A 53,383-nucleotide genomic window follows, 5' to 3' on the forward strand; every position below is an offset into this window, starting at 1 on the left:
ATTTTTTTGTGTGGGTTTTTGCTATAAATCCTCAAAGAATTTGTGACAAATAAAAAGTTTTTTTTTACCCTGACAATACCTTTCATTCTTGATATGTAAAACAAGTTATTTGGGGTTTCAACTAGAGTTTCTTTATTTATAAATAAGTTTAACGTCATCCTTATGCATAGTTAAGTTCAGGTTCGTTATATTCTTTTTAATTTTAACAAGTAAAAGCTTGCTAAGTTCGGCCGGGCCTTATCTTACAGACCCTACACCATAGATCACTTTTGTCAAGTTCTTTAAATGACTTTTTCAAATATATATCAAGTTATGGAGCGAAATGGACCGTACTTGTTACGGATGCTAGAAGCCATAGAAAATTACCACCTCCAAAATTTTTGGCAAATCGAGTAATAAATCAGAGGCTCAGAATGTCAAATTGGAAGATCGGTTCTAATGGCAGCTAAATAAGGTTATGAACCGCTTCAGACTATACTTGACACAGTTGTTGGAAGCTATACCAAAACTGCATATGCAAAGTTTCAGACAAATTGGATAAGAACTGCTCAAGAAGTCAAACCGTAAGATCGGTTATATGGCGGCTATATCGGTTAATGGACTGATTAAGACCATACATAACACAGTTGTTGGAAGTTATACCAGAACGATATGTGCAAAATTTCAACGAAATTGGATAAGAATTACGTCTTCTAGAGGCTCAAGAAGTCTTATCCGGGGATCGGTTTCTATAGCAGATATTTCAGGTTGTGAACCGATTTTATGGGTCTGGCAGTAAATGGAGATAAGACGAAATGGATGGTTTCAACTCTTAAAAAGCCTTGCCCAACCGAGCAGATAAAGAAAATGGAGAAAGTTGGGAACCACAACTTTGAGATAGTTCATAATTTTATCTACCTCGGCACCGCCGTAACCGAAACGAATGACACCAGTTTTGAGATTAACCGAAGAATAATACTGGCAAACAGATGCTACTTTGGACTAAGTAAGCAGTTTAGAAACAATGCCACCTCTCAAAAGACGAAGATTACACTATACAATCAGTGTCGATACTACCCGTGCTGTTATATGGTTCTGAAGCATGGGTACTTGTGAAAGCAGATGAGGCAGTGCTTGGAGTATTTGAGAGAAAGATTCTTCGTAAAATATATGGACCAGTTTGCGTTAATGGAGAATATAGGCGACATATGAACCACGAGCTGTATGACGACGATAGCATAGTTACATTCATCAAAATACAACGGCTGCGTTGGCTATGTCATGTTGTCAGAATGGATGAAGAAGCTCCAGCAAAGAAGTCTATTGAAGGCAAACACGGTGGTACACGCAAACCGGGAAGACCAAAAGCCCGATGGAAAGATCAAGTTGTGGGAGACACCTCGAAACTTGGTGTCAGAGATTTTAGAATGAGCGCAGAAGATCGAGGCGCTTGGGATGCTATTCTACGTTCGGCTAGTAGAAGAAATATTCTGTCGTAGCCAATTAAAGTAAAGTAAAAGAACGACTTAACAATACTTAATACAGGTGTGGAAAGTCAAATCAAAAACTTATGTGCCGAATTTCAGCTAAGTTTAGTAAGAGTTGTCTCAAGAAGTCTAATCGGGAGATCGGTTTATATGGCATATATATCTAGTTATGAAGCGATTTGAACCGTACGAGCTACCAAAACACCACGCACAAAATTTCAGTCAAATCGGATTAGCTAAGATTATATGACAGCTATATCAAAACATGGACCGATTTGGACCATTTACAATCCCAACCGACCTACACTAATAAGAAGCAAAATTTCAAGCGCATAGCTTTACTCCTTGGAAACTAAGAGTGCTTTCGACTGACAGACGGACGGACATAGCTAGATCGAATTAAAATGATATGGCGATCAAGAATATATATACTTTATAGTCTTAGACGAAAATTTCGAAGTATTACAAACGGAATGACGAAATTAGTATATATATATAGTATATTTGTCTGTTGCTCTAATCATTTTTGTCATTTAACTTATCAGCATTTTTATACCCGCCACCATAAGATGGGTGTATACTAATCAAGTCATTCCCTATGTAACACCTCGAAATATTCGTCTAAGACCCCATAAAGTATATATATATTCTTGATCGTCTCGACACTCTGAGTCGATCTAGCCATGTCCGTTCGTCAGTCGAAATCACGATAGCGGTCGAACGCGTAAAGCTAGCCGCTTGAAATTTTGCACAGATGCTTAGTATCGATATAAGTCGTTGGGGATTGCAAATGGGCCATATCGGTTCAGATTCAGAAAGCTCCCATAATAACCGATCTCCCGAATTGACTTCTTGATCCCCTGGAAGCCGTATTTTAGTTCGATTTGGCTGACATTTGAATCTGGTGTTCTGTTATTTCCAACAACTGTGCTAAATACGGTCCAAATTGGTCTACAACCTGATATAGCTCCCATATAAACCGATTTCCCGATTTGACTGATTTGGCTGAAATTTTGCACATAGTGTTATATTTTGACTTTCAAAAACTGTGCCAAGTACAGTTTAAATCTGTGTATAATCTGATATAGCTCCCATATAAACCTATCTCCAGATTAGACTTCTCGAGCCCCTGGAAGCAGCAATTTTCATCCGATTTGGCTGAAATTTTATACATGGTGTTCTGTTACTACTCTCAACAAGTGTGCCAAGTACGGTTCAAATCGGTGAAGAACATGATATATTCCGATTTGACTTCTTGAGCCCTTACATGCCGCAATTTTTTTCCGATTTGACATAAATTTTGCATATAGTGTTCTATTATGGAGCTCAACAACTGCGCCAACTACGGTCCAATTCGGTCTACAACTAGATATAGCTCCCATATTTTAACAGAATTCATGGTTGTGGGTTCCCAAGATTCGGCCCGGCCGAACTTACCACGCTTTTACTTGTTGTACCTATGGCGAAACTCCAAAAATTTTCATTTTGCGAATCTACCATATGTTGAGTAGCTCTAGTAGCTTTTTTTCAGTCAAAAAAAGGAAAAATTAGTGTGGGTAAGAATGTCTCTATACCAGTAACAATTGCAATTATGTGCAAACCCATGGCCCTGCTTGGGGCTAGTTTTTTATGTACAGTTATGTTCAATAGTATGAGTTATTTTGGGCATGACTGGTCTATTCGATTAAATACTCAGACTTTCTCTCAAGAAAGAGAGACACAAGAGAATAATTATTGGTTCAGTAAACTTATAATCGTTTTCGGCTAATAACAAATTTTGACATTAAAGATATCTTGGTTTTACAACAAAATAAAGATCCTTTTTATCATAGGTGAAGCTGCAAAAGGGGTTACAACAAACGAAGTTAGTTACGTTTAATAATGCTACGTTCATTATATGAAAAGTCACACTAAAAGAAAGACTTAGTAATAAATGTGTTTTGTTTGCTGTAAAATGCCCCGAACGATTTATTTTTTGCGTGTAACAGGGAATGTTATCCCTTGACATCTGTACCGACTATGGTAAAGATCAAACGATATTTACTCTGACATATAGAACCATCTCCCGTATAAATTCTTGGACTAACAATATTGTGGAAATTTGGATAATATGTATATCTCTGGTGGTAGATATCCAAAGTTTACTTTGTATTTTTTACTTGTTTTATTTATTTTAGGCTATTACAGTTTTCTTCATTTTCAACCCACTGTGCCACTGCACAACTACTGTTGAGAAATGAAATTGTTAAAATAAAAATCAATCATTCAAGTGATTTTAGTTTAGTTATACAACAGTTTATCAAACAAAGATTTTTAATCGTTTGCGTTTTAAAAATTTATAATATTTTTCAACACCTGCTTTTATTCCGGTCGACCGCTCTGAATAAAAATGGAGGTGATCCACCTTATATCGCAATACACTAATAACAAATAAATCATCACAATTTACACTGTCAATGGAAAAAATTTCCTATTGGAACTTGAGTAAAAGCAGAAAGTGTTTCACCACAAAATGTGACGTTTTCAATTGAAGCAACATGTTGGCAGTTTGCCTCAAAAGGTAGGCTCGTTTACCTGCCATATTTGTAAAACAAATAAAAACTGGTAAGGAAATACGAAAGTCGGGCGCAGCCGACTGTATAATATCCTACTACTTTTAAAAAATAGTAGTAAACATATGTCTTAATCTTGTCAGACTTTAATTTTGAATACTTACTAAAATATCAAATAGAATGGCAAGATGTTTTTACAATAGGACCTGAATTCTGGCTACAGCAATTTTAAAGGCGAATATTGGATATTGGCTATATGGGAGCTACATATAAATCTGAACCAATTTTGATGAAATTTCGCACACATAATGGGATGTCAAATAAGAGATCGGACCAAAGTTTTGGCTTCTGCCACAACTCTTCATATCGGTTGAAAGATATATATAGGAGTTATATCTAAATCTCATCCTATTTTGATGAAATTTAGCACACATATTGGGAAGTCAAACAAAATACCTCATGCAAAATCGGGCCAAAAAGTGTGGATACTAAAGACTTAAAAATTCACATCGAATGATGGATATATGTGGGACCTATATCTAAATCTGATTCGATTTTGATGAAATTGTGCACACATATTGGTACGTCAACACTTCATGCCAAATTTTGTAAAGATCTGATCAAAATAGTGCCTTCTATAGCTTAAAAAGGGCATATCGGATGAAAGATATGTGTGGGAGCTATATCTTAATTTGCACCGATTTTTTTTTCAAAATCAATAGCGTTTGTCTTAAGACTTGTGAAAAATTTTACGACAGTCGGGTAACAAATGCCACCTGTACCTTGATTACAAGAATACTTGGACAGACAGACAGACGGACATAGCGAAATTGAATTAGCAAGTGATTCTAAGTCGATCGATATACTTATCAGTGGGTCTAGCTCTTCTACTACTTTCGTTGCATAATACCCTCTACCACAGTGGTTGTGTAGGGTATAACAATTATTTATAGGCGCACAACGAACATGGTTGGTTTATACACTCCAACATTCGTACATAGATTTACATATATTCATTTGTATATTTATTTACATACATACATATGAGCAATGCATTTCCATTGTTTTCCTTTTATTTTATTTTTATAGACTTTATGTGATTTGATTTTAGAATTCCCACATTGTCGCTGGGTTCTCATATAAAACCGAGTTCTATTCTGTGAACACATTTTAGTCTCTAAATTTATCGCAAGGTGTGTGTTCACTTCAAAGGAGTCGACAATCATTAAAAGTTCCGGATTGGAATTTATGGCAGTGTTTTAAACAAAGTGCATAAACGTTGCGAAATTTACAGAATGAGATCGCCGGTATCATATATTTTCATCGGACTTTGCGCCCTCATTGCTTCCAATGAGGGTCTTGATTTAGGTTTTAAGAATATCCTCATCTCTACGGGCGATGTAACCGCGGGGGTCATCAAAGATGTTGGCAATAAATTGCCAACTCCCAAGGGATTGTTTGAGACTAGTAAGCAGTTGGTTGCTGGCTATCCATTTGAATTTGTGTCATCAGCAGTTAATCAACTTTGTAAGTATATGAATAGAATAGCTTGAATAAGTACCAAGGCACTAAGTATGGCCGGACCGCAGTTTGGATAACCACCACCTCGGATATATATACTCGTATTAACTGCCTTTTGTCTTAATACAGTAAAAAAAATGCTTAAATTTTTTACCCATAGTAGCTATAACGAAATATGATCACATTTGGACCAAATTTCGGGAAGAAATTCCAAAAAGTCTAAAACAATTCATTGTATTAAATTTCAATGAAACCGGTTAAAAAACTCACTTTTTGTAGGCTCAAAAACTAAATCGAGGGATCGGTATATGTATATGGCAGCTTTTTCCAAATATTGTCCGAACTGGGCAATATTGAACATGGAAGTTGAAGAGCCTAACACAGATTTTTGTCCAAATTTCAAATCCGACAACATTTGAATGCTAATGAGGTTGAATATGTTATTCAAAGAACTGATCGATAACTATTTTTTCAATTAGTTCTCTTATAGCGTTTCATATTCACATTTATTAATTAAATAACTCACAATTGTAAAATAAACAAGTTAGTCGAGTGGCGCCGACTATACAACTACCCTACAATTAGAAATTGGACGCTATTCCTGCTTCTAAACCAACTTTGTTGCACTTCGGCAGAGGTTTTCAAGTGGGTAATAATATAACCCGTACCAAAATACGATTCCGTAATAAATACTGCTTTATAGTGTAACTAGACGAACCGGGTCCGCTTCGCTACCCCTTCTTTAACTCTCTTCTTAGGTTGGGGACACTCCGCCCTGAATGTGGATATCGAAATTGTGCCCTTAAACTTAATACATGTTTCGTGCTCCACTTTCAAATGCATTTTATATGAGCCCCATCATGGCATGATCGGTAAATAAGTTCTGTTTGAGGGTGGACTGGATCCCAGGGTCCTTGTCCGAAAAATGAGTATCAATTTCATACTTCACTCCCAAATAGCTTTTATATAATTCACTTGCCGAACCGCACCCTTCTTTAAATCTCTAATATTTTTTAAGAGTGGGCACATTTCCCCCTTATGGTGGATATCGAGGTCCTCCCCCTTAACGTGGAGGGTCCTCCTCCACCCGATGTCTTAAAATTAAATAGCCAATATTTCCTTTGAAAATTTTAAGAAAATCGGTTTAGCCAAGTTTCATATAGTCATAATGGGTCTAATGGCGTTTTTGAGGGGTGGCGTGATCCCCTATACTTCGATCTGATTTTGTATAACAAATTCAAAATCTACTCCCGAATAACTTTCATTTGAGCCCCATATTGAAATGAACGGCCAAGAACCCGATGGGTACTTAGGCTCAAATTTTTATACCAAATTCGTATTCTACTCTCCAATACCTATATTGTCCCGATCGGCCCACTTTTGATTTTGGGTTGTGTTTTTGGCATAAGGGCGAGAGTCCGTCCCACTTCCGATACCGAAAATTACATAGCCTTCTAGCCGACCCTGACTCAGCTGCGCCTTCTTTATTTCAGCCTGATATTCTCTTGATATTTGATTTAGGGGTGTTTTCGGGGTCGAGGTGGTGCCCCAGACACTTGGCCCTGAAATAATATCAGCTTTGTGCTCTTCTTTCAAATACCATTTATTTAAACCCCATATTGCCATTGGTTTAGGGGAGTTAACACGATGAGGCGTCCCCCAAACACATGGCCCCAAATAGGTTATCAAATTCGTTTTCTAATCTCAAATACCTTTCATTTGAGCTACATATTGGCATGGTCGAAAAATGTTTTCCCTTTGGGTTTTCTTTGGGAAAGGGGTGGTGCCCTAAATACATGGTCCTACATTTGGATATCAAATTCGTATTCTACTCCCAAATACCTTTATTTGCGCACCATATTGCGATGGTGAGTAAAAAATGGCTGTTTGTGGGGTATTTTGGGAAAGGGGTATACCCCCAGAAAATTGGTCCCGATAGTGGATATCAATTCTTACTCTACCCCCAATTCCTTTCATTTATGCTTCACATTGACATGGTCGGTAAATATGGCTGATTTAGGGGTGTTTTGGGGATTGGAGTGGTCGCCCAAACACTAACCTCGGAAAATATATCACCAACTTTGATATCAGATACGTGGTCTACTTCCAAATACCTTTAATTTGAGCTTAAGATACGTTTTCTTATCCTAAATACCTTTCATTTAAGTCCCATATTGTCGTGATTGGTGTAAATATATGTTTGGTAGGTTACTTGGACCCAATTTTTAATATGAAATTTGTACGCTACTCCTGAAAACCTTTCATTTGAGTCATATATTGTAACGATCGGTTCACTTTTATTTTTGGGTAGTAGTTTTGTGGTAAGGGTGGGTCCGCCTCCTTTTCGATATTAAACAAGAAAAATTTTTATTGCATTTTTATCGAAATATAGTTCGATTTGGACCGAATTCGACACTTATATTGAGAGGTTTAATAAGTACAAGTCATTGTTCAATTTTGTAAAACAAAATATTGGTCATTTCGGTAGCCATAGCCAAATATAGGCGATCTAAACCATATACGACACGGATGTATAAAAGCTCATGTGTTAAATTTCAGCGTGTCAGATTATGAATGTGCTTTTTATGAGGTCAAGACTTTAAATCGAGGGATCGGTCTATATGACAGCTATATCCAAATCTGAACCGATCTGGGCCAATTCAAGAATGATGTCGAAGGGCCATACACAACTCACTGTCCTAAATTTTGGCGAAATCGTACAATAAAAGCGCTTCTTATGGGCTCAAGACCTATATGGCAGCTATACTCAAATCTGGACCGAGCTATGCCATATCGCAAAAAATATGTCGAGGGGCCTAACTTAATTCACTTTCCCAAATTTCGGCGACATCGGACAATAAATACGCCTTTTATGGGCCCAAAACCTTTAAATCGAGAGATCGGTCTATATGGCAGCAATATCCAAATCGGGACCGATTTAGGCCAAATTGGAGAAGGATGTCGAAGGGCTTAACACAATACAGTGTCCGAAATTTCGACAACATCGGTAAATAAATGCGCCTTTTATGGAACCAAGACCTTAAATCGGAGGATCCGTCTATATAGCAGCTATATCCAAATCTGAGCCGATCTGATCCAAATTGAAAGAAGGTGTCGACTGGCCCAACTCACTTTCCCAAATTTTTGCAAAATAGGATAATAAATGTAGCTTTTATGGGCCTAAAACCCTAAATCGGCAGATTGGTCTATATGAGGGTTTTACCAAGATATAGCCCATCTTCGAACTCAACCTGCTTATGGACAAGAATTTGTGGAAAGTTTCAGCTCAATATCTCTATTTTTAAAGACTGTAGCGTGATTTCAACAAACAGACGGGCAGACCGATTGACATTGCTAGATCGTCTTAGGTTTGTACGCTGATCAAGAATATATATACACTTTATAGGATCGGAAATCGATATTTCGATGTGTTGCAAACGGAATGACAAAATGAATATACCCCTATCCTTCGGTGGTGGGTATAAAAAATATATAGCCTATGATTTCTTCCAGACCAATCTTCCTTTCATCGCGCACTTCTTCTTCTTCAGCGAAGAAGCTCATTTTTGGGTCAATGGGTACGTGAATAAGAAAATTTTGGGGTGAAGATCAGCCAGAAGCATTGCCAGAGCTAACAATGCATCCAGAAAATGTTACAGTTTGGAGCTGTTTATGGGCTGGTGGCACCATTGAACCGTACTTCTTCAACTATTATGTGAATTGTAACGTAACTGTGAATGGTGGGAGCTATCGTGAGATGATATCAAACTTTTTTTTACCCAAAATGCTAGGGTCTGACTTGCATGGTGTAACAATGGACTTATTGAGAGGCGAGTTCGGTAAACATTTTATTTCACGGTCGCGGCCGGTCAATTGGCCGCCTAGATCGTGCGATTTAACGCCTTTAGGCTAGTTTGTGGGGGGGGCTATGTTAAAGATTATGTCTATACAGACAAACCGGTTTCAATTGACGCATTGGAAACATTTATTTGTGAGATACCGGCCGAGATGTTAGAAAGAGTATGCCAAAGCTGATGTACCATTTGAGGCACAGTCACGGACAACATATGCATGAAATAATCGTCAAACATTAAATAATATGGACCATATTATCGATTCAAATAAGATTTCAAGCATTTTTTTGAAGTTTCTGTTTCTTTTTTGAAAAACTTTCCTAAAGCTCTTAAAAAATCACCCCTTAGTAATCTGAACCGATTATGGCAAAGTTCACCAAAAATGTCAAGTCATATGAAAATGATGTGTGCGTGAGTATTGGTTGAAAATTGATAACATTTTTGCAATATTACTCAAAATCAGACGAAAATACAAAGGAGGGCAATTTCTACTTTGTTCACAATTTAATATGGACTGACAGACAGAGGAGGATTATGAGACATTGAGGATTTTGTCATTTCGACCAAAAAATAGGTAAAATGTACATTTTCGCCTTCGGATGAAGAACGCGTTCAGATTTTTAATTTTTCCATTTTAGTTTTAATATTATACTGCATTCTTCCAAACATTCAAACAAAATTGGTCTTGTAGATCTTATCTTATCTGCTGTTTTATGAGTAAAGTTACGCACATTTAAACTAAATATTGGAGTTCACGAATATCCTAAATAAAGGGTGATTTTTTTGAGGTTAGGATTTTCATGCATTAGTATTTGACAGATCACGTGGGATTTCAGACATGGTGTCAAAGAGAAAGATGCTCAGTATGCTTTGACATTTCATCATGAATAGACTTACTAACGAGCAACGCTTGCAAATCATTGAATTTTATTACCAAAATCAGTGTTCGGTTCGAAATGTGTTCATTCACCGTAACGTTGCGTCCAACAGCATCTTTGAAAAAATACGGTCCAATGATTCCACCAGCGTACAAACCACACCAAACAGTGCATTTTTCGGGATGCATGGGCAGTTCTTGAACGGCTTCTGGTTGCTCTTCACTCCAAATGCGGCAATTTTGCTTATTTACGTAGCCATTCAACCAGAAATGAGCCTCATCGCTGAACGGTGAATAAACACATTTCGAACCGAACACTGATTTTGGTAATAAAATTCAATGATTTGCAAGCGTTGCTCGTTAGTAAGTCTATTCATGATGAAATGTCAAAGCATACTGAGCATCTTTCTCTTTGACACCATGTCTGAAATCCCACGTGATCTGTCAAATACTAATGCATGAAAATCCTAACCTCAAAAAAATCACCCTTTATTTGCTGAACGCCAATATATTGGTGTAGGTGCCTATGAAATGATAGCAGCTAGTTTAAAGTGCGACATTCTTAACCGTAGACTTGGTACGGTGCAGGTTAGTTTAGGTTTTGTTGAAAAGAGGATGTGGATATTAGTCCGCCCAATGCCACTACATTTAAGCCAGTAATCGGTTTGTTGTGCGCCCTAAAACTAAAAAGTAACCTCGAAAAGAAAATTTTTAGTTAAGAGTTCCGTTCTACTAACAAATTCCTTAATTGTTTTCCATACTACTCCCCTAAGTTGGTTCATTTCTGATATTGTGTCGCCACCTAAGTACCGGTGACTTTTAGCCGCGCAATGACATAGGAAATGCTCCAACGTCTCATCATCTACCCCAAATGTTCTACACAAGCTAACGCTTGCCGCTTCGATTTTGCATAAGTAAGCTCGTAGTCCTATGTGTCCCTTTATGATACCAAAAGCTTTACTGACTTCTTTCTTACTTCCTTTCAGTAATAACTTCATCCTCTCACGATCCGGATCTCCCCATAGGATTTTCGCCATCTTACCGACTGTTTCGCTGTTCCACTGTGTTACATGCGCATTCGTCGCCCACTTCCTTAAATCGGACTACGTCAACTCGAAAGGCTTCGGATTAACCAAGTTTATTGACGGCAATCTTCTGGCCTTCACTGCCAAATCGAGTACTCTTTCATTCCCCCCAACTCCGTTGTGGCCCAGCACCCAAACGATGCGGATTGGGCCTTCTTCAGAGAAGACATTAATCTCCTTCTTACAATGCAAGACTATTTGTGACCTTACCCTCCTAGTTGTTATTGCCCTTATGGTAATTTTCTGTTCAAAAAGATGTTCACACTCGACGTCCTCACGTGAAAACCACACCACTTCACGCATTCCGTGATCACCCGGATCTCCTCCTGCAGGACCGTATTATGGTCGGGCAGTCCAAAACAGATCTCAGTCCTTGGGCTATCAATGTAGACCCCAGGCCCACTCTGTCCTCTAGCTTTGATCCATCCTTGTAACATGATTCTTCAGTCCAAGACTGTGACGCTGGCAGCAGCGCCTCGCACTTGAACTCAAGTATCGTCCCAGTTATCCGATTATAAACCTCTTCCCTTCCTTCCAGGTTTCCTATCGTCGCCTCGATTATTTCGCGATGGTATGAGCTGCTCCCATCCTCAATCCATTCTCCCATCACCTTAAGTCTCATAGCCACAGTGTCGAATATCTAGAATAGTCTCCATTACTCCGAATATACCAAGACAACAAGACAATGTTCTCTGAACCGGTTGTATTGTCCTTATGTTGCACTTTTTCTCCATCGCAGTCGATCGAACTACTGAGGCGTAAGTAAGTATTGGTCTAATCACGCTCCTGTAGAGCCGGTGGACTATCCTCGGATGTAGGCCCCATTTCAAGCCTACGGCCTGTCTACATAGTGCCCAACATCTGTTAGCCTTCTCAGTACGCTCCTGTATGTGACACTTCCAATTCAGTTTCCTGTTCAACATCACTCCTAAGTATTTCTTGTCAGATATCGAAGTCGTTTTGTTGAGGAAAGGTGGTGAGTCAATTGGCCCACCTTGGTCATAGCTGGTTCGGATCCTTACCCCTTGGAAGTATTATCTTCTGCATAGCAGCCGGATTCAAATCCTACTTCAGTCATCATACATAATAGGTTATTTATGATGGTCACCCATAGGGGACTCCCTCTGTGGAGTGACCTGCGCCACTTTCTCCCTTATATCTATGTCATGGAACCTGTAATTTATCCACCTGTTCCTTAGCATATGTTTTATCTAGTCTCTAAGAACCCGGTCCACCCGGTACTGATCTAAGAATTGGATCAATGTTTCAGTCCGCACATTATTTAATGCCCCCTCGATGTAAATGCAAACCGCCAATTTGTAAGTCTTGGCATCGAAGAATTCTTCTTTTTTATGCACAACCTCATGCAGCGCAGTCTCCACCGACCTACCCTTGACATAGGCATGTTTTTTGTATTTGAGCAATTCGCTCGATGTCCTCGAAATATTCGTCTAAGACCCAATAAAGTATATATATTCTTAATCGTCATGACATTTTATGTCGATCTAGCCATGTCCGTCCGTCTTTCCGTCCGTCTGTCTGTTGAAAGCACTCTAACTTTCGAAGGAGTAAAGCTAGCCGATTGAAATTTTGCACAAATACTTCTTATATGTGTAGGCTAGTTGGGATTGTAAATGGACCATATTAGTCCATGTTTTGATATAGCTTCCATATAAACCGATCTCGTATCTTTACTTCTTGAGCCACTAAAGGGCGACATTTTTATACGATTTGGCTGAAATTTTGCATTTTATGATTTTCAACAACTGTGTTAAGTATGGTTGAAATCGGTCCATAACCTGATATAGTTATCATGTAAACCGATCTGGGGTCTGGGGGCGCAATTCCTATCCGATTTGGCTGAAATCTTGTACGACGTGTTTCGTCATAACTTCCAACAACTGCATTAAGCAAGGTTCAAATCGGTCTATAACCTGATATAGCTGCCATATAAACCGATCTTGAATTTTGACTTCTTGAGCCACTAGAGGACGCAATACTTATCCGCTTTGCTGAAAGTTCGCATGATGTTTTCTGTTATGATTTCCAATAACTGTGCCAAGTACGGGTGAAATCGGTCCGTAACCTGATCTAATCTTGAATTCTTGAGCAACTAGAGGGCACAATTATTATCCGATTTGGCTGAAAATTAGCATGACGTGTTTTGTTATGACTGCCAACAACTGTGCAAATCGTAAATCGGTTCATAGCCTGATATAGCTGCCATATAAACCGATCTGGGGTCTTGACTTCTTGAGCCTCTATAGGGCGCAATTATTATCTGATTTGGGTGAAATTTTGTACAACGGGTTCTCCTATGACCTTCAACATACGTGTCAAATATTGTCTGAATCGGTTTATAACCTGATTTAGCTCCCATCTAAAAAGATCTACGTATTTTACTTTTTGAGCCCCAAAAGTGCGAAATTTTTATTCGGTTTGCCTGAAATTTTACACAATGACTTCTACTGTGATCTCCAACAATCATTCCATTATGGTCCGAAACGGACCATAACTTGATATAGCTCCAAAAGCATAGCAATTTTTTTCTTTTATCCAAAGGTGTTTGCCTAAAAAGAGACACCGGGAAAGGAACTCGACAAATGCGATCCATGGTGGAGGGTATATAAGATTTGGCCCGGCCGAACTTATCACGCTTTTACTTGTTATTACAACAAGCCGATTAGTGGCTGAGGTGTATGTCCGTAGGTGTATATTTGCATCCTCTTTTCAACCTAACCTATTAATGTTTTTTTTTATATCTTCCTTTTGGGCTTTACAAAGAAATGCACTAAGTTATTGTACCCTGACCTAATGAGACGTCTTTAATGTTCTTCATAATTCAATCACGTTGATTTTTTTTGGTAGAACCATAAAGCAGATGGTGATTGTGCTATATGTGTATGAGACATGCAGATTTCTTGTAATAAATTACACAGAATTTAATCAAATTATATATATGTATGCGTTTTTCTTGCAGGTGCTTCGGCTTTGTCATCCAACACAATAACTCCCAAATTTTCTCCCAACATCGAAAAGTTAAATTTTCAACTGAGAACAGCATGCAATCGTTACAGCCACCCACTACTCAAGGCCAGTGAAATGTGGACAAGCCCTGAGTTTCAGCCCAACAAGAAGGTAGTAATTCTAGCCACAGGTTGGACCACCACTGTTAATGACACTGAACTCATTGATGTGTTCGCCAAAGCCTATGCCTGTAGAGGCGATGTAAACTTTGTGGTAAGTAGTGAAGTCGAAATTTTCAAAAATATTCTTAAAAATAATTTTTTTTAATTTAGGCAATAGATGCTGCTTCATTTGTCGATACTCTGTACACTTGGTCAGCCTTTAATACCGAGGACTTGGGTATGCACATTGCAGTAGGTCTCGAGCAATTGGTCAAAATTGTTCCCACTGAACGAATCCATTTGATTGGCCACAGCTTGGGTGCTCATATTATGGGAGCTGCTGCTCGTTTCTTCCACGAGAAAACTGGCAAAATGATACCTCGTGTTACAGGCTTGGATCCAGCCAAACCCTGCTTCAATGAAGGGGAAGCCCTTTCGGGTCTGATGCGTGGTGATGCGGAATTCATAGATGTAATTCACAGCAATTCTGGTGTGTTGGGTAAACGCAATCCCACGGGAGATGTTGATTACTATCCAGGCGGTTTAGATCCCTTACCGCCAGGCTGCGTTAGTGTTACTTGCGCCCATGCCAGAGCTTGGGAATATTTTGCGGAAACAGTCTACCCAGGTAATGAAAACAATTTCTTGGGTGCCCGCTGCACGTCGTTGACACGCTTGCGCGAAGGCAAATGTCCAAAACAAGAAGTGCCCATGGGTTATTCAGCTCCCACAAATGTCAAGGGCAGTTATTTCATGGAAGTTCGCGGTGAAGCACCATTTGGTATGAAAGGTGATAAACATCGTTCATTGGGCTATGAGAAATGCGGATCTTGCCCTGAAGCAAACAAGGAACAGACGTCACAGAAAGCGGAAAGCAAATCAAGTTAATCAAAAATCTCCCAAACATTTCCATTGTTGAAAAAATACACATGTATGTTAAGAATCTTGTTATAAGTGCGTGCAGTTGTTTTGTTAGTCAAGACAATAATAAAAAAGCCATACTCACGAGAATGTCGTCAAAACCGGAAATATTTTAAAATATTAAAATGTCATACAGTTTTAAGGTTCTACTATGTATTGTTGCAATATTGAGTGGTGGTTAAATTATAAATTGTAAAAACTGGGGATTATCATTGAAAGTGTTCGCGTACTCAAAAATTTGTACAAATTTGAGCAAATATATACTGCAAGTCGTTCGCAAGATTTTGAAAGTTTGTACACAAATTAACATCGACAGACAGACTGACATAGCTAAATCGAATCAGAAAGTTATTCTGAGTCGATCGGTATAATTATCAGTGGGTCTATCTATTTTCCTTCTGGGTGCAATAAGTTATCTTCCTTCCAAATTAATGCAATAAGTTATAATACTCTATCCCACAGTAGTGGTGTAGGGTTTAAATACGAGAACTGACCTATCATCATTTGGACTGTATTTGGTCCAGTTGTTGGAAGCCGGAACAGAACACCGCATTCAAAATTTCAGCCAAATCGGACAAAAATTGCGGCCTGTAAGAGCTCAAGAAGTCAAATCGGGAGATTGGTTTATTTGGGAGCTATATCAGGTTATAGACCGACTCGGGTCTTACTTTACACAGGGGCTCAATAAGTCAAATGGGGAGATCGGTTTATATGGGAGCTATATCTAAATCTGAACTGTTTGCAATCCCCAATGACCTACATCATCAATGCAAAATTTCAAGCGGCTAACTTTACGCGTTCGACCGCTATCGTGATTTCGACAGACGGACGGACGGACATTGCTAGATCGATTCAGAATGTCGAGACGATCAAGAATAAGGGGTCTTGGACGCAAATGGGGCTCAAAAAATGGTATTTGGGAGTAGAATACGAATTTGATATCCAAATATAGGACCATTTGTTTTAAGCATCACCCCTTTCCCAAAACACCCCCCAAAGGGTAAACATTTTTCGACCATGCCAATATGTGGCTCAAATGAGAGGTATTTGAGATTAGAAAACGAATTTGATAACCAATCTTGGGGCCATGTTTTTGGGGGACTCCTCATCCTGTAAACTTAGCTCAGTTGTTGGAAGTAATAGCGAAACACGTCATGCAAAAATTCATTCCAATCGGATAAGAAATGCACCCTCTAGAGGCTCAAGAAGTCAAGACCCAAGATCGGTATATATGGCAGCTATATCAGGTTATGAACCGATTTGAACCATACTTGGCACAGTTGTTGAAAGTCATAGCGAAACACGACGTGCAAAATTTCATTCCAATCGGATAAGAATTGCGTCCTGTAGGGGCTCAAGAAGTCAAGACCCAAGATCGGTTAATATGGCTGCTTTATCAAAACATAGTCCGATATGTTCCATTTACAATCCCAACCGACCTATACTAATAAGAAGTATTTGTGCAAAATTTCAAGCGGCTAGTTTTACTCCGTCGAAAGTTAGCGTGCTTTCGACAGACAGACGGGCGGACGGACAGACGGACGGACATGGCTAGATAGACATAAAATGTCATAACGATCAAGAATATATATACTCTATGGGGTCTCAAACGAATATTTCGAGTAGTTACCAACAGAATGACGAAATTAGTATACCCTCATCCTATGGTGGAGGGTATAAAAAGGCGCAGCGGAGCGGGCCCGGTCCAGCTAGTTTTATATATAAGATTAGATAAAATCTTACAAATAAGGTGATACGTAAAACAACTCGCGCACAGAATGATTTAAAAAAAAATCACAAAAATTTTATTTCAAAGTGGTTTGTGAGTTAGAAATGTAGTGTAGGCAAGTATATTTTTTTTTGAATATTTATTGTACAACCTAGTCATTTTTTGAAGATTAAAGAAAATTTTAAATGTTAGGCGATTCGATAAGAAACCCTAACGTACAAAAGAAATTCACAAAAATATCATTTTAAAGCGGTTTGTGCCCGATCTTTTTCAGTATTTAAATGGAATCAGTGTTATTTTAGTCATTAATAGGCAAAGTTCATTAATTCGTGAAACAGGAAATAATTCTTGAGAAAAAAAAACTCAAAAAGTCATCACCCTAATGTACATATGCGAGGAGACTGTTGCTATCACTCTACAGCATTCAAAAATGGAAATGTTGAGCTGAAATTTGGCAAAAATAAGACTTTTTGCTGCATGCAGGTTAAGTTTTTGAAAGGATCAAATCGGACTATATTTAGATATAGCTGCCATATGGACCGATCTGTCGATAAAGGGTCTGAAGCCCATAAAAGCTTTCTTTTTTATTCGATTTCGGTTAAATTTGATATATTGAGTTGTTTTAAGCCTCCCGACATCCGACCCGAATATGGCTTAGAACGGATTATATTTAGATATAGCTGTCATATAGACCGATCTGCCCGTTAAGGGTATAAGGTCCATAAAAGCTGAATTTATTAACCGATTTTGCTGAAGTTGTAAACAGTGAGTTGCTCTGAGCCTTCTAACCCCCAACCCAAATATGGTTCAGTTCGAACCATATTTGGATATAGCTGCCACATAGACCGATCTGCCGATAAAGGGTCTGAAGCCCATAAAAGCTGCATTGATTACCCTATTTTACTGAAATTTGAAACAGTCCGTTGTTTTAAGCCTCCCGACATCCGACCCAAACATGGTTCAGATCGGATTAAATTTAGATATAGCTGTCATATAGACCGATCTGCTGGTTAAGGGTCTAAAGCCCATAAAAGGTTTACGTATTACCCGATTTCGCTGAAATTTTAAACAGTATGTTGTTTTAAACCTCCCGACATCCGACCCAAATATGAATCAGATCAGACTATTTAGATATAGCTGTCATATAGACTGATTTTCCAAAACGGAATTATTGCCAGATTTCGCTGAAACTATTACTTGTATATGAGTTCTCGGGACCTGAATAAAATATGATCGAGACCAGCTCCTATTTAGATATAACTATGGATATAGTACTGGAGTTATAATAAAATAAGATGATTATAATATCATTGGTGGTGGGTATCCAAAGTTCGGCATGGAACTTAACACGTTCTTACTTGTTTTTTTTTTCGACTTATTAGGGGGTGAAATGTTCCAGGGATAACGAGAACCGAAACAATCTCAGTTAGTTACTTAAGCCAATAAACATTTCCTAATAATATAAAGACTTGTTTAGTAATAAAACCAGAACCCAATGGTCAAAATCGTTTTGTATTTTATATATGCAGTATTGTTCTGCTGCCATACGGAGTTACTCCACTGTCAATACCAAATGGTATAAAAATTAGCGACTTTTTTGTTAACTTTTATCTGGGTTAACGAATTGAATTATTTCCTTTTGTGAGGCAACCACCCTAATATACACCTCCATTTATAATGTCCATGATTCAAAATTAAGTAGTGGGTGTTTCAATTTCAGGTTGGTTTTTTCCGTATAGACTCAAAAATGGCGGAACAGATTACCTTAAAATTTTCACAGATTGTGTAGGTTGATCTGGAAGGAAACATAGGCTATATAATTTTTTGATATTGGGAGGGGGTGGACCCTCCCCCTTACCCCAAATTACTACCCAAAAATAAAAGTAGACCGATCAAGACAATGTGGGATTCAAATGAAAGGTATTCAAGAGTAGAGTACGAAGTTTATAATAAAAGTTGGGTCCAAGTACCTGGGGGCCACCCCAGCCGCAAAACCCCTTAATATAGGTTTATTTGACGATCATGACAATAAGGGACTCAAATGAAAGGTATTCGAGAGTAGTTTACGAATATGGTCTTCTTTAACTCTCTAATATCTTCTTAGGGTGGGGACACTTCGCCAAGAATGCGGATATCGAATTCGTGTCGAATTCGTGTCATTGTAGCCTATGACGCTGAACGCGTTCGAATCCTGGCGAGAAAATCGGACAAATCGGTGTTTATCCTCTCTTAAAGTTGGCGACATGTATGGTCACTTAAAAAATTTTCCCCAAATTTCGGACTCGGCTATCAAAAAAGGTCCCTTACCATTGAGTTTAAAATTGAATCGGAAATCACTCATTGATGTGTGGGAATTAGCCCCTTCTCGATTCCTGATGCTAATGTTCTTCCTTAGGGTAATGTTCTCATTAGGGGAGGAATGGCACCTCAGATATGACTCAAATATGGATATCAAATTCGTGCTGCACTTTCAAATCCCTTTAATTTGAGCCCCATATTGAAAATTTTCTTTAGACAATTTTTGGGTTTGGGGGGGCTGGTTACTTGGACCCAAATTTTAATACCATATTCGTTTTCTGGTCTCCACAACCTTTCATTTGATACCCTTTTTGTGGCCATCGAACCACTTTCGGATATGGGTGGCTGTTTTGGGGTAAGGGGAAGGGTCCGCCTCCACCCGATATCTAAAAATTATATAGCCTATGTTTCCTTCCATACAAACGTACACAGTCTATGCAAATTTTACGAAAACGGTTCAGTCAAGTATCATATAGTCATAATGGGTCTAATGCTGTTTTTGAGGCATGGCATGACCCCTTATACTTCGATCTGATTTTGTGTGCCAGATTCAAAATCTACTACCAAATACCTTTCATTTGAGTCCCATATTGAAATTAAAGTCCAATATATCTGTTGGTCTTGTAAATGTGCCAAACCCATCTTGGGTCTTGACTTTTTGAGTTAGAGGGCGCAATTCCTATCCGATTTGGCTGAAATTTTGCACACGTTTCACTGTGATAAGTATGGGCTAAATCAGTTCATAGCTTGATAGCTGTCATATAACCCAAACTCCTGATTTGACTTCTTGAACTTCTAGAGGGGGTAATTCTTATCCGATTTGGCTAAAATTGTGCACATATCGTTTTGCAATGACTTCCAACAACTGTCGAACTTAGCACGCTTTTACTTGTCGTTAAAACCAAGATGCAAATTTAAATTTTTATTAACACACCACTTAAAATAAAAAATCTTTAATATGAAGGAAAATATTTTTCATAAAGAAATTTTTCCTTAAAAAGTTGGAAATATTATCATCTTAAAATAAAGTTTGCTAATCTTTGGCCTATGACGCTGAACGCCTGGGTTCGAATCCTGGCGAGATCATCAGAAACAATTTTCAGCGGTGGTTTTCCCCTCCTAATGCCGGCGACATTTGTGAGGTACTATGCCATGTAAAACTTCTCTCCAAATAGGTGTCGCACTGCGGCTCGCCGTTCGGACTCGGCTATAAAAAGGAGGTCCCTTATCATTGAGAAGTTTGCCCCTGTTCCTTAGTGGAATGTTCATGGGCAAAATTTGGAATTTGCAATCTTTGGCTCGAATCTTCAAAATTAGGATAAACATTTTTTCAGTTTATACATATTAATGTTGATCGCTATTCAAAGTTCCGTCCGGCCGAACATATTGCGTTATTACTCGTTATAGTCCATGGCATTGTTTAATATAAATGAAAAACTTCTAAATTGCTACACAATAAACTGCAAAAAAAAGTTTACTCAAGCTCAAAGATTTTGTCATTGATTTTAAGATTTTGGTAATATTTTCGAGCCAAAGATATGCATCGTATAAATAAGGATAACGTCCTATCATAAACGACGTAATTCATATATAACCAACTATACGTCATCTGAAATTAAAAAATGCACGACTCGTTAATACAAAGATATTAATATTAAAATCAAAGTTTTTTTACATTTGGAGCCGAAAGATATGCGGGCTTAAATAATCGATACAAGTCCCTAACTTCAATACAAAAATAGAAATTAAATAAAGTTTGCTGCAACTTATGAAAAGGAAGTTGTATTTTTATAGAAAAATAACCTTAAAGAAAATATCCTTAAAAGAAAACCACATGTAATATACCTTTTTCTGCTTCGTTTAATGAGTTACATTTTTTTATTTAATTGGATAATGGTGTAAAATTTTTTCTTAGCTACAAAACAAAATATCGAAAACAGCAATACATATATATTTTAGACAAACTAAAAGAATAATGTTACACTTCCAATTCACATATAATCGTATTCATGAATGTATGTATTAATTTATATAAATATCTTGTTTTATAAGTTGAATTTTGCCACCTAGAATATCTGGAACGAAAACAAAAAAAGCATGCCAAGTTCGGCCGGTCGAATGTTATATACCGTTCACCATGGATCGCATTTGTTGAGCTCTTGCCACGGTATCTCTTTTTAGGCAAACAAAGGATATAAGAAAAGAATTGCTATGTTAGTGGAACAATATCAAGTATGGTTCATTTCGCACCATTATTGAACTGAATATTGGAAACCATAGTAGAAGTCATTATGTAAACCATATTGCGATGGTCAGAAAAAAATTGCTATTTGTGGGGTATTTTGGGAAAGGAGTAGACCCCCAGAAAATTGGTCCCGAGAATGGGGATCAATTCTTGCTTTACCCCCAATTCCTTTCAATTAAGCTTCACATTGACATGGTCGGTAAATATGCCCGATTAAGGGTACATTTAATTGAACCCCATATTGCCATTGCCTTTAAATTCGTTTTCTAATCTCATTTAAACTCCTTATTCCAAAAGTCAGCAAATATGTCCGGTTTGGGGTATTGGCCCTAAAAACTATGAATATTTAGTTCCCCTCTCTTTAAGACACAATTGTCTTGGTGAGCAAATACGTCCTATTTGGGGACTGTTATGGTGGTGGGACGTCCGCTAGACAGTTGGCCCCTAATTTCCATAGTCGGCAAACATGACCGGCTTGCGGGGTGTTTTGTGGGATGGGCGGCCACTCAGTGAGTTGACCTTGAAAATATATATCGGATTCGTCTTCCACTTTAAAAACCCTCTCATTTGAACCTCATATTGTATTTGTCAGAAAATACTTACTATTTGGGTGGTGTTGTGATGGGGTGGCCCCATAGACACTTTTCCCGAATATTGATATCGAATTCGTAAATTTGTCCCCTTTGGGGCATGTTTTTGGTGAGAGACGGCCCCCCAAACACTTGGTCCCATATTTCGATATCAGATTCCTACTCTACATTCAAATACCTTTTATTTAAGACCCATATTCCCATGGTCAGTAAATAAGTCCTGTTTGGGGGGTTTTTTTGGGAAAGGGGTCGACCCCCAGAAACGTGGTCCCACATTTGGATATCAGATTCGTATTCTACTCGTAAATACCTTTCATTTGAGTCCCATATTGCCATGGTCGGTAAATATGTCCGATTTAGGGGTGTTTTGGGGCTTGGGTGGTCCCCCTAGCACTTGGTCCGACAATTGGATATCAGATACGTTTTTTTATCCTAAATACCTTTCATTTGAGTCCCATATTGTCGTGATTGGTCTAAAGTAAAAGCGTGCTAAGTTCGTCCGGGCCGAATCTTATATACCCTCCACCATGGATCGCATTTGTCGAGTTCGTTTCCTAGCATCTCTTCTTAGGCAAAAAAGGATATAAGAAAAGATTTGCTCTGCTATTAGAGCGATATCAAGATATGGTCCGGTTTGGACCACAATTAAATTATATGTTGGAGACCTGTGTAAAATGTCAGCCAATTCGAATAAGAATAGCGCCCTTTGGGGGCTCAAGAAGTAAAATAGAGAGATCGATTTATATGGGAGCTGTATCGGGCTATAGACCGATTCAGATCATAATAAACACTTATGATGGTCATGAGAGGATCCGTCCTACAATTATCAGGCAAATCGGATAATAATTGCGTCCTCTAGTGGCTCAAGAAGTCAAGACCCCAGATCGGTTTATTTAGCAGCTATATCAGGTTATGGACCGATTTGAACTTTTCTTAACACAGTTGTTGAAAGTCCTAACAAAACACGTCGTGCAAAATTTCAGCCAAATCGGATAGGAATTGCGCTCTCTAGACGCTCAAGAATTCAAGACCCCCGATAGGTTTATATGACTGCTTTATCATGTTATGGACCGATTTCAACCATACTCAGCACAGTTGTTGGAAGTCATAACAAAACACCTCATGCAAAATTTCAGTCAAATCGGATAAGAATTGTGGCCTCTGGCGGCTCAAAAAGTCAAGATCCCGGATCGGTTTATACGGCAGCTATATCAAAACGGGGACCGATAGGTATTTGTGCAAAATTTCAAGCGGCTAGCTTTACTCCTTCGAGAGTTAGCGTGCTTTCGACAGACAGACAGACGGATATGGCTAGTTCGACTTAAAATACCATGACGATCAAGAATATATATACTTTATGGGGTCTTAGGCGAATATTTCGAGGAGTTACAAACAGAATGACGAAATTTGTATACCCCCATCCTATGGTGGAGGGTATAACAAAACGATTTTTTGACAGAACACAAGAAACATCAACTCTTTCCTTGGACATATTTTGCCTGGTCTGAAAGCCTTGTTTGATGTGAAGATGAAGAACTTACATTATATAAATAGGATATGTTAATTAATACCTACAAAATCGAAAAAATTTAATTTATAAAATAAACAAGTAAAAGCGTGCTAAGTTCGGCCGGGCCGAATCTTATATACCCTCCACCATGGACCGCATTTGTCGAGTTCTTTTCCCGGCATCTCTTCTTAGGCAAAAAAGGATATAAGAAAAGAGTTGCTCTGCTATTAAAACGATATCAAGATTGGAGACCAGTGTAAAATTTCAACCAATTCGTATAAGAATTGCGCCCATTGGGGCTCACGAAGTAAAATAGAGAGAACGATTTATATGGGATCTGTATCGGGTTATAGACCGATTCAGACCATAATAAACACGTTTGTTGATGGTCATGAGAGGATCCGTCGTACAAAATTGCAGGCATATCGGATAATAATTGCGACCTCTAGGGGTCAAGAAGTCAAGATCCCAGATCGGTTTATATGGCAGCAATATCAGGTTATGAACCGATTTGAACCTTATTTGACACAGTTCTTGAAAGTAAAAATAAAATACGTCATGCAAAATTTCAGCCAAATCGGATAGGAATTGCGCCCTCTAGAAGCTCAAGAAGTCAAATCCCCAGATCTGTTTATATGACAGCTATATCAGGTTATGGACCGATTTCAACCATACTTAGCACAGTTGTTGGATATCATAACGAAATACTTCGTGCAAAAATTCATTCAAATCGGATAAGAATTGTGCCCTCTAGAGGCTCAAGAAGTCAAGACCCAAGATCGGTTTCTATGGCAGCTATATCAGGTTATGGACCGATTTAAACCATACTTGACACAGTTGTTGGATATCATAACAAAACACGTCGTGCAAAATTATATTCTGATTGGATAAGAATTGCGCACGCTAGAGGCTCAAGAAGTCAAGACCCAAGATCGGTTTATATGGCAGCTATATCAGGTTATGGACCGATTTAAGCTATACTTGACACAGTTGTTGGATATCATAGCAAAACACGTCGTGCAAAATTTAATTTCAATCGGATAAGAATTGCGTACTCTAGAGGCTCAAGAAGTCAAAACCCAAGATCGGTTTATATGGCAGCTATATCAGGTTATGAACCAATTTGAACCATACTTGGCACAGTTGTTGGATATCATAACAAAACACGTCGTGCAAAATTTTATTCTGATCAGATAAGAATTGCGCACTCTAGAGGCTCAAGAAATCAAGACCCAAGATCGGTTTGTATGGCAGCTATATCAAAACATGGACCGATATGACCCATTTACAATACCAACCGACCTACACTAATAAGAAGTATTTGTGCAAAATTTCAAGCGGCTAGCTTTACTCCTTCGGAAGTTAGCGTGCTTTCGACAGACAGAAGGACGGACGGACAGACGGACGGACATGGCTAGATCGACATAAAATGTCGCGACGATCAAGAATATATATACTTTATGGGGTCTCAGACGAATATTTCGAGTAGTTACAAACAGAATGACGAAATTAGTATACCCCCCATCCTATGGTGGAGGGTATAAAAATATAAAACATTTTTAATGTTCCTCTATACGTATGGTTCCAAACTAGACGGCAATCTCATCTTTGTGGTGTACTGCAAAGATCTAGAACTGGTGATATCGAAAAGGTTACACAACCACTGCAGTGTGTATCAAGCGGAGATCCTTGCAATTAAAGAAGTAGTGGAATGGCTAAAATATAATGTTATAACGACGATTGGCACAAATATCTTCTCAGACAGCCAGGCAGCCATTTAATCCCTGTAGAACGTATTGCTGAACATCCGAGATATCCGAAGGAATTGTAAGGCGGACAAGCTTGCGAGTGTTGGAACTACCTTACACATACCAGGAAAACTGGAATCTGTAGATATGTCTCTGACGACATGTAAGCAAAATTTTCAGAATCAGATCCGAAGGACATCGAATGATAGATGGTCACAAAGAGCGGGGTGTGAGCATTATAAAAACTATGAGGCCAAATCTAAACTTGAAGAGGTCTACCGCTTTGCCGTCACTTGCTAGAACAGACGTCTCAATCATTGTGTCCGTCATGACAGGTCACTGTCTAATTGGAAAACATGCTGACAGACTGTAGGACATCGAAGAAGAAGAGACTATAGAACACCTTCTGTGTGTGTGTCCGGCACTGGCAGTCAGAAGGAGGTCCAGGGTTCTCATTTCTATGAGAACCTGTCTGATTTCGAGGATATGAACATTCGCAAGTTGTTGGGCTTTTAAATACGATCTGGATGGTTCAACGGTAGGAACAAGAAGGTATCTTCCTTCTTCTGTTCATGTGGTCTCACAATGGATAGAAACCTCTAAGTGTGTCTAAAGGCAGACTGCATCCTTGTGTCAAGGACGAGATTGTAAGGATCTAGCATACTATTTTTAAGGCAAACAAATTTAACAAATCTTTGTGTTCAAGACTTACTTTTAAAAACCAAGCATAAAATCATAACAATCAGGAGCATTTACTCGTCATTTAGGACAACATCGCTTCCTTAGTATTACGAACAAATTCTTCTGTAGCAAGACACAAAGTGCCAGCTCATCCTCCTTTTTTTCTGTACATTTAAATATTTCTGTTAATAAGAGACAACAAATATGTCACAAACATCAGCAGCTAAGCCTACTATACGTTACTGACATTTTGATGTTTCCTATACTTGAAGTTAATATCCCTCATGGATTTCATACATCAACATTATGATGGAGGTGATAAACTTTTGGTAATGACTGGTTGGCCGTGATCAGAATTGCAGCAGAAAACACAGAAGATTTAGATGAAAACAAGAGTGATTACAAGTAACAGGTTTTCCCTGGGAGTTCTGTGTGCAATTTGTTTTAAGTCAATGGTCTGGTTTTCTTTGGTAATGGAATTGCGTCTTCCATGCGGTCATCCTACCATGCCCCAAAACATGTACGCTATGTCAGTGGTATTGGTGCTTTTGTTATAATGTCATCGATTGCAACAGAAGAGTGGGGCAAGCAACCAACAAGATGAGTCGATGGCTTACAAATCTAGAATATTTGCTGTGTGTGACCAATGGCCAGTGGTGAGTGACTTGAGCGAGTTGACTTGACATTTTGCAGGCTTGCGAAAATAATGGAATCTTCTTTTGCTTCGTTTTCTGGGGCGTTACTAAGCTGCAACTATAAATACCACAACTTCCGTAAGTAAAACAAACAGTCTTTCGAAGGCATTCAGCGAAACACCAAAGCATCCTGTAGACGAACCTGAGCATTTTCGTATAAACCGAATTATAGCAGCAGCCATGAAAGTATTGATTGTCCTTTGCGCTCTGTTGGCAGTAGCTTCAGCCGGATTTATAGGCGGCTATGGTGGTGGTTGGAATTCAGGCTGGCATGGTGGATATTCCTCTTATCCCAGAGTGGTAAAAGTGATACGCCTTGGTGGCGGTGGATGGAGCGGTGGCGGTTATGGAGGTGGCAGTTATGGAAGTGGCTACATTGGCGGTGGCTATCATGGTGGCTACTATGGCGGAGGAGGTCATGGGGGATGGTGGTGAAAAAAGTACGCACTGAGCAATTCCTTCATGTGTTAACACGTGAACTTATTTTAACTTCAGTTTGAATGTAAAGTAAATGTAAATTTGTGATTCTTCTTGTTCTATGCCCCTTTATGTTGTGAATAAAATTTTGTTAATGCACAAAAATATCAACTTGTAATTTGTTAATTTGCAAATTGTTAATGGTTATTTTGTTCCCAGATGTTGTAAAAAACGTTTTTTCTCATACATAAATCAATAGATGTTGGAAAATATTATGGGAACAATTCTTTGAGTTGTCTATAATAGATTCAAAATGTTATATCAAAGACTATGACAAACCGATAACTAGACAGTTGAAACATTACATTGGTATAAACTATGAATGATCATATATTGCTAAAAATTGTGTGCTTAGTAATATATAGGAAAATTGGATTCTTTTGCTAATAATTCCGAGTATTTCATACTAAATTAAGGGACACTTAGAATATGCCAAAATCTTTTTTAAAAATTTTAGTTACTACGTCCAGATTTACACTTATAAATCTGGCGATATCCATATATGAATGTCAGAGCTAAACCAGTTTTCATAATGTCCTTGGGATAATAAAGTGAGTTTCTGAGTCGACTGCATTATCGCATGCTGCATCATTCCCACTGCAGTTGTGCCATATACAGTAACGCACAAAACTAAAGTACGGACTTATGTCAGCTACAATTTCCTTTAACAAAAATTTGAACGTTGCACATATAAAAAAATTTTTTTTATTCTTTGGTTCTTAAACTCCCTATTTAAAGAAAATATATCTTTTAAACACTTCACTCTTTAATTTTTTAAGTTTTAGTATTTGGAAAAGCAATCGAATGTCTAAAACTGAAGCGACAAAACTAAAGCACACATTAAAAGTTGTATACCTTCTTAAATAGTTCCTAATTGTTATCAAGTAGAAGGGTCGTAATTCAGAGTTTTCAACAAGAGGTGTTATATTGAGCGCTCTGTATATTCCTTTAAGCTGATGTTTTTATACTCTCCACCATAGGATGGAGGTAAACTAACTTCGTCATTCTCTTTGTAACACCCTGAAATATGCGTCTGAAAGCCCCTAAAGTATAGATATTCTTGATCGTCATGTCATTTTAAGTCGATCTAGCCACGTCCGACTGTATGTCTGTCGAAAGCACGCTAACGAAGGAGTTAAGCTAGCCGCTTGAAATTGTGCACAAATGCCTTTATATCAAAACATGGACCGGTTTGGGCTAAACTCGGCACGGGCATTGAATAGTCTAATAAGTACAATTCATTGTTCAATTTTGTAGAACAAAATATAGGTCTTTCTGGTGCTATTCCCAAATATAGACCGATCTGGATGTCGAAAAGCTTAACAGGTATATCGAAGGACCAACATAACTTTCTGTCCCAAATTTCGGTGACATCGAACAATAAATGCGCCTTTTGTGTGCCCAAGACTTTATATCGAGAGATGGGTCTATATGGCAGCTATGTGCAAATCTGAACCGATCTGGACAAAATTGCAGAAGGATATTAGGTAAGGTTAGGTTGAAAAGAGGGTGTAGATAATAATCCGCCCATGCCACTATGGGCATACACCTATTTCAGTAATCGGCTTGTTGTGCGCTCTAAAAACTATGAAGTAACCTCTAAAAAGAAAATTTTAAGTTAGGAATTCCGTGATACTTACAAAATCCTTAATTGTTTTCAATGCCACTCCCCTAAGTTGGTACATGTCTGATATTGTGTCTCCACCTAAGTACCGGTATCTGTTGGACGCAAAAGCCGGGCAATGACAAAGGAAATGCTACAACGTCTCATCATCTTCCCCCCATGCCCTACACATGCTATCACTTGCCGCACCGATTTTACATAAGTGAGCTCGTAGTCCTATGTGTCCCGTTATGATACCAATAGCTATACTGACCTCCTTTTTGCTTACTTTCAGTAATAGCCTCGTCTTCTCACGATCTGGATCCCCCCATAGAATTTTCGCCGTCCTACCGACTGTTTCGCTGTTCGCTGCTGCATGCGCATTCGTCGAAGGGGCCTAACACCACACATTGTCCCAAATTTTGGCAAAATTAGGCAACAAATGCGCAATTTATGGGCCCAAGACCTTAAATCGAGAAATCGGTCTATAGGGCAGCTATACCAATATCTGGACCGAACAAATTAAAGAAGAATGTCGGGGGGCCTAACAAAGCTCACTGTCCCACAGTGCAAATTATTAAAATTTATTATCAAAATGCTCTGTTTAGAAAGTTCATTGCGCCGTTAAGAAATTTCATCATCATCGCTCATTTTTGGCTCAATGGGTGCGTATATAAGCAGAATTGGTGATGTTGAAGTGAAGATCAGCCAGAAGCAATGCATCCAGAACAAGTAAGAGCCTGCTAAGTTCGGCCGAGCCGAATTTTATACATCCTATACCATGGATCGCATTAAATAAGAATATGCTATTGTGTAATATATCAGTTCATTCGGATAAGAATTGCTCCTCTTAGGGGTTCAAGTAGCAAAATCGGGAGAAAATTGGGAGCTGAATCCAGCTATTGATCGATTCAGACCATATAAGACACGTATGTTGAAGGTCATGAGAGAAGCCGTTGTACAAAATTTTTTTCAAATTGTATGAAAATTGCGCCCTCTAAAAGCTGACAAAATCAAGATCCCATATCGGTTTATATGGCAGCTGTATCAGTTTATGTGCCGATTTGCGCCATACTTAGCACAGTTATTGAAAGTCATGACAAAACACCTCATGCAAAATTTCATCCAAATCGGATGAGAATTGCGCGCTCTATTGGCCCAAGAAATCAAGGTCCAAGATCGGTTTATATGACATCTATAAAAGATTACGAACCGATTTGAATTATATTGTATTTAACACAGTTATTGGAAAAGATACCAAAACACTACGTTCTACTGTTTATATAGCAGCTATATCAGGTTATGAACCGACTTGAACCATACTTAGCGCAGTTGTTGGAAGTGATACCAAAACACCACGTGCAAAATTTCAGTCAACTCGGATGAGAATTGCGCCCTCTAGAGACTCAAGAAGTCAAGACCCAAGATCGGTTTATATGGCAGCTATATCAAAACATGGATCGATTTGGACCAATTACAATCCCAACCGACCTACACTAATAAAAAGTAAAATTGCAAATTTTGCCCATGAACATTCCACTAAGGAACAGGGGAAAACTTCTCACATATCAATGAGTGCAGTCCGATTCAAGTTTAAGCTCAATGATAAGGGGCCTCCTTTTTATAGCCGAGTTCGAACGGCGTGCCGCAGTGCGACACCTCTTTGGAAAGAAGTTTTACATGGCAAAGTACCTCACATATGTTGCAAAGTACCTCATATATGTGCAAAATTTCAAGCGGCTAGCTTAACTCCTTTGAAAGTTAGCGTGCTTTCGACAGACAGACGGACATGGCTACATCGACTTAAAATGACATTGCGATCAAGAATATGTATACTTTATGGGGTCTCAGACGCATATTTCGGGTTGTTACAAACAGAATGACGAAATTAGTATACCCCCATCCTATGGTGGAGGGAGTTACAGTTTGCGCGGGTTATGGGCTGGTGGCATATTGTGAGCGCTACCGTTTGATGATATCAAACTTTTTTTGCCCAAATGCAAGAGCTTGACTTGGATGACATGTGGTTTTAACAACACCGTGCCACATGCCACATAGCACGCGTAACAATGGACTTATTGAGAGGCGAGATCGATGAACCTTAATGTCATGTTCGGGACCGGTCAATTGCCCGTCTAGATCGTGCGATTTAACGCTTTTAGTAAATTTTTTTTGTGGGGCTATTTTAAAGCTCATTTCTACACAGACAAACCAGGTTGAATTGACTCATTGGTCGTCACCATTGAAGCACATATTCCTAAGTTACCGGCCAAAATGTTGGAAAGAGTAGGCCAAAATTGGACTAAGCGGAAGGACTGTTTGAGGCGCAGTCACGGTCAACATTTGCATGAAATAATCTTCAAACATTAATTTATATAGACTGTATTATAGATTCAAATAAAGATTTCATACATTTTTCTGAATTTTATGTGTTTTTTTAATACTTTGCTACAGCTCTTGAAAAATCACCTTTTTTATCAATCAGTGACGGCACCAACTAATCTTCACAGATCTAAGGGGTGGTAAAAGAGGGTACAGTAAAGAATTGTGTAGCAATCAGTGGTGTCGTCAGTTAATCTACCTAGATCGAAGAGAGGAAGGCTATTGCGAAATCACAATGGGCCACATTTGACGCCGGAGGATACATAGACATTTAAAGTCTTGTATCATCCTCATCCAACCTCATCTAACCTAATCTATTACTTTCAAAATATGGTCTATTATAAGGTTATGACAAAAGCTGGGGTCTTGAAGGCACCGATTCCTTGTATATACTCCCGACGGACTTATCTTACTACTCTTTGGTCGATAAGCGTTTTTTCTGTATTATGAAATGATAGTTTCATTATTAAAAGAAGGGAATTAGAAATTTAAAGCAGAATTGATATACGGAACTTTACAGGAATATCAAAACTCAGTGTTATTCCAAACCTGTTTAAAAATTTATTCATAGATAGATTTGTTCATATGTTTTGCTCAATATTTCTTCATATCGACATGGTTTTTTAAAGATTCCGATACGATAAATGTTTTCTTATGTTTTTCTTTTCAAAAATAGCTATTCTGAAAGATCTACGCATCGTTACATACGAAAAATTTAGTATGAACAGTAAAAGCGTGCTAAGTTCGGCCGGGCCGATTCTTGGAACCCACCGCCATGGATTCTACTAAAAATTTATACAAAATAAATTTAGTTGATGGGCATAATTTTTTTCTTCATACCAAACTTCTGTCAAACCAGCAAAAATTAAAGCTTCTAGGAACCGTACAACGAAGATCGAGAGACCTGTTTACATTGGAGCTATATCAGGTTATGGACTAATTTTTGGATGTCGTAATAGAACACCGCTTGCAAAATTTAGGCAAAATCAAACAAAAATTGCGGCTTGTAAGGACTCAAGAAGTCAAATCGGGGTTGCAGCTTCCAGTGGTTCCAGAATTCAAATTGGGCGATCGGTTTAAATGGGAGCTATATTCAAATCTAAACTGATATGGCACAGTTGCAATCCCCAACGACATACATCGATATTATGTATCTGTCCAAAATTTCAAGCGGCTAGATTAATTTCGCGTCCGTCCATCTGTTGAAATCACGATAGCGATTTCAACAGATGGACGGACGGACATGGCTAGATCGAATCAGAATGTCGAGACGATTCAGAATATATATACTTTATGAATCTTAGACGATATTTCGAGGTGTAACAAATGGAATGACTAAATTAGTATATCCCCATTCCATGGTTGTGGGTATCAAAATGGATTTACAAATAAATTTGCAACTCCTTCGATGAAAGCGAGCTCTAATTTAATAAATAATTCTAATAAACAAAATTATAATAACAGTATATATGTAGACCACCTTTTGTCAAAATCCAGTGAAAAATGCATACCTTATACCCTATAGCAGCTATATCGAAATATCTTATCTTACTAATAAGTACAAGTCATTGTTCAATTGTGTATTTAATTGTGTAGTTAAAAATAAACTGATCTGAACCATATACGACACGGATGTCGAAAAGCCTAACATAAGTCAGTGTATCAAATTTCAGCGCAACAGGATTATAAGTGCACTTTTATGTGGCCAAGACTTTATATTGAGATATCGGCCTATATGGCAGCTATATCCAAATCTGGAGCGATCTGGGCCAAATTGAAGAAGGGTGTCGAAGGACCTAATACAACTCACTGTCCCATATTTTGGCGACATCGGACAATAAATGCGCCTTTTATGAGCCCAAAACTTTAAATCGAGAGATCGGTCTATATGGCAGCTATATCCAAATCTGAACCGATCTGAGCCAAATTGAAGAAGAGTGTTGACAACTCACTGCTCCAAATTTCAGCAAAATCGGATAATAAATGTGGCTTTTATGGGCCTAAGACCATAAATCGGCGGAACGGCTATATCTAGAAATATTCCGATATTGCCCATCTTCGCACTTAACCTGCTTATGGACAAAAAAAGAATCAATGCAAAATTTCAGCTCAATATCTCCATTTTTAAAGATTGTAGCGTGATTTCAACAGACAGACGGACGGACATGGCTAGATCGTTTTAGATTTTTATGCTGATCAAGAATGTATATATACTTTATAGGGTCGGAAATGGATATTTCGATGTGTTGCAAACGGAACGGAGGCCACCGTAGCGCAGAGGTTAGCATGTCCGTCTATGACGCTGAACGCTTAAGTTCGAATCCTAGCGAGACCATCAGAAATTTCAAAATTTCAGCGGTGATTTTTCCCTCCTAATGCTGGCAACATTTGTGATGAACTATGCCATGTAAAACTTCTCTCCAAAAAGGTGTCGCACAGCGACACGCCGTTCGGACTCGGCTATAAAAAGGAGGCCCCTTATCATTGAGCTTAAACTTGAATCGGATTTCCATTGCAAACGGAATGACAAAATGAATATACCCCCATCCTTCGGTGGTGGGTATAAAAATATACAATACATATGAGAAAACATATCTATTAGAGCGCGCTCTATTCGTATTTGATATACAATATGTAATGTACATATCGTGTGATAGCAACTAAAGAGAATATTTATGACGACGAACCTTCTCGAATTTACATCTAATGTTTTCCATTCGTTTTCGTTATAGCGTCAAGTCAAATAAGCAAAAGCCACTTTATTTTACATAAAACCAGCTGACCCGGGCCAGCTCCGCTGCGCCTTCTTTTACTTTATATGGAACAACATTTTCCTTGAAATATTTAATTTCGACAAACAGCTTTTAGTGAAATACCATGCTACGAAAATAGTATATCAATTGACTAACAGTTTAACAATATACAATAAGTGCCTTTATCTGAATCCCATATGCTCCTTATTGGTTTACGAATTTAAGTTTGGTTGTAAGGTGCACTCTATTCTTAAAATACTTTATTTAAGCCAGATATTCTAATGATACATGATTTATTGGTGTTCTGGTGGGTGAGGTGGTCCCCCAGACACTTGGCCCTGAAAAATATCAGCATCGTGTTCTTCATTCAAATGCCATTTTTAAGCTCCATATTTCCGTTGGTTTAGGGGAGTTTACACGATGAGGCGTCTCCCAAACACATAGCCCCAAAATTGGTTATCAAATTCGTTTTCTAATCTCTAATACCTTTCATTTGAGCCACATATTGGCATGGTCGAAAATTTGTTACCCTTTGGGGGGTGTTTTGGGAAAGTGGTGATGCCCTAAATACATGGTCCTACATTTGGATATCAAATTCGTATTCTACTCCCACATACCTTTATTTAAGCCCCATACTGCGATGGTCAATAAAAAATTGCTGTTTGTGGGGTATTTTGGGAAAGGGGTAGACCCCCAGAAAATTGGTCCCGAAAGTGGGTATCAATTCTTGCTCTACCCCCCAATTCCTTTTATTTAAGCCCCACATTGACATGGCCGGCAAATATGCCCGATCTAGAGGTGTTTTGCGGGCTTAGTGTCCCCCAAACACTAAGCCCGGAAAATATATCAGCAACGTGCTCTATTCTCATATATCTATATATCATTTATTTGAACCCCATATTGCCATTGGCCTTAAAATTGGATATCAGATTCGTTTTCTAATCTCATTTAAACTCCTTATTGCAAAAGTCAGCAAATATGTTCGGTTTATTGGCCCTAAAAACTTTAAATTTTTAGTTCCATTCTCTTTAAAACCCAAATTGTCTTGGTGAGCATATACGTCCTATTAGGGGTTTTTATGCTGGTGGGACGTCCCCTAGACAATTGGTCCCTAATTTTGATATCAGATACGTGGTCTACTCCCAAACACCTTTAATTTGAGCCCCATATTTCCATAGTCGGCAAACATGACCGGCTTGGGGGGTGTTTTGGGGGATGGGCCGCCACTCAATAAGTTGGCCTTGAAAATATATATCGGATTCGTGTTCTACTCTAAAAGCCCTCTTATTTGAGCCTCATATTGCAATAGTCAGAAAAAAGTCCTATTTGAGTGGTGTTGTGGGGGTGGGGTGGCCCCATAGACACTTTTCCGGAATATTGATATCAGATTCGTGCTTTACTCCCAAAGACCTTTCATTTGAGCCCCATATTGCTATGGTGGTAAATATGTCCGATTTAGTGGGGTTGAGGTGGTCCCCCAAACACTTGGTTCGGCAATTGGATATCAGATACGTTTTCTAATCTTAATTACCTTGCATTTGAGTCCCATATTGTCGTGATTGGTCTATGTATATGTTTGGTAGGTTTTAGGGTGGGGCGGCCCCCCTAGGTACCCCATCCGAAATTTGGATACCAAATTTTTATTTTTAGGGTACTATATGAGACCACACAAAATTTCGCTTAAATCGCACCACTCATCTCCGAGGTCTGGTGTTTCTGAAAATTAAGGTAAGGGGGAGGGTCCGTCCCCCCCCCCCCCCCCTTCAGATATCAAAAAATGTAGTACCCTATTTTCACCACGGGATCATTTATAAGAAGAAGATGGGGTTTCCACCCTTTCTTCTGCCTTGTATATCATAGTAAAATATTTATCATTTAGAACACTACTTGTCAAATTTACAAGATAACAAGTAAAAAGGCGTTAAGTTCGGCCGGGCCGAACTTTCGATACCCACCACCTCGGATATATATGTAAACCACCTTTCGTCAAAATCTGGTGCAAAACTCATACCTATATATAGCTTTATCAATATATGTTCCGATTTGGACCAAATACTAATAAGTAAAAGTCATTGTTCAATTGTATATAACAAAATATTGGTCATTTTAGAAGGCATATCTAAAAATAAACCGATTTGAACTTTATACGACACGGATGTCGAAAAGCATAAAATAAGTCAGAGTGTCAAATTTCAGTGCAATCGGATTAAAAAAGCGCCTTTTATGGGGCCAAGACTTTAAAACGAGAGATCGGTCTATATGGCAGCTATATGCAAATCCTGATCAATCTAGACCAAATTGCAGAAATATGTGGAGGGTCTTAACTTAACTCTTTGTCCCAAATTTCGGCAACATCGGACAATAAATGATCGGACTATATGGCAGCTATATCCAAATCTGGACCGACCTCAGCCAAATTGACGGAGGATGTCGAAGGGCCTAAGACAACTCACTTTTCCAAATTTCAGCAAAAGCGGATAATAAATGTGGCTTTCATGGACCTAAGACCCTAAATTGGAGGATCGGTCTATATGGCAGCTATACTCAAATCTGAACCGATCTAAGCCATATTGACGGAGAATGTCGAGGGGCTTAAGACAACGTACTGTCCCAAATTTCAGCAAAATCGGATTATAAATGTAGCTTTTATGGGCCTATGACACTAAATTGGAGAATCGGTCTATATGGGAGGTATATCCAAATCTGAACCGATCTGAGCCAAATTGAAGGACGTCGAAGGGCCTAAGACAACTCACTGTCCCAAATTTCAGCAAAATCGGATAATAAATGTGGCTTTTATGGGCCTAAGACCCTAAATCGAAGGATCGGTCTATATGGCAGCTATATCTAAATCTGAACCGATCGGAGCCAAATTGACGGAGGATGTCGAAGGGCCTAACACAACTCACTGTCCCAAGTTTCAGCAAAATCGGATAATAAATGTGGCTTTTATTGGCTTAAGACCCTAAATCGGCGGATCGGTCTATGTGGGGGCTATATCAAGATATAGTCCGATATAGCCCATCTTCGAACTTAACCTGCTTATGGACAAAAAAGGAATCTGTGCAAAATTTCAGCTCAATATCTCTATTTTTGAAGACTGTAGCGTGATTTCAACAGACAGACGGATGGACATGTCTAGATCGTCTTAGATTTTTACGCTGATCAAGAATATATATACTTTATAGGGTCGGAAATGGATATTTCGATGTGTTGCAAACGGAATGACAAAATGAATATACCCCCATCCGTCGGTGGTGGGTATAAAAACCGCGTGTAGCAGTGAGAGTCAAACATGTATCACTATTTTCGCCTTGTTTCGCAATGATCTTCCATCTGTTATCAAAAACTCTAAGTTTTTGATGTATGTAGATGATGGTAAATTGTTTACTTTGTAACTTTAACTCGACAACATGCTGCGATTGCATTCATATGTAAACTGATGTCTGCTCTGGTATTCGTAAGGAGATGGTCAAGTGAGTCATTATTGGTCCATACTTATCTAATGGCTGGAGTATGCCTCCGCTTTTGGTCGCCTAGTTAGCAGGGTTATGTAGATGGTTATGTTTTTTCACATTATTGGTATTAGGATGGGAAGGTTGATTTACTTTCCTATACCAGTCGTTGTACTAATTTGCCATCTTTGGAACATATGTATTGTATGCTAGTCCTTGTTTTTATGTTTGATGAACAAAATTTTTCCACCGAATGTTTAGTTCCGACATCGGTTACAGTTTCTTTATAACAAGGAGTATAAGTGACTGTTCGTTGCATTTTATAGTTTTATCTTATGTTGTTTCTAATGGATTACTAATTCCGATAATGATGACAAATGATTATTCTATTCATTCGAACATTGTCGGCCATCCAAGTGATGGCAAAGATGCACTTAAAATAATAAAAAATATCATTTATTAGTGTCGTAAGGCACCAAAGTGATGTGTTTCTTGTGAAGCACTTGTTTCAAGGTTAAAATATTTGTTGCAACTGCAATTGGTAACAACAGAAATAAAGCAGGAACTAAAGTACATTCAAACGCTTAAATTTTATGAAAATGTTTTTATGATCACAAGATGATGATGATTATCAAAGTCAGAGCTATCGCATGTAAATGGTTTTTAAGTTCAATTTGTATTCAAATGTCATTAGTTATTTAATTGCTTTAATAATAGATGGCTTTATAATTTATTACATAATAAGACAGGATCTTGTATTTAAAAAACTAGCGTGGGTACTACCAAATGACAAAAGATATTACCAAATAGCAAAAGATATTATTCGGCCAGGCCGAATCTTGGGAACCCTCCACCATGGATTATGCTAAAAGTGTACATAAACTGAATTTAGTTGTAGGACATAATTTTACATTAAGTACCAAATTTCTGCCAAATCAGGCAAAAATTGAAGCTTCTAAAGCAGGTGAAGGCTAATCGAGAGATGTGTGCCAAATTTCAGGCTGCTGGCTTTACGCATTCGAGCGCTACAGATCCACAGATGGATGGACAAACATTGATGGATCGACACAGAATATCAAAGCATTCAATAATATATATACTTAATGGCGTCCCAGATCAATATTTCGATGTGTTACAAAGTATGTGCTTGTATACCCCCCAACCTTTGGTGGTGTGTATACCGAGACTGAGTGATGGTTAGATTGTAATAGAAGGGTTGTAAGAACTTACTGCTATATACCAACTTAGGGGAGTATTATGGAAAACAATTAAGGATTTTGTGAGTAGCACGGAATTCCTAACTTAAAATTTTCTTTTTCGAAGTTACTTTTTGTTTTTAGAGCCACATCAATCCGATTACTGGCTTAGGTGTTACTACCTAACCTAACCTACCTAACTATATACCATTTCGTGGTTACGTTTGTAACAACTCAAATTACTGATATAAGAAAATATATACTATAAACATGTGCTATTGATCGCCATGCCATGTATTTACGTCCATCTGACTGTCTCTCAAAAGCACATTAACTTTCGAACAAGTAAAGTTAGTCAGTCGAAATTCTATATGAATACTTGTTTTGCTGTTGGGCTGGTTGGGATTCTGTATAGGATAACAGTTAGGTTAGGTTGAATAGGTTGGCCACCACAGTGGGTCTAACAAAGTGTCTCCAAGTTTTTGTGTTTTTGCTCTGAAACCCACATTTTTAATCCAAATTTTCTTAAATTTGGCACGCAATATGTTCTAGATTTGGCAAAGGGTTATTCCAAACCATGAAGTCCCAGTATACACCAAGTTTAGTGAAGTCTACTTGGAATATAGTGTAAAAGAGTACAATTTATGTGTTACGAATACGAGAATAAGTTATACAGTGGAATCTTCTTATATATAAAACTAGCCGAACCGGGCCCGCTCCGCTGCGCCTTCTTTAACTCTCTAATATCTTTTTAGGGTGGGGACACTTCTACCTTAATGTGGATATCGAATTCGTGCCATTGTAGCCTAAATGAGCTAATGGGCACATTAGTCATTCACGGATATATGGATCTCTGTTTGTTTGTTCTGTATAGACTCAAAAACGGCTGAACCGATTACCTTGAAATTTTCACAGATTGTGTAGGTTGGTTTGTAAGGAAACATAGGCTATATAATTTTTTGATATCGGTAGGGGGGCGGACCCTACCCCTAACCCCAAAAGTTCTAACCAAAAATAAAAGTGAACCGATCGGGACAATATGGGATTCAAATGAAATGTATTCAAGAGTAGAGTACGAATTTCATAAAAGAAATTGGGTCCAAGTACCTGGCGGCTACCCCAGCCCCAAACCCCCTTTAAATAGGTTTATTTGACGATCATGATAATATGGGATTCAAATGAAAGGTATTCGGGAGTAGATTACGATTATGGTCAGGAAGCAGGAATAGGCTTTATAATTTATTGATAACGGAAGGGGGCGGAGCCTCCACCGATACCCCAAAAACACCACCCAAAATCAAAAGTGGACCGATAAGGACAACATGGGAATCAAATGAATAGTATGCTAACGAATTTGGCATACAAATTCATGTCGAAGTATTGGGGTGGGGTGAACCTCCACAAAAACGCCCAAAGTGGGCACATTAGCCAATCACGGATATATGGGACCCGGTTTATTTGTTCCGTATAGACTAAAAAACGGCAGAACCGATTTTCTCGAAATATTCGCTTATTGTGTAGGTTGGTCTGGAACGAAACATAGGGTTTATAATTTTTCGGTGTCGGAAGGGGAACGGACCTCCCCTTATGCCAAAAACACAACCCAAAATCAAAAGTGGACCGATCGGGACAATATATACAAAGTCTGATCGAAGTATAGGGGGTCACGCCACCCCTCAAAACGCCATTAGATCCGTAATGACTATATGATACTTGCCTGAACCGATTTCCTTAAAATTTTCATTGATTGTGTACGTCTGTAAGGAAACATAAGGTATATAATATTTAGATGTCGGGTGGAGGCGGACCCTCCCCGTTTCCCCACCCGTATCCGAAAGTGGTCCGAAAGGCACTATAAGGGTATCAAATGAAAGTTTTTGGAGACCGGAAAACGAATATGACATTAAAACTTGGATACTAGTTTAAAGCCAATGATAAGGGACCTTTTTTTGTAGCCATTGTAGCCTAAATGGGCTAATGGGCACATTAGTCATTCACGGATATATTGATCTCTGTTTGTTTGTTCTGTATAGACTCAAAAACGGCTGAACCGATTACCTTGAAATTTTCACAGATTGTGTAGGTTGGTCTGTAAGGAAACATAGGCTATATAATTTTTTGATATCGGTAGGGGGGCGGACCCTACCCCTAACCCCAAAAGTTCTAACCAAAAATGAAAGTGAACCGATCGGGACAATATGGGATTCAAATGAAATGTATTCAAGAGTAGAGTACGAATTTCATAAAAGAAATTGGGTCCAAGTACCTGGCGGCTACCCCAGCCCCAAACCCCCTTTAAATAGGTTTATTTGACGATCATGATAATATGGGATTCAAATGAAAGGTATTCGGGAGTAGATTACGATTATGGTCAGGAAGCAGGAATAGGCTTTATAATTTATTGATAACGGAAGGGGGCGGAGCCTCCACCGATACCCCAAAAACACCACCCAAAATCAAAAGTGGACCGATAAGGACAACATGGGAATCAAATGAATAGTATGCTAACGAATTTGGCATACAAATTCATGTCGAAGTATTGGGGTGGGGTGAACCTCCACAAAAACGCCCAAAGTGGGCACATTAGCCAATCACGGATATATGGGACCCGGTTTATTTGTTCCGTATAGACTAAAAAACGGCAGAACCGATTTTCTCGAAATATTCGCTTATTGTGTAGGTTGGTCTGGAACGAAACATAGGGTTTATAATTTTTCGGTGTCGGAAGGGGAACGGACCTCCCCTTATGCCAAAAACACAACCCAAAATCAAAAGTGGACCGATCGGGACAATATATACAAAGTCTGATCGAAGTATAGGGGGTCACGCCACCCCTCAAAACGCCATTAGATCCGTAATGACTATATGATACTTGCCTGAACCGATTTCCTTAAAATTTTCATTGATTGTGTACGTTAGTCTGTAAGGAAACATAAGGTATATAATATTTAGATGTCGGGTGGAGGCGGACCCTCCCCGTTTCCCCACCCGTATCCGAAAGTGGTCCGAAAGGCACTATAAGGGTATCAAATGAAAGTTTTTGGAGACCGGAAAACGAATATGACATTAAAACTTGGATACTAGTTTAAAGCCAATGATAAGGGACCTTTTTTTGTAGCCGAGTCCGAACGGCGTCCCGCAGTGCGACACCTCTCTAGAGAAAATTTTTTAAATGACCATGGCATTGTACCTCGCCAAGGTCGCCAACATTAAGAGGGAATAAACCCCGCCTTACCCGATGTTCTCGCCAAGATTCGAACGCGTTCAGCTTCATAGGCTACAATGGCACGAATTCAATATCCATAATCAGGGCAAAGTGTTCCCACCCTTAAAAGATATTAGAGAGTTTAAGAAGGTGCAGCGAAGCGGGCCCGGTTCGGCTAGTGTGTTATAAATTGAAATGTATTATACATGAGGTTATGTTGAAGTGGCAGTCTCCTATCCGCAATCAGACTCATTTAAACATTTTCGTTCATTGTGATACCAAAGCAACATGGGAAGGAAGATGTCCTCTTGTTTCTACAGTTGAATCATCCAAATAGCTTTAAAAGGCAAAACAACTTGGAAATGTTCACAACTGCTTACTCATGCAAGTCTTAAAATATTTGTTAACCTTAGGTGGAACTCCTTCTGCCTGTTTTTCGATCAGACATTGACCCCCCATGATGGACACAGTAACTGATTTGCCTCCGACAACAAAATGATAGTCAAGTCTAGATCGGGCCACATAATTTTGAAGTGTTTACAACCCGCAATTTGTGACCATCTTTCCTTTATCGACCTTTGGGCCTGAGTCTGAGCACTTAGTTTACATGAAGCAGTTTTCAGTTTCCCTGAAATGTGTAAGGTAGTTTTTAGCTTTGGTTTTTTTTTTTTTGAAGATCGGATGAAGATTGCGAACTGCATTTTATACACAAGTTAACATAGACATACTGACAGGTAGACAGACGGACATAGCTAAATCGAAACGGAAGTGATTCCGAGTTGATCGGTATACTAACCCTCAAGGAAGAGAGATAGACCCATATCTCTCTTCCTTGAGGGTATTACAAACAAATGCACTATGTTATAATACCAAGTACCACAGTAGTGGTGTAGGGGATAAAATAAATTAATGGCGATAAGTTTATTTCTTTTGACAGCAGTTGAGGTTTTATGTCAAAGCCATTAATATCCACTTTTCTCCGCTAAAATATCATAAAATATTAAGTAAATGTTTTTTATACCCTCCACCATAAGATGGGGGTATGCTAATTTCACCATTCTGTTTGTAACTCCTCGAAATATTCATCTCAGACTCCATAAAGTATATATATTCTTGATCGTCATGACATTTTATGTCTATCTAGCCATGTCCGTCCGTACGTCCGTCTTTCTGTCGAAGGCACGCTTACTTTCGAAAGTATCAAGCTAGGTGCTTGAAATTTTGCACAAATAGTTCTTGTAGGTGTAGGTCGGTTGGGATTGTAAATGGGCTATATCGGCCCATGTTTTGATAGAGCTGCCATATAAACCGATCTAGGGTCTTGACTTCTTGAGCCTATAGAGGGCGCAATTTTAGTCCGATTTGACTGAAATGTGGTGTTTTTGTGTCACTTCCAACAACTGTATGGTTTAAATCGGTCCATAACCTGATATAGCTGCCATTTAAACCGATCTTGAATCTTGACTCCTTGAGCCACTAGAGGACGCAATTCTTATCTGATTTGCCTGAAATTTTGAACGAAGTATTTTTTTATGATTTTCAACAACTGTGCCAAGTATATATGAAATCGGTGCATAATCTGGGGTCTTGACTTCTTAAGCCTTTAGAGGGCGCTGAAATTTTGCATGACGTGTTTTGTTATGACTTTCAACAACCATGCAAAGTGTGGTTCATAGATGCCATATAAACCGATCTGGGATCTTGACTTCTTGAGCCTCTATAGGGCGCAATTATTATATGATTTGGGTGAAATTTGTACAACATGACCTTTAACATACGTGTCAAATATGGTCTGAATCGGTCTATATCCTAATACAGCTCCCCTATAAAACGATCTACCTATTTAAGTTTTTGAGCCCTTAAAATGCGAAATTCTTATTCGATTTGGCTGAAATTTTACACAATGACTTCTACTGTGTTCTGCAATATTCATTCCATTATGGTCCGAATCTGACCATAACTTGATATAGCATAGCATAGCAATTATTTTCTTTTATCCTTTCCTTTACTTTGTTTGCCTAAAAAGAGACACCGGGAAAAGAAGTCGAAAAATTCGATCCATGGTGGAGGGTATATAAGATTCGGCCCTGCCGAACTTAGCACGCGTTTATTTGTTTTGTTATTAAAGTCTAGAGGCTTACGAAATAGCAAGAAATTTTAAATTCGACTCCGCAGCCCTAATACAATGGTCGGGTAAACATCTTGATATGTCCAGTCCTAGTTCTTCAGAACACACCCCGAAGCCCAGCTTATCGTCTAGTTTGGAATCATCCGTTTAAAAGCCTATATTATTTCTTTTACCAGGGATGTTGCATTTCAAGTGCCTCGATTTTTTGTGTTCCTTTAAAATCTCCGACACCAAGTTTCGAAATGTCTTTTACCACTTGATCTTTCCATCAGTCTTTTGGTCGTGGCGGTTTGCGTGTACGACAGTGATCGCCTTCAAGAGACTTCTTCGCTCGATCTTCTTCATTCGTTCTGATAAAAGATCAAGCCCAGTCAACCGTTGTATTGGTTGACCAAAAAGTAATTGTCGGTAATATAGTAGTAATATAGTCGGCATTGACAAATTTTTCAACGGTTTGTGACTCTGTAATTGCATTCTTTCTTCTGTCAGTTATCAGCTATTACTTTTAGCTTGCTTTAGAAACAAAGTGCGCGAAATTTTGTTTACATTTGTTTGTTTGGCGTCAATTTTAATATGGGTACCACATGTATTGAAAGAAATTCATTTAACAAACCGAATCAACACTTGTGATATGCACCTTAAACGCAATGAATTCGATCCGTTTTTAAAACGAATCATAACTGGAGATGAAAAATGGATTGTTTACAACAACGTTAGTCGAAAACGATCATGGTCAAAGCATGGTGAACGAGCTCAAACCACTTCAAAGGCTGATATCCACCAAAAGAAGGTTATGCTGTCTGTTTGGTGGGATTGGAAGGGTGTGGTATATTTTGAGCTGCTTCGAAGGAACCAAACGATTAATTCGGATGTTTACTGTCAACAATTGGACAAATTGAATACAGCCATCAAGGAGAAGCGACCAGAATTGGTCAATCGTAAAGGTGTCATATTCCACCAGGACAACGGTAGATCGCACACGTCTTTGGTCATTCGCCAAAAACTGAGTGAGCTTAGCTGGGAACTTTTGATGCATCCACCATATAGCCCTGACCTTGCACCATCAGACAATCATTTATTCCGATCTTTGCAGAACTCCTTAAATGGTAAAACTTTCGGCAATGATGAGGCTATAAAATCGCACTTGGTTCAGTTTTTTTTGCAGATAAAGGCCAGAAGTTCTATGCGCGTGGAATACTAAATTTGCCAGGAAGATGGCGAAAGGTTATCGAACAAAATGGCAATTATATATTTGATTAAAGTACATTCTAAGATATTTTAAAAAGCATTTACTTTCTTTTAAAAAATCCGCAATTACTTTTTTAATATTTTAATCGAAGTCGAACAAAGAAACGCGAACAACATGCATAATGTACCATGCCATCGTAAACAGTTAAGGAAGTGTGAATAGTTTAATTTTAAAATATCAAAATTTTGCCTATGTATGGACGAAATAAAGTCTCTGTCATTTCAACTTATATAGCGGGTTAAAAATTGCATCGTTTTTAATATGAAAAATATTTTTTGTTTGCCAAAAATTTGCAAAACTTCCCAAACAGATACTCCTATTTACTCAAGTTTTCGTAAACTTTGACCATCAAAGTATTGCCACTTTTCTCTCTATTATCACAAAACGGAGGTATTGGTTTAAAATCCTAATTTGACTCATTTTGATAATAACCCACTTCGTTATCACAATCCCAATACCGCCAACTTTTTTTTTACGAAATTTCAAAAGTTTCACACTGGCAAAAAGTTGCAAACAATTTTTTTTTTACTTTTCTTTTTCAGTTAAATCTTGAAATGTTTCCAACAATTTAAGATATATCTCGCCATATCCTAGCCACAAATGAGATCGTGGCAACCGAATTGCAAACATGTATAGGGACAGAATTCTTAATAAATATCTATACTATCCGATTTTATATAAACAGCATCATAAAAGTAAGTTTCACAAAAAAATCGAATTTTCCAATCTTTTTTATTGTGCGAGGGTTGCATTTTATATTTCGGGATTAAAGAACAAAAAATCAAATATTAATCATAGTAAATCGCTATATTGTTTTTCAAAATGTTCCCCATTAATATCTACACACTTTTGAATGCGTTTGAACCAATTGTCGAAGCATTTTTGCCACTCTGATTGAGGTATCTCCAAAACATGCATTCTGAACGCATCAACCGCTCCTTCAGATATCGAAAAACCTTGACATCTCATTTTATGTTTTCCGTACGGGAATAAAAAGAAGTCATTCAGTGCCAAGTCAGGACTATACGGCGGATGACTAATCAAATCAATTTTTTGAGTGCTCAAAAATTTTTGTTTTTTACTTTTGGAGCATTTCTTTCGACCAATCGACACGATCCTTTTTTGAGCGATTGACAAATTGTGTGGGATCCAACGCGAACAAAATTTTTTGACGGTCAAATGTTTATGCAATATTGAATGTATGCTGGTCCCACTAATGCCTAAGGTTGTCTGATATTGGAAGATAGGTCAAATGATGATCTTGCAATATCAGTTGGCGCACAACATCAATGGTTTTTGGAAGAACAACTTATTTTGGACAACCTTCACGAAATTCTTGTTGGAGTGAACTACGACCTCGGTTGAATTCACCATACCATCGATAAACACTGGTCCTTGATGGATTTTCATCGCCATAAATTGAATTAAGTTCATCGATGCACTCTTGTTGAGTTAATCCACGTCGAAAGTTCTATTTAAAAAATAATCGCACGAAAACGATCGCGATTTAATTCCAGTTGTTGGGCGAGATGAATCTTTTAAGTTACTGTGAACAACACAAATAGCGCTCGTATGTCAAAACGTTCTAAGTACGTATAACCTCAAAAAAGTCAAGCTTTACGATAAAGCTGTCAGTGGGCACAACACAAGGGTTGTCCAATCCCGAAATATAAAAGGCAATCCTCGTATTGACCATTACACATGAAAACCTACAGCCTTTTTTACGCAATATAAATTTCTTAACTTGTGTCCTGTATCTCACTCTGTATTAAATATATAGACCAGCAATGTCATTTTCCTGAAAGCTTATGTCCTCCTCTAAAAATGTCTAGAACATATATATTTAATTTTTCGGTGTTTGACCCACTGTGCGTTGTCGTACAGCCCATACAGATCGTGGTTTTTACGACACCGACAATCTCCATCAGTCCAAATTAGCCGATAAATTTTACGAAGAATCTTTCTCTCAAACACTCCTAGCACTGCCTCATTTGCTTTCACAAATACCCACGCCTCGGATCTACACTGTTGGACAAAATAAAGTGCGAATATGTTCATTAATCCTCAATATTTTTTTTTTCTACGTGTACTAATTACTGTTTTTTATTGTCCCGTTATTTGTTGGAGTGCCTCAATTATTTCCATAAACATTTGAAATTTTTAAACTCGTTCTTCCAAGTTTCTGATGTAAAAGAATTGTAGTGTAAAAAAAGTCATCGCGACATAATAAAGTGCGTGAAATTTATAATAAATTCCTGATTTTTTTTAAAAAAAAATTGTAGTATGTTATAAAAAAAGAATAATTTGTAGCAATGCACCTAACTTTTGCGTTCAATATTACTTAAATATATAGAAAACGGAGCGAACCGGACCTGCTCCGCTGCGCCTTCTTTAACTCTCTAATACATTTTTATGGTGGGGACACTTCCCCCTTAATGTGGATATTGAATTCGTGCCATTGTAGCCTAGACGCTGAACGCGTTCGAATTCTGCCTAGAACATCGGATAAAGCGGTGTTTATTCCCTTTTAATGTTGGCGACATTTGCGAGGTACAATGCCATGCATTGTCATTCAAAAAATGAAGTGTCGCACTTCGAGACGCCGTTCGGACTCGGCTATAAAAAAGGTCCCTTATCATTGCGTTTAAACTTGAATCGGAATATTCGTAATCTACTCCCTAATACCTTTCATTTGAGTCCCATTTAGCCATGGTCGGCTATATGCCCATTTGGTGGTGGACCAAATGTTTTATGCCATATTTGTTATCTACTGCCTAATACTTTTCTTTTGAGTACCATATTGACATGAACTTCGAATATATATGTTTAGAGGAGTTTTGGCGTTGGGGGGGGGGGGCCCGCTGGGTACAGTACACCTCCTTAAGCCGTCCCTCTGCTAACCCATCTCATAGATTTTTGCACTGTAAAGAATAACAGAATAATAAGACTTGGATGATCAAGATGTCAAATTGAGAGACTCTCTTACATCGGACCTACATCATGAGATCTGTTTCTATTGGAGCTAAAAGCTCAAGAATTATTATTCGGAGATCGGTTTATGAGAGAGCTAAACCTAAATGTGAATCGATTTGGCCCATTTGCAATCCCATCCTACCTACACTAATTTCGAAAATCTAATCTAATATTGTAAATTGAGAATGTTACTTGAAGTTGGAGAGATCGACGGACAGACAATTAGGCAGACAGAGAGGGGGCCATTGTTAAGCCAATTCAGGAAGTTGTTGTAAGTTGATCGGTATACTGGGAGTAATTTATCATAAAATTATAGTAATCTTAGCGGCAACATTTTCTATGTGTTTAAGTGCAGTAGACTTCGGAAGTTTTTCTTTACTTTATCTCGCTGAAAGGGAGCCCTTTAATGAGTAAAAGGATGCATTAACGGACATAGAACGCTTAACAGTGTAAAACTATGTAGATTTAAAGTAATAAATTTCAGCATTACCAAATGATTCCACAAAGAACTTATGTTCAGTCACCACTGTCTGTAATTAAGTGTTATTTTAATGCTATACATTTAGAAGGTTTCCACGGATGCTGCTGGTGATGCGGCCTTATAGGGATGACAATGTATTCATGATTTAGAGACTAAACAAAAACTGTCATTAGTAATTAATTATAAATCCATATTAGCAGATCATAAAATATTATAATTGTAAAATCATGATGTAGATGTCGACGGTAAAATGTATGTTTATACAGGGTTGACCAAAAGTAAAGTAACCAAAAATCAGTATTGAACCACATATCTGTAATGTCGCAACACAAAAACAAGTCAAAGCGTGCTAAGTTCGGCCGGGCCGAATCTTATATACTCTCCACCATGGATCGCATTTGTCGAGCTCTTGCCACGGTAACCCTTTTTAGGCAAACAAAGGATAAAAGAAAAGAATTGCAATCTCATTGGAACAATATCAAGTTATGTTTAATTTCGGACCATAATTGATCTGAATATTGTAAATCAAATTAGAAATCATTGTGTAAAATTTCATCCAAATCTAGTAAGAATTGTGCACTTTAGGGGCTGCAGAAGTAAAAAAGGGAGATCGGTTTATAGGTGAGATGCATTAGGCTATAAACCGATTCATACCATATTCGACTCGTATGTTCAAGGTCATGGGAAAAGCCTTTGGACAAAATTCCAGCCAAATCGAATAATAATTCCGCCCTCTAGTGGGTTAAGAAGTCAAGACCCCAGATCGGTTTATATGGCAGTTATATCAGGTTATCGACCGATTTGAACTATTATTAGCACAGTTATTGGAAGTCATAACAAAACACGTCGTGTAAAATTTCAGCCAAATCGGATAGGAATTGCTCCCTGTAGAGGCTCAAGAAGTTAGGACCCCGGATCGGTTTATATGGCAATTATATCAGGTTATGGACCGATTTGAACTATTCTTAGCAGAGTTGTTGAAAGTCGTAACAAAACACCACATGCAAAATTTCAGCCAAGTCTGATAAGAATTGTGCCCTCCACCAGCTTAAGAAGTCAAGATCCATCGGTTTATATGGCAGCTATATCAAAACGTGGACCGATATAGCCCTTACAATCCCAACCGACATACACTAATAGGCAGTATTTGTGCAAAATTTCAAACAGGTAGCTTTACTCCTTCGAAAGTTAGCGTCCTTTCAACAGACAGACGGATGAGCGGATATGGCTAGTTCGACCTAAAATGTCATGACGATCAAGAATATATATACTTTATGGGGTCTTAGACGAGGAGTTACAAACAGAATGACGAAATTAGTACAACCCCCTCCCAATGGTGGAGGGTATAAAAACTAAATTTACACTGCTCATTAAAATGTGTACTGTTGCTCTTTCTTCATTTAAGTTCTTAATCCTGTGTTTTTGTAATACCCACCAACATAGGATGGGGGTATACTAATTTCATCATTCTGTTTGTAACACCTCGCAATATGCGTCTGAGACCCCATAAAGTATATATATTCTTGATCGTCATGTCATTTTAAGTCGATCTAGCCATGTCCGTCCGTCTGTCTGTTGAAAGCACGCTAACTTTCGAAGTAGTAAAGGTAGCCGCTTGAAATTTTGCACAAATACTTTTTATTAGTGTAGATCGGTTGGGTCCATGTTTTGATATAGCTGCCACATAAACCGGTCTTGGGTCTTGACTTCTTGAGCCTCAAGAGGGCGCAATTCTCTCATGAAATTTTGCATGCGGTGTTTTGTTATTATTTTCAATAACTGTGCTAAATATGGCTCAAATCGGTACATAACTTGATATAGCTGCCTTATAACTTTCAACATACGTGTATAGAATGGATTACATTGGAAATACACTTCTAAAAAGTTCAGTAATATCTTGCTTATTAAAAAATGCATTATAACAGCCTTAGGATCTTAAGATCTACAAAGGTGGGTCAGAAGAGAGAATCCTCAAGGAGGTGTACTTTCTCCTCTACTTTAGAGTATAGCAATTAACAATAATTTATTGTCTCTAAAAGGCAAAGGTGCGACTGCGTATGCATATGACGTGGCTATTGCGGTTAAAGCAAAGTTTCCCGATATTCTTAGTGATATACTTCAGAAGTTACCCACAATGGCATCAATCGCCTTGGGAGGAGAGAATGTTCCCTTTACTAAAAGTTCAAAATGTCTGGGTATTTTGGTAGACAGGACTCCAAAATTTCGGAAAGTGCATGAAATGCAACTCTTGCCTTATAAATTTGCAAGAGAGCCATTGGCAAAAGTAGGTTGTTTAAACCGCGTGTCATGCACTGGGTATATATAAGGTTTATGGCTTTTTTACAACCTTATATCCCAGTATTATATATTGATGAGTTTTTATTAAAGATTAGACAAAATCTTAAATTTAATACTCTTAAAATTTTTATTCCGGCATTGCCCACAATGGATTGTGGGCAATTTTTTGAAGTCACTGTAAGCAATTATATATATGAACACAATCTTTAGAGCCACATATGTATATGTTATATCACCAAATATTTTAGGAAGTTCAATATCCACGTAGTCATTGCAGAGGATGAATTTTAGTGGGAGGTTGTACTAGATCGCACGTTACAGCACTGTTTTCCGATCTGGTTAAACTTTACAAAAGGGAATTACCTCCTCTCAGTGAAGTGACGGAAGACATGAGTGAGGTGGAAGAGAAACTTCATGTCGTCTCTTCAGCCGCCTGTTTCCTTAATCTGAGTTTTACCATTTCTGCAGGCTGCTTTCAATTCATCATAATTACTCATCAACTCCTGCACAAAGAAGAACTCGATGTTTGTTCATGTAGTCTATCTATAGAATTCATCGTCCTTGACGATTCAGCTCATGGTCGTGGCAACTGATGAACTTGGGTGTGGGGTGACCTTTCTCTTCGAACATTTGCTGCAGTCGAACTAAAACGCCTGTCTTTTTCCCGGTATTCATGCTTGTTTTATCGGCAACAATCATTACAATTGAATTCCACGGTTAAATTTATCTTACATATTCTGGTGTACTTCTTCGATTGATTGAGTTGAGCGCAGTCAACTTAGTTCCTTTGCAGTCATTTTTGAGGGCCACGGCCTCATATTCAAAACTGTGTTTGCCGTCAAAGTGCATGCTCCACTTTTCCAGATAAAGTGTGCTTTCCAAGTACTCCTTCACCCGAACAGCTTCCTTGTATATAGCCTTGTGGAATCCTGACTGGAATGAGGTTAGGATTTCAATGCGAAAAGCTGGTGGCAGACCGTTGCTGCTCTGTGAGACGACTGTTTTGAGCTTGTTACAGGGGGTTTCGCAATGTCTGTTGGGTTATGCTTCTTTTTCTCCTTGATGTTGCATTGTAATCCTCCCAAGGAATATCTATACTATTGTGAAATGAGTGCGTGCTACTTTCGGAACAGTCAAGTATCGCTTCCATTGCCCTCTTTCGCTTGGATGGGCCATCGCGGCCTTTGCACATTCATTCGCCTTTTACCTTGGTTATGCCAAACAATTCCCCGAATGAATCATAGTTTTTCGGGGGGATTCGACTCCGTTTTGCTGAATGGTCTATCAACAATTGCCACGTTGCGTTTTCTTGATGTTGCTTGAATCTAAGCTTGGTTCATTGTACAGGTTCCTTTGTCGTCTCCGAGTTAAAAGAGCTCATCTTGAATGGCATGTTGAATTGTATTCAATAACTTGAATGCAAAATGACTTGTCGTTATTCAGGTTTGTCTGAACTTGTTGAATGACGCAAGCCGATCAATGAACACCCAATTATACCATGTATTTTTCAATATTTTACTAATAGGTATTTTTGAACGGGCTCATTTTATTTTACGGTGGGTATATAGTTTAGTTATCAAGTATAGGTTGCTAATTTTTCAAAACTTCTAAATTAATGACCACTCAGTAATGTGGTTTCTGTTGGGTATGATTTACAAAATCCGCCCATCACTTTTTATCCATCACTGGTCTATAGTCTTTAATACTCACAATCTCTCTCTCTAGAAGGAGAGACGCAAGAGAATAATTATTGGTCCGGTAAAATAATAATCGTTTGAGTTTATCGAAACACTTTTGCCGTTAAAGAGTTTTTGGTTTAAAACAAAAGGAAGGTACTTTGACTGTAGGAGAAGTTGATAAAGTGTTTACAATAAACAAAGCTAGAAGCATTCAATAATGCTACATTTATGGCTAACGTTTGATGTGTTGAAGCAAAACGTTACATAGTTACAAAAATGAAAAACTTCGTAACTAAAGTAATTTTTTTTTTTCGTATAAATGTATCAAACGTTTTATTATTTTGAAATTTTTTTTAAGAAAAAAAAGTCCACACTCTATTACATACTACAGTTGTGAGAACTATAATTCTATATGACTTTGGGGTAAACGCTTCTAGACATTGTGGCTGCGACCGCTGTTGCCAGGCGGATACGGACACTGTATTAACTTTTATGCTATGTCCGCTGTCCAGGGAATGTGGAGTAAGCTCTGCCTGAGCCGCTATTTGATAAAAAGAATGCTGTACAACTTTTGCCGATGGAACTGAATTGACCACGCAAAAAA

The 53,383-nt window shown here is 38.3% G+C and overlaps 2 protein-coding genes across 2 annotated transcripts; both read left to right on the top strand.

Moving 5' to 3' along the window:
• The first annotated feature begins 5,173 nt into the window (after positions 1-5,173).
• Positions 5,174-15,512, top strand: LOC106091846 (vitellogenin-3). Its single transcript, XM_013258528.2, has 3 exons — positions 5,174-5,545; positions 14,336-14,595; positions 14,655-15,512. Exons 1-3 carry the CDS (start codon positions 5,314-5,316, stop codon positions 15,369-15,371), a joined length of 1,209 nt encoding a protein of 402 aa, XP_013113982.2. The 5' UTR covers positions 5,174-5,313; the 3' UTR covers positions 15,372-15,512.
• Positions 15,513-27,009: 11,497 nt separating this feature from the next.
• Positions 27,010-27,441, top strand: LOC106091852 (ctenidin-3). The gene has a single exon (XM_013258533.2). The coding sequence runs from the start codon at positions 27,081-27,083 to the stop codon at positions 27,333-27,335; it is 255 nt and encodes an 84-aa protein (XP_013113987.1). The 5' UTR covers positions 27,010-27,080; the 3' UTR covers positions 27,336-27,441.
• The last annotated feature ends 25,942 nt before the right edge of the window (positions 27,442-53,383 follow it).

Source organism: Stomoxys calcitrans, chromosome 4 (assembly GCF_963082655.1).
Source record: "Stomoxys calcitrans chromosome 4, idStoCalc2.1, whole genome shotgun sequence".
In the NCBI taxonomy this organism is placed as follows: Eukaryota; Metazoa; Arthropoda; class Insecta; order Diptera; family Muscidae; genus Stomoxys; species Stomoxys calcitrans.

Excerpts from the sequence above, each read along its gene's own strand:
- LOC106091852 (XM_013258533.2), top strand. The coding sequence starts at position 27,081 with ATGAAAGTATTGATTGTCCTTTGCGCTCTGTTGGCAGTAGCTTCAGCC.
- LOC106091846 (XM_013258528.2), top strand. The coding sequence starts at position 5,314 with ATGAGATCGCCGGTATCATATATTTTCATCGGACTTTGCGCCCTCATT. Across the intron at positions 5,546-14,335 it reads ATCAGCAGTTAATCAACTTT|GTGCTTCGGCTTTGTCATCC; the intron begins GTAAGTATATGA and ends TTTTTCTTGCAG. Across the intron at positions 14,596-14,654 it reads GAGGCGATGTAAACTTTGTG|GCAATAGATGCTGCTTCATT; the intron begins GTAAGTAGTGAA and ends TTTTTAATTTAG.